At 43.1% G+C, this 72,089-nt stretch overlaps 1 protein-coding gene across 1 annotated transcript; it reads right to left on the reverse strand.

The window, feature by feature from the left end:
* Positions 1 to 873: 873 nt before the first annotated feature.
* Positions 874 to 28,322, reverse strand: LOC135572381 (B9 domain-containing protein 1-like). Its single transcript, XM_065020071.1, has 51 exons — positions 28,087 to 28,322; positions 27,746 to 27,814; positions 26,800 to 26,911; positions 26,613 to 26,709; positions 24,791 to 24,853; positions 5,748 to 5,752; positions 5,561 to 5,572; positions 5,471 to 5,476; positions 5,382 to 5,387; positions 5,286 to 5,291; positions 5,197 to 5,202; positions 5,108 to 5,113; positions 5,013 to 5,018; positions 4,918 to 4,923; positions 4,745 to 4,750; positions 4,656 to 4,661; positions 4,561 to 4,566; positions 4,309 to 4,314; positions 4,219 to 4,224; positions 4,125 to 4,130; positions 4,035 to 4,040; positions 3,939 to 3,944; positions 3,850 to 3,855; positions 3,755 to 3,760; positions 3,662 to 3,667; positions 3,487 to 3,492; positions 3,398 to 3,403; positions 3,123 to 3,221; positions 3,028 to 3,039; positions 2,936 to 2,941; positions 2,843 to 2,848; positions 2,753 to 2,758; positions 2,657 to 2,668; positions 2,569 to 2,574; positions 2,480 to 2,485; positions 2,388 to 2,393; positions 2,292 to 2,303; positions 2,202 to 2,207; positions 2,113 to 2,118; positions 2,023 to 2,028; positions 1,927 to 1,932; positions 1,838 to 1,843; positions 1,749 to 1,754; positions 1,659 to 1,664; positions 1,563 to 1,574; positions 1,473 to 1,478; positions 1,378 to 1,389; positions 1,288 to 1,293; positions 1,199 to 1,204; positions 1,109 to 1,114; positions 874 to 887 (listed from the first exon to the last, which is right to left on the reverse strand). Exons 1-51 carry the CDS (start codon positions 28,147 to 28,149, stop codon positions 874 to 876), a joined length of 816 nt encoding a protein of 271 aa, XP_064876143.1. The 5' UTR covers positions 28,150 to 28,322.
* Positions 28,323 to 72,089: the final 43,767 nt, after the last annotated feature.

Here is a 72,089-nt window from a genome sequence, read left to right on the forward strand (position 1 = left end):
GTGTGGCCTGTTTCTCTCTCTCTCTCTCGTGTGTGTGTGGCCTGTTTCTCTCTCTCTCTCGTGTGTGTGTGGCCTGTTTCTCTCTCTCTCGTGTGTGTGGCCTGTTTCTCTCTCTCGTGTGTGTGTGGCCTGTTTCTCTCTCTCGTGTGTGTGGCCTGTTTCTCTCTCTCTCTCGTGTGTGTGGCCTGTTTCTCTCTCTCTCTCTCGTGTGTGTGGCCTGTTTCTCTCTCTCTCGTGTGTGTGTGGCCTGTTTCTCTCTCTCGTGTGTGTGTGGCCTGTTTCTCTCTCTCGTGTGTGTGTGGCCTGTTTCTCTCTCTCGTGTGTGTGTGGCCTGTTTCTCTCTCTCGTGTGTGTGTGTGGCCTGTTTCTCTCTCTCTCTCGTCGTGTGTGTGGCCTGTTTCTCTCTCTCGTCGTGTGTGTGGCCTGTTTCTCTCTCTCGTGTGTGTGTGGCCTGTTTCTCTCTCTCTCGTGTGTGTGGCCTGTTTCTCTCTCTCTCTCGTGTGTGTGGCCTGTTTCTCTCTCTCTCTCTCGTGTGTGTGGCCTGTTTCTCTCTCTCTCTCGTGTGTGTGGCCTGTTTCTCTCTCTCTCTCGTGTGTGTGGCCTGTTTCTCTCTCTCTCTCGTGTGTGTGGCCTGTTTCTCTCTCTCTCTCTCGTGTGTGTGTGGCCTGTTTCTCTCTCTCTCTCGTGTGTGTGTGGCCTGTTTCTCTCTCTCTCTCTCGTGTGTGTGGCCTGTTTCTCTCTCTCTCGTGTGTGTGGCCTGTTTCTCTCTCTCTCTCGTGTGTGTGGCCTGTTTCTCTCTCTCTCTCGTGTGTGTGTGGCCTGTTTCTCTCTCTCTCTCTCGTGTGTGTGTGGCCTGTTTCTCTCTCTCGTGTGTTACTGATGTGCGGCTGGAAACACACAGTACAACCACGGGTGTATTATTCATTTAGTCTAAATGTTTTGCAACGGAAATCATTCACTCCAAAACCGGATCAGGTTCCGCAACGGGAAAAAAAAATCAACGTTTCTATTGGACAAATTCAGGTAGGTCCCGTTTTAGTTGCTAGAGTTAAAACGGTTTTCCCGTTGCATTTGGGTCTGTGACCCGCGACTGGTCGTCCCCTCTCACCTTCTACTGTAACGGAAACAGAGGAGACGTACACAACACCTTGTTCATGAAACACGGTACATTTTGGGGTTTCTGGTCGTCCCCTCTCACCTTCTACTGTAACGGAAACAGAGGAGACGTACACAACACCTTGTTCATGATACACGGTACATTTGGGGTTTCTGGTCGTCCCCTCTCACCTTCTTCTGTAACGGAAACAGAGGAGACGTACACAACACCTTGTTCATGAAACACGGTACATTTTGGGGTTTCTGGTCGTCCCCTCTCACCTTCTACTGTAACTGAAACAGAGGTCGTAGAGACGTACACAACACCTTGTTCATGAAACACGGTACATTTGGGGTTTCTGGTCGTCCCCTCTCACCTTCTTCTGTAACGGAAACAGAGGAGACGTACACAACACCTTGTTCATGAAACACGGTACATTTTGGGGTTTCTGGTCGTCCCCTCTCACCTTCTACTGTAACTGAAACAGAGGTCGTAGAGACGTACACAACACCTTGTTCATGAAACACGGTACATTTTGGGGTTTCTGGTCGTCCCCTCTCACCTTCTACTGTAACGGAAACAGAGGAGACGTACACAACACCTTGTTCATGAAACACGGTACATTTTGGGGTTTCTGGTCGTCCCCTCTCACCTTCTACTGTAACGGAAACAGAGGAGACGTACACAACACCTTGTTCATGATACACGGTACATTTGGGGTTTCTGGTCGTCCCCTCTCACCTTCTTCTGTAACGGAAACAGAGAAGACGTACACAACACCTTGTTCATGAAACACGGTACATTTTGGGTTTCTGGTCGTCCCCTCTCACCTTCTACTGTAACGGAAACAGAGGTCGTAGAGACGTACACAACACCTTGTTCATGAAACACGGTACATTTTGGGGTTTCTGGTCGTCCCCTCTCACCTTCTTCTGTAACGGAAACAGAGGAGACGTACACAACACCTTGTTCATGAAACACGGTACATTTTGGGGTTTCTGGTCGTCCCCTCTCACCTTCTACTGTAACGGAAACAGAGGAGACGTACACAACACCTTGTTCATGAAACACGGTACATTTGGGGTTTCTGGTCGTCCCCTCTCACCTTCTTCTGTAACGGAAACAGAGGAGACGTACACAACACCTTGTTCATGAAACACGGTACATTTTGGGGTTTCTGGTCGTCCCCTCTCACCTTCTACTGTAACTGAAACAGAGGTCGTAGAGACGTACACAACACCTTGTTCATGAAACACGGTACATTTTGGGGTTTCTGGTCGTCCCCTCTCACCTTCTACTGTAACGGAAACAGAGGAGACGCGTACACAACACCTTGTTCATGAAACACGGTACATTTTGGGGTTTCTGGTCGTCCCCTCTCACCTTCTACTGTAACGAAACAGAGGAGACGTACACAACACCTTGTTCATGAAACACGGTACATTTTGGGGTTTCTGGTCGTCCCCTCTCACCTTCTACTGTAACGGAAACAGAGGAGACGTACACAACACCTTGTTCATGAAACACGGTACATTTTGGGTTTCTGGTCGTCCCTCTCACCTTCTACTGTAACTGAAACAGAGGTCGTAGAGACGTACACAACACCTTGTTCATGAAACACGGTACATTTTGGGGTTTCTGGTCGTCCCCTCTCACCTTCTACTGTAACGGAAACAGAGGAGACGTACACAACACCTTGTTCATGAAACACGGTACATTTTGGGGTTTCTGGTCGTCCCCTCTCACCTTCTTCTGTAACGAAACAGAGGTCGTGAGACGTACACAACACCTTGTTCATGAAACACGGTACATTTTGGGTTTCTGGTCGTCCCCTCTCACCTTCTACTGTAACGGAAACAGAGGAGACGTACACAACACCTTGTTCATGAAACACGGTACATTTTGGGTTTCTGGTCGTCCCCACCTCTCACCTTCTTGGGTTTCTGTAACGGAAACAGAGGAGACGTACACAACACCTTGTTCATGAAACACGGTACATTTTGGGTTTCTGGTCGTCCCCTCTCACCTTCTTCTGTAACTGAGGAGGAGACGTACACAACACCTTGTTCATGAAACACGGTACATTTTGGGGTTTCTGGTCGTCCCCTCTCACCTTCTTCTGTAACTGAAACAGAGGAGAGACGTACACAACACCTTGTTCATGAAACACGGTACATTTTGGGGTTTCTGGTCGTCCCCTCTCACCTTCTACTGTAACGGAAACAGAGGTCGTAGAGACGTACACAACACCTTGTTCATGAAACACGGTACATTTTGGGGTTTCTGGTCGTCCCCTCTCACCTTCTACTGTAACGGAAACAGAGGAGACGTACACAACACCTTGTTCATGAAACACGGTACATTTTGGGTTTCTGGTCGTCCCCTCTCACCTTCTTCTGTAACGGAAACAGAGGAGAGACGTACACAACACCTTGTTCATGAAACACGGTACATTTGGGGTTTCTGGTCGTCCCCTCTCACCTTCTACTGTAACTGAGGAGACGTACACAACACCTTGTTCATGAAACACGGTACATTTTGGGGTTTCTGGTCGTCCCCTCTCACCTTCTTCTGTAACGGAAACAGAGGTCGTGAGACGTACACAACACCTTGTTCATGAAACACAGTACATTTGGGTTTCTGGTCGTCCCCTCTCACCTTCTACTGTAACGGAAACAGAGGTCGAGAGACGTACACAACACCTTGTTCATGAAACACGGTACATTTTGGGGTTTCTGGTCGTCCCCTCTCACCTTCTACTGTAACGGAAACAGAGGAGACGTACACAACACCTTGTTCATGAAACACGGTACATTTTGGGTTTCTGGTCGTCCCCTCTCACCTTCTACTGTAACGGAAACAGAGGTCGTAGAGACGTACACAACACCTTGTTCATGAAACACGGTACATTTTGGGGTTTCTGGTCGTCCCCTCTCACCTTCTTCTGTAACGGAAACAGAGGAGACGTACACAACACCTTGTTCATGAAACACGGTACATTTTGGGGTTTCTGGTCGTCCCCTCTCACCTTCTACTGTAACGGAAACAGAGGTCGTAGAGACGTACACAACACCTTGTTCATGAAACACGGTACATTTGGGGTTTCTGGTCGTCCCTCTCACCTTCTACTGTAACGGAAACAGAGGAGACGTACACAACACCTTGTTCATGAAACACGGTACATTTTGGGGTTTCTGGTCGTCCCCTCTCACCTTCTACTGTAACGGAAACAGAGGAGACGTACACAACACCTTGTTCATGAAACACGGTACATTTGGGGTTTCTGGTCGTCCCCTCTCACCTACTGTAACTGAGGAGACGTACACAACACCTTGTTCATGAAACACTGTACATTTGGGGTTTCTGGTCGTCGCCTCTCACCTTCTACTGTAACGGAGGAGACGTACACAACACCTTGTTCATGAAACACGGTACATTTGGGGTTTCTGGTCGTCCCCTCTCACCTTCTTCTGTAACGGAAACAGAGGTCGTAGAGACGTACACAACACCTTGTTCATGAAACGCGGTACATTTTGGGTTTCTGGTCGTCCCCTCTCACCTTCTACTGTAACGGAAACAGAGGAGACGTACACAACACCTTGTTCATGAAACACGGTACATTTTGGGTTTCTGGTCGTCCCCTCTCACCTTCTTCTGTAACGGAAACAGAGGAGACGTACACAACACCTTGTTCATGAAACACGGTACATTTGGGGTTTCTGGTCGTCCCCTCTCACCTTCTACTGTAACTGAGGAGACGTACACAACACCTTGTTCATGAAACACGGTACATTTTGGGGTTTCTGGTCGTCCCCTCTCACCTTCTTCTGTAACGGAAACAGAGGTCGTAGAGACGTACACAACACCTTGTTCATGAAACACAGTACATTTGGGGTTTCTGGTCGTCCCCTCTCACCTTCTACTGTAACGGAAACAGAGGTCGTAGAGACGTACACAACACCTTGTTCATGAAACACGGTACATTTGGGGTTTCTGGTCGTCCCCTCTCACCTTCTACTGTAACGGAAACAGAGGAGACGTACACAACACCTTGTTCATGAAACACGGTACATTTGGGGTTTCTGGTCGTCCCCTCTCACCTTCTTCTGTAACGGAAACAGAGGAGACGTACACAACACCTTGTTCATGATACACGGTACATTTGGGGTTTCTGGTCGTCCCCTCTCACCTTCTTCTGTAACGGAAACAGAGGTCGTAGAGACGTACACAACACCTTGTTCATGAAACACAGTACATTTTGGGGTTTCTGGTCGTCCCCTCTCACCTTCTACTGTAACGGAAACAGAGGAGACGTACACAACACCTTGTTCATGAAACACGGTACATTTGGGGTTTCTGGTCGTCCCCTCTCACCTTCTTCTGTAACGGAAACAGAGGAGACGTACACAACACCTTGTTCATGAAACACGGTACATTTTGGGGTTTCTGGTCGTCCCCTCTCACCTTCTACTGTAACTGAAACAGAGGTCGTAGAGACGTACACAACACCTTGTTCATGAAACACGGTACATTTTGGGGTTTCTGGTCGTCCCCTCTCACCTTCTACTGTAACTGAGGAGACGTACACAACACCTTGTTCATGAAACACGGTACATTTTGGGGTTTCTGGTCGTCCCCTCTCACCTTCTACTGTAACTGAAACGGAGGTCGTAGAGACGTACACAACACCTTGTTCATGAAACACGGTACATTTTATTATCAGTCCAAAAATGACAACACAGAACACATCAGATCAAGCGATAACCGGCATAAGCTAGGCCAATGTTGTTGGTTTTTTTTGGAGGTTGGGTGGCTGTCCAATCGGTGATCGTTGTCAGGAAGCCACGCCCCGTCCTACTATCGCTAAGACGCTCAGAAGGAGAAAGTGGAGGATATATAGAAAATAAAGATGCTCAGGATTTGAAAAATCTTTCTGCTAACCATAACCAGTTACTTATCAACAGGGGCGGCAGGGTAGCCTAGTGGTTAGAGTGTAGAGGCGGCAGGGTAGCCTAGTGGTTAGAGTGTAGAGGCGGCAGGGTAGCCTAGTGGTTAGAGCGTTGGACTAGTAACCGGAAGGTTGCAAGTTCAAACCCCCGAGCTGACAAGGTAAAAATCACCAGATAGATTATTATAGAGGGGATCGGCAGGTCCTGGATCAGTCTGAAGTCTTTAAACCAGCCTTATTATAGAGGGATCAGCAGGTCCTGGATCAGTCTGAAGTCTTTAAACCAGCCTTATTATAGAGGGGATCAGCAGGTCCTGGATCAGTCTGTCTTTAAACCAGCCTTATTATAGAGGGGAGGAGCAGGTCCTGGATCAGTCTGATGTCTTTAAACCAGCCTTATTATAGAGGGATCAGCAGGTCCTGGATCAGTCTGTCTTTAAACCAGCCTTATTATAGAGGGGATCAGCAGGTCCTGGATCAGTCTGAAGTCTTTAAACCAGCCTTATTATAGAGGGGAGGAGCAGGTCCTGGATCAGTCTGATGTCTTTAAACCAGCCTTATTATAGAGGGATCAGCAGGTCCTGGATCAGTCTGAATGGAAGTGGGGGGGGGGTAAGAAGCTCCTCTCTTCCTCGAGGCGAGAGACCAGACATCACCAACACCAACACCTACAGTATCCAGCTGCTACTGATGGGACCACACACAGGGGTCAGGGGGGGAGATGGTGTTGTCTCTGGTCCCTGTGTGTGTGTGTGTGTGTGTGTGTGTGTGTGTGTCTGCTACTGATGGGACCACACACAGGGGTCAGGGAGGGAGATGGTGTTGTCTCTGGTCCCTGTGTGTGTGTGCTACTGATGGGACCACACACAGGGGTCAGGGAGGGAGATGGTGTTGTCTCTGGTCCCTGTGTGTGTGTGCTAGATGGGACCAGCACAGGGGTGGAGGAGATGGTGTTGTCTCTGGTCCCTGTGTGTGTGTGTGTTTCCATCACGTGCTGTAGGGCTGGTCTCCCCGTCTGTCCGATGCCTGCAGTAGCAGTGTGTGTGTGTGTGTGTTTTCCATCACGTGCTGTAGGGCTGGTCTCCCGTCCGATGCCTGCAGTAGCAGTGTGTGTGTGTGTGTGATTCCGTCACGTGCTGGATCAGGGCTGGTCTCCCGGTCCATGCCTGCAGTAGCAGTGTGTGTGTGTGTGTGTTTCCTGGATCACGTGCTGTAGGGCTGGTCTCCCAGTCCGATGCCTGCAGTAGCAGTGTGTGTGTGTGGTTTCCGGATCAGTGCTGTAGGGCTGGCCTCCCGGTCCGATGCCTGCAGTGTGTGTGTGTGTGTGTTTCCATCACGTGCTGTAGGGCTGGTCTCCCGGTCCGATGCCTGCAGTGTGTGTGTGTGTGTGTTTCCATCACGTGCTGTAGGGCTGGTCTCCCGGTCCGATGCCTGCAGTGTGTGTGTGTGTGTTTACATCACGTGCTGTAGGGCTGGTCTCCCGGTCCGATGCCTGCAGTGTGTGTGTGTGTGTGTGTTTCCATCACGTGCTGTAGGGCTGGTCTCCCGGTCCGATGCCTGCAGTGTGTGTGTGTGTGTTTTTCCATCACGTGCTGTAGGGCTGGTCTCCCGGGATGCCTGCAGTAGCAGTGTGTGTGTGTGTGTGTCTTTAAACCACGTGCTGTAGGGCTGGTCTCCTGGTCCGATGCCTGCAGTAGCAGTGTGTGTGTGTGGGAGTTTCCATCACGTGCTGTAGGGCTGGTCTCCCGGTCCGAGCCTGCAGTAGCAGTGTGTGTGTGTGTTTCCATCACGTGCTGTAGGGCTGGTCTCCCGGTCCGATGCCTGCAGTGTGTGTGTGTGTGTGTGTGTGTGTTTCCATCACGTGCTGTAGGGCTGGTCTCCCGGTCCGATGCCTGCAGTGTGTGTGTGTGTGTGTGTTTCCATCACGTGCTGTAGGGCTGGTCTCCCGGTCCGATGCCTGCAGTAGCAGTGTGTGTGTGTGTGTTTCCATCACGTGCTGTAGGGCTGGTCTCCCGGTCCGATGCCTGCAGTGTGTGTGTGTGTGTGTGTGTGTGTGTGTGTTGTGGGTCCATCACGTGCTGTAGGGCTGGTCTCCCGGTCCGATGCCTGCAGTGTGTGTGTGTGTGTGTGTTTCCATCACGTGCTGTAGGGCTGGTCTCGGTCCGATGCCTGCACAGCAGGGTGTGTGTGGGTCACGTGATGTAGGGCTGGTCTCCCGTCCGATGCTGGTAGCAGTGTGTGTGTGTGTTTCCATCACGTGCTGTAGGGCTGGTCTCCCGGTCCGATGCCTGCAGTAGCAGTGTGTGTGTGTGTGTGTGTGTTTCCATCACGTGCTGTAGGGCTGGTCTCCCGGTCCGATGCCTGCAGTAGCAGTGTGTGTGTGTGTGTTTCCATCACGTGCTGTAGGGCTGGTCTCCCGGTCCGATGCCTGCAGTAGCAGTGTGTGTGTGTGAGGTCTCGGAAGGTGTGGTGTCGTAACCCAGTCTCTTCATGTCTTTAGTCACAATGTGGAAGGAGAGGGAGACGAAACCCTGAGAACGGACCCTGGTCACTGAGACAGACGGAGAGACACACAGGAGGGAGAGACGGAGAGACACACAGGAGGGAGAGACACACAGGAGGGAGAGAGGGAGAGACACACAGGAGGGAGAGACACACAGGAGGGAGAGACACACAGGAGGGAGAGACACACAGGAGGGAGAGACACACAGGAGGGAGAGAGAGAGACACACAGGAGGGAGAGAGGAGGGACACACAGGAGGGAGAGAGAGACACACAGGAGGGAGAGACACAGAGAGACACAGGAGGGAGAGAGAGAGAGAGAGAGAGACACACAGGAGGGAGAGAGAGAGACACACAGGAGGGAGAGAGAGACACACAGGAGGGAGAGAGAGAGACACACAGGAGGGAGAGAGAGACACAGGAGGGAGAGAGACACACAGGAGGGAGAGAGAGACACACAGGAGGGAGAGAGAGAGACACACAGGAGGGAGAGAGAGAGACACAGGAGGGAGAGAGAGAGACACACAGGAGGGAGAGAGAGAGACACACAGGAGGGAGAGAGAGAGACACACATGGTAGTGAGAAGACACCAGGATACATTTAAAGACCCTACCAACTTTACAATGTGCTTTTTTAAAAAGGGATTTATGCTTCAGTCGACCTGCACAGCGTTTTACCATGAAATGGATCTACGAATGTTTAGGGCAAACTGAATATATTATAATATAATATATATACAATATGGAAACTGAAACAACACGTCTTTGAATGAATCCCGGCAGAAATCTACCAGAAACACAGCCTACCTTCTCTACCAGAAACACAGCCTACCTTCTCTACCAGAAACACAGCCTACCTTCTCTACCAGAAACACAGCCTACCTTCTCTACCAGAAACACAGCCTACCTTCTCTACCACACACAGAAACACAGCCTACCTTCTCTACCAGAAACACAGCCTACCTTCTCTACCACACACAGAAACACAGCCTACCTTCTCTACCAGAAACACAGCCTACCTTCTCTACCAGAAACACAGCCTACCTTCTCTACCACACACAGAAACACAGCCTACCTTCTCTACCACACACAGAAACACAGCCTACCTTCTCTACCAGAAACACAGCCTACCTTCTCTACCACACACAGAAACACAGCCTACCTTCTCTACCACACACAGAAACACAGCCTACCTTCTCTACCACACAGAAACACAGCCTACCTTCTCTACCACACACAGAAACACAGCCTACCTTCTCTACCAGAAACACAGCCTACCTTCTCTACCACACACAGAAACACAGCCTACCTTCTCTACCACACACAGAAACACAGCCTACCTTCTCTACACACAGAAACACAGCCTACCTTCTCTACCAGAAACACAGCCTACCTTCTCTACCACACACAGAAACAGAGCCTACCTTCTCTGCCACACACAGAAACACAGCCTACCTTCTCTACCAGAAACACAGCCTACCTTCTCTACCACACACAGAAACACAGCCTACCTTCTCTACCACACACAGAAACACAGCCTACCTTCTCTACCAGAAACACAGCCTACCTTCTCTACCACACACAGAAACAGAGCCTACCTTCTCTACCACACACAGAAACACAGCCTACCTTCTCTACCACACACAGAAACACAGCCTACCTTCTCTACCACACACAGAAACAGAGCCTACCTTCTCTACCACACACAGAAACACAGCCTACCTTCTCTACCACACACAGAAACACAGCCTACCTTCTCTACCAGAAACACAGCCTACCTTCTCTACCACACACAGAAACACAGCCTACCTTCTCTACCACACACAGAAACACAGCCTACCTTCTCTACCAGAAACACAGCCTACCTTCTCTACCACACACAGAAACAGAGCATACCTTCTCTACCACACACAGAAACACAGCCTACCTTCTCTACCACACACAGAAACACAGCCTACCTTCTCTACCACACACAGAAACAGAGCCTACCTTCTCTACCACACACAGAAACACAGCCTACCTTCTCTACCACACACAGAAACACAGCCTACCTTCTCTACCACACACAGAAACACAGCCTACCTTCTCTACCGCACACAGAAACACAGCCTACCTTCTCTACCGCACACAGAAACACAGCCTACCTTCTCTACCGCACACAGCCTACCTTCTCTACCAGAAACACAGCCTACCTTCTCTACCACACACAGAAACAGAGCCTACCTTCTCTACCACACACAGAAACACAGCCTACCTTCTCTACCACACACAGAAACACAGCCTACCTTCTCTACCACACACAGAAACACAGCCTACCTTCTCTACCACCGCACACAGAAACACAGCCTACCTTCTCTACCGCACACAGAAACACAGCCTACCTTCTCTAGCACACAGAAACACAGCCTACCTTCTCTACCCACACAGCCTACCTTCTCCCCAGAAACACAGCCTACCTTCTCTACCACACAGACACACAGCCTACCTTCTCTACCAGAAACACAGCCTACCTTCTCTACCCCACAGAAACACAGCAGAAACACAGCCTAGTCCCTCTACCAGAAACACAGCCTACCTTCATTAAACACAGAAACACAGCCTACCTTCTCTACCACACACAGACACACAGCCTACCTCCCCCAGCATTCCCACCACACTTTAGGATCGGTGAAACTGGACGTAGCCCCCAGCCAACTGCAGAGACACACACACACTTAGTCCCCCAGCATTAAACACACACACTTAGTCCCCCAATATCAAACACACACACTTAGTCCCCCAGCATTAAACACACACACTTAGTCCCCCAGCATTAAACACACACACTTAGTCCCCCAGCATTAAACACACACACTTAGTCCCCCAGCATTAAACACACTTAGTCCCCCAGCATTAAACACACACACTTAGTCCCCCAGCATTAAACACACTTAGTCCCCCAGCATTAAACACACTTAGTCCCCCAGCATTAAACACACTTAGTCCCCCAGCATTAAACACACTTAGTCCCCCAGCATTAAACACACACTTAGTCCCCAGCATTAAACACACTTAGTCCCCCAGCATTAAACACACACACTTAGTCCCCCAGCATTAAACACACACACTTAGTCCCCACAGCATTAAACACACTTAGTCCCCCCAGCATTAAACACACACTTAGTCCCCCAGCATTAAACACACACACTTAGTCCCCCAGCATTAAACACACTTAGTCCCCCAGCATTAAACACACTTAGTCCCCCAGTCCCCCCCAGCATTAAACACACACACTTAGTCCCCCAGCATTAAACACACTTAGTCCCCCAGCATTAAACACACACACTTAGTCCCCCAGCATTAAACACACTTAGTCCCCCAGCATTAAACACACACACTTAGTCCCCCAGCATTAAACACACTTAGTCCCCCCCAGCATTAAACACACTTAGTCCCCCAGCATTAAACACACACACTTAGTCCCCCAGCATTAAACACACTTAGTCCCCCAGCATTAAACACACTTAGCCCCCAGCATTAAACACACACACTTAGTCCCCCAGCATTAAACCACTTAGTCCCCCAGCATTAAACACACTTAGTCCCCCAGCATTAAACACACACACTTAGTCCCCCAGCATTAAACACACACACTTAGTCCCCCAGCATTAAACACACTTAGTCCCCCAGCATTAAACACACACTTAGTCCCCCAGCATTAAACACACACACTTAGTCCCCCAGCATTAAACACACACACTTAGTCCCCCAGCATTAAACACACACACTTAGTCCCCCAGCATTAAACACACACACTTAGTCCCCCAGCATTAAACACACACTTAGTCCCCCAGCATTAAACACACACACTTAGTCCCCCAGCATTAAACACACACTTAGTCCCCCAGCATTAAACACACTTAGTCCCCCAGCATTAAACACACACACTTAGTCCCCCAGCATTAAACACACACTTAGTCCCCCAGCATTAAACCCCACTTAGTCCCCCAGCATTAAACACACTTAGTCCCCCAGCATTAAACACACACACTTAGTCCCCCAGCATTAAACACACTTAGTCCCCCAGCATTAAACACACTTAGTCCCCCAGCATTAAACACACTTAGTCCCCCAGCATTAAACACACACACTTAGTCCCCCAGCATTAAACACACTTAGTCCCCCAGCATTAAACACACTTAGTCCCCCAGCATTAAACACACTTAGTCCCCCAGCATTAAACACACTTAGTCCCCCCAGCATTAAACACACACACTTAGTCCCCCAGCATTAAACACACACACTTAGTCCCCCAGCATTAAACACACTTAGTCCCCCACACTTAGCATTAAACACACACACTTAGTCCCCCAGCATTAAACACACACACTTAGTCCCCCAGCATTAAACACACACACTTAGTCCCCCAGCATTAAACACACACACTTAGTCCCCCAGCATTAAACACACACACTTAGTCCCCCAGCATTAAACACACACACTTAGTCCCCAGCATTAAACACACACACTTAGTCCCCCAGCATTAAACACACACACACTTAGTCCCCCAGCATTAAACACACACACTTAGTCCCCCAGCATTAAACACACACACTTAGTCCCCCAGCATTAAACACACTTAGTCCCCCAGCATTAGTCCCCCAGCATTAAACACACACACTTAGTCCCCCAGCATTAAACAGCCCCCAGCATTAAACACACTTAGTCCCCCAAACATTAAACACACACACTTAGTCCCCACACACACTTAGTCCCCCAGCATTAAACACACACACTTAGTCCCCCAGCATTAAACACACACTTAGTCCCCCAGCATTAAACACACAGTCCCCCAGCATTAAACACACACACTTAGTCCCCCAGCATTAAACACACACACTTAGTCCCCCAGCATCCCCCCCCAGCATTAAACACACACTTAGTCCCCCAGCATTAAACACACACACTTAGTCCCCCAGCATTAAACACACACACTTAGTCCCCCAGCATTAAACACACACACTTAGTCCCCCAGCATTAAACACACACACTTAGTCCCCCAGCATTAAACACACACACTTAGTCCCCCAGCATTAAACACACTTAGTCCCCCAGCATTAAACACACACACTTAGTCCCCCAGCATTAAACACACTTAGTCCCCCAGCATTAAACACACACACTTAGTCCCCCCAGCATTAAACACACACACTTAGTCCCCCAGCATTAAACACACTTAGTCCCCCAGCATTAAACACACACACTTAGTCCCCCAGCATTAAACACACACACTTAGTCCCCCAGCATTAAACACACTTAGTCCCCCAGCATTAAACACACACACTTAGTCCCCCAGCATTAAACACACTTAGTCCCCCAGCATTAAACACACTTAGTCCCCCAGCATTAAACACACTTAGTCCCCCAGCATTAAACACACACTTAGTCCCCCAGCATTAAACACACTTAGTCCCCCAGCATTAAACACACACTTAGTCCCCCAGCATTAAACACACAGCATTTAGTCCCCCAGCATTAAACACACTTAGTCCCCCAGTCCCCCAGCATTAAACACACTTAGTCCCCCAGCATTAAACACACACACTTAGTCCCCCATTAAACACACAGCATTAAACACACACACTTAGTCCCCCACACACTTAGTCCCCCAGCATTAAACACACACTTAGTCCCCCAGCATTAAACACACACACTTAGTCCCCCAGCATTAAACACACACACCCCCAGCATTAAACACACACTAGTCCCCCAGCATTAAACACACACTTAGTCCCCCAGCATTAAACACACTTAGTCCCCCAGCATTAAACACACACACTTAGTCCCCCAGCATTAAACACACTTAGTCCCCCAGCATTAAACACACTTAGTCCCCCAGCATTAAACACACACACTTAGTCCCCCAGCATTAAACACACTTAGTCCCCCAGCATTAAACACACACACTTAGTCCCCCAGCATTAAACACACTTAGTCCCCCAGCATTAAACACACACTTAGTCCCCCAGCATTAAACACACTTAGTCCCCCAGCATTAAACACACACACTTAGTCCCCCAGCATTAAACACACTTAGTCCCCCAGCATTAAACACACACACTTAGTCCCCCAGCATTAAACACACTTAGTCCCCCAGCATTAAACACACACACTTAGTCCCCCAGCATTAAAAACACACTTAGTCCCCCAGCATTAAACACACACACATTAGTCCCCCAGCATTAAACACACACACTTAGTCCCCCAGCATTAAACACACTTAGTCCCCCAGCATTAAACACACACACTTAGTCCCCCAGCATTAAACACACACACTTAGTCCCCCAGCATTAAACACACTTAGTCCCCCAGCATTAAACACACACACTTAGTCCCCCAGCATTAAACACACACACTTAGTCCCCCAGCATTAAACACACACACTTAGTCCCCCAGCATTAAACACACACACTTAGTCCCCCAGCATTAAACACACTTAGTCCCCCAGCATTAAACACACTTAAACACCCCCCAGCATTAAACACACACACTTAGTCCCCCCAGCATTAAACACACAGTCCCCCAGCATTAAACACACACTTAGTCCCCCAGCATTAAACACACAGTCCCCCAGCATTAAACACACTTAGTCCCCCAGCATTAAACACACACACTTAGTCCCCCAGCATTAAACACACACACTTAGTCCCCCAGCATTAAACACACACACTTAGTCCCCAGCATTAAACACACACACTTAGTCCCCCAGCATTAAACACACACTTAGTCCCCCAGCATTAAACACACACTTAGTCCCCCAGCATTAAACACACACACTTAGTCCCCCAGCATTAAACACACACACTTAGTCCCCCAGCATTAAACACACACACTTAGTCCCCCAGCATTAAACACACTTAGTCCCCCAGCATTAAACACACAGTCCCCCAGCATTAAACACACTTAGTCCCCCAGCATTAAACACACACACTTAGTCCCCCAGCATTAAACACACACCCCCCACATTAGTCCCCCAGCATTAAACACACACTTAGTCCCCCAGCATTAAACACACACACACACACTTAGTCCCCCAGCATTAAACACACACACTTAGTCCCCCCCAGCATTAAACACACACACTTAGTCCCCCAGCATTAAACACACACACTTAGTCCCCCAGCATTAAACACACACACTTAGTCCCCCAGCATTAAACACACACTTAGTCCCCCAGCATTAAACACACTTAGTCCCCCCCCAGCATTAAACACACTTAGTCCCCCAGCATTAAACACACACACTTAGTCCCCCAGCATTAAACACACACTTAGTCCCCCAGCATTAAACACACACACTTAGTCCCCCAGCATTAAACACACACTTAGTCCCCCAGCATTAAACACACACACTTAGTCCCCCAGCATTAAACACACACACTTAGTCCCCCAGCATTAAACACACACACTTAGTCCCCCAGCATTAAACACACACACATTAAACACACTTAGTCCCCCAGCATTAAACACACACACTTAGTCCCCCAGCATTAAACACACACACCCCCAGCATTAGTCCCCCAGCATTAAACACACACACTTAGTCCCCCAGCATTAAACACACACTTAGTCCCCCAGCATTAAACACACCCCAGCATTAAACCCCCCCAGCATTAAACACACACACTTAGTCCCCCAGCATTAAACACACACTTAGTCCCCCAGCATTAAACACACACACTTAGTCCCCCCCCCAGCATTAAACACACACCCCAGCATTAGTCCCCCCCCAGCATTAAACACACACTTAGTCCCCCAGCATTAAACACACTTAGTCCCCCAGCATTAAACACACACACTTAGTCCCCCAGCATTAAACACACACACTTAGTCCCCCAGCATTAAACACACACACTTAGTCCCCCAGCATTAAACACACTTAGTCCCCCAGCATTAAACACACACACTTAGTCCCCCAGCATTAAACACACACACTTAGTCCCCCAGCATTAAACACACTTAGTCCCCCAGCATTAAACACACACACTTAGTCCCCCAGCATTAAACACACCCCCAGCATTACACACACACTAGTCCCCCAGCATTAAACACACACTTAGTCCCCCAGCATTAAACACACACACTTAGTCCCCCAGCATTAAACACACACACTTAGTCCCCCAGCATTAAACACACACACTTAGTCCCCCAGCATTAAACACACACACTTAGTCCCCCCCCCAGCATTAAACACACACTTAGTCCCCCAGCATTAAACACACACACTTAGTCCCCCAGCATTAAACACACTTAGTCCCCCAGCATTAAACACACTTAGTCCCCAGCATTAAACACACTTAGTCCCCCAGCATTAAACACACTTAGTCCCCCAGCATTAAACACACACACTTAGTCCCCCAGCATTAAACACACACACTTAGTCCCCCCCCCAGCATTAAACACACTTAGTCCCCCAGCATTAAACACACTTAGTCCCCCAGCATTAAACACACTTAGTCCCCCAGCATTAAACACACACACTTAGTCCCCCAGCATTAAACACACTTAGTCCCCCAGCATTAAACACACACACTTAGTCCCCCAGCATTAAACACACACACTTAGTCCCCCAGCATTAAACACACACACTTAGTCCCCCAGCATTAAACACACTTAGTCCCCCAGCATTAAAACACACACACTTAGTCCCCCAGCATTAAACACACTTAGTCCCCCAGCATTAAACACACACACTTAGTCCCCCAGCATTAAACACACACACTTAGTCCCCCAGCATTAAACACACACACTTAGTCCCCCAGCATTAAACACACTTAGTCCCCCAGCATTAAACACACACTTAGTCCCCCAGCATTAAACACACACTTAGTCCCCCAGCATTAAACACACTTAGTCCCCCAGCATTAAACACACTTAGTCCCCCAGCATTAAACACACTTAGTCCCCCAGCATTAAACACACTTAGTCCCCCAGCATTAAACACACTTAGTCCCCCAGCATTAAACACACAGTCCCCCAGCATTAAACACACTTAGTCCCCCAGCATTAAACACACTTAGTCCCCCAGCATTAAACACACACTTAGTCCCCCAGCATTAAACACACACACTTAGTCCCCCAGCATTAAACACACACACTTAGTCCCCCCAGCATTAAACACACCCCCCAGCATTAAACACACACATTAAACACACTTAGTCCCCAGCATTAAACACACTTAGTCCCCCAGCATTAAACACACACACTTAGTCCCCCAGCATTAAACACACACTTAGTCCCCCAGCATTAAACACACACACTTAGTCCCCCAGCATTAAACACACACACTTAGTCCCCCAGCATTAAACACACTTAGTCCCCCAGCATTAAACACACTTAGTCCCCCAGCATTAAACACACTTAGTCCCCCAGCATTAAACACACTTAGTCCCCCAGCATTAAACACACACACTTAGTCCCCCAGCATTAAACACACACACTTAGTCCCCCAGCATTAAACACACTTAGTCCCCCAGCATTAAACACACACTTAGTCCCCCAGCATTAAACACACTTAGTCCCCCAGCATTAAACACACTTAGTCCCCCAGCATTAAACACACACACTTAGTCCCCCAGCATTAAACACAGTCCCCCACATTAAACACACTTAGTCCCCCAGCATTAAACACACTTAGTCCCCCAGCATTAAACACACACACTTAGTCCCCCAGCATTAAACACACACACTTAGTCCCCCAGCATTAAACACACACACTTAGTCCCCCAGCATTAAACACACACACTTAGTCCCCCAGCATTAAACACACACACTTAGTCCCCCAGCATTAAACACACTTAGTCCCCCAGCATTAAACACACTTAGTCCCCCAGCATTAAACACACACTTAGTCCCCCAGCATTAAACACACACACTTAGTCCCCCAGCATTAAACACACACAGTAAACACACACATAGTTAGTCCCCCAGCATTAAACACACTTAGTCCCCCAGCATTAAACACACACTTAGTCCCCCAGCATTAAACACACTTAGTCCCCCAGCATTAAACACACACACTTAGTCCCCCAGCATTAAACACACACACTTAGTCCCCCAGCATTAAACACACACACTTAGTCCCCCAGCATTAAACACACACACTTAGTCCCCCAGCATTAAACACACTTAGTCCCCCAGCATTAAACACACACACTTAGTCCCCCAGCATTAAACACACTTAGTCCCCCAGCATTAAACACACTTAGTCCCCCAGCATTAAACACACTTAGTCCCCCAGCATTAAACACACACACTTAGTCCCCCAGCATTAAACACACACACTTAGTCCCCCCAGCATTAAACACACTTAGTCCCCCAGCATTAAACACACACACTTAGTCCCCCAGCATTAAACACACACACTTAGTCCCCCAGCATTAAACACACAGTCCCCCAGCATTAAACACACACTTAGTCCCCCAGCATTAAACACACACACTTAGTCCCCCAGCATTAAACACACACACTTAGTCCCCCAGCATTAAACACACACACTTAGTCCCCCAGCATTAAACACACACACTTAGTCCCCCAGCATTAAACACACACACTTAGTCCCCCAGCATTAAACACACTTAGTCCCCCAGCATTAAACACACACACTTAGTCCCCCAGCATTAAACACACACACTTAGTCCCCCAGCATTAAACACACTTAGTCCCCCAGCATTAAACACACACACTTAGTCCCCCAGCATTAAACACACACACTTAGTCCCCCAGCATTAAACACACACACTTAGTCCCCCAGCATTAAACACACTTAGTCCCCCAGCATTAAACACACACACTTAGTCCCCCAGCATTAAACACACTTAGTCCCCCAGCATTAAACACACACACTTAGTCCCCCAGCATTAAACACACACACTTAGTCCCCCAGCATTAAACACACTTAGTCCCCCAGCATTAAACACACACACTTAGTCCCCCAGCATTAAAACACACTTAGTCCCCCAGCATTAAACACACACACTTAGTCCCCCAGCATTAAACACACACACTTAGTCCCCCAGCATTAAACACACACACTTAGTCCCCCAGCATTAAACACACACACTTAGTCCCCAGCATTAAACACACTTAGTCCCCCAGCATTAAACACACACACTTAGTCCCCCAGCATTAAACACACTTAGTCCCCCAGCATTAAACACACACACTTAGTCCCCCAGCATTAAACACACACACTTAGTCCCCCAGCATTAAACACACACACTTAGTCCCCCAGCATTAAACACACTTAGTCCCCCAGCATTAAACACACACACTTAGTCCCCCAGCATTAAACACACACACTTAGTCCCCCAGCATTAAACACACACACTTAGTCCCCCAGCATTAAACACACTTTAGTCCCCCAGCATTAAACACACACACTTAGTCCCCCAGCATTAAACACACACACACTTAGTCCCCCAGCATTAAACACACACACTTAGTCCCCCAGCATTAAACACACTTAGTCCCCCAGCATTAAACACACTTAGTCCCCCAGCATTAAACAACACACTTAGTCCCCCAGCATTAAACACACTTAGTCCCCCAGCATTAAACACACTTAGTCCCCCAGCATTAAACACACACCCCCAGCATTAGTCCCCCAGCATTAAACACACACACTTAGTCCCCCAGCATTAAACACACTTAGTCCCCCAGCATTAAACACACACACTTAGTCCCCCAGCATTAAACACACACTTAGTCCCCCAGCATTAAACACACACTTAGTCCCCCAGCATTAAACACACACACTTAGTCCCCCAGCATTAAACACACACACTTAGTCCCCCAGCATTAAACACACACACTTAGTCCCCCAGCATTAAACACACACATTAGTCCCCCAGCATTAAACACACACACTTAGTCCCCCAGCATTAAACACACACTTAGTCCCCCAGCATTAAACACACCCCCACATTAAACACACACACTTAGTCCCCCAGCATTAAACACACACCCCCAGCATTAAACACACACTTAGTCCCCCAGCATTAAACACACACACTTAGTCCCCCAGCATTAAACACACACACTTAGTCCCCCAGCATTAAACACACACTTAGTCCCCCAGCATTAAACACACACTTAGTCACACTTAGTCCCCCAGCATTAAACACACACACTTAGTCCCCAGCATTAAACACACACACTTAGTCCCCCAGCATTAAACACACACACTTAGTCCCCCAGCATTAAACACACACACTTAGTCCCCCAGCATTAAACACACACACTTAGTCCCCCAGCATTAAACACACTTAGTCCCCCAGCATTAAACACACTTAGTCCCCCAGCATTAAACACACACACTTAGTCCCCCCCCAGCATTAAACACACTTAAACACCCCCCCCAGCATTAAACACACAGTCCCCCAGCATTAAACACACACACTTAGTCCCCCAGCATTAAACACACACACTTAGTCCCCCAGCATTAAACACACACACTTAGTCCCCCAGCATTAAACACACACACTTAGTCCCCCAGCATTAAACACACACTTAGTCCCCCAGCATTAAACACACACACTTAGTCCCCCAGCATTAAACACACATTAAACACACTTAGTCCCCCAGCATTAAACACACACACTTAGTCCCCCAGCATTAAACACACACACTTAGTCCCCCAGCATTAAACACACACTTAGTCCCCCAGCATTAAACACACTTAGTCCCCCAGCATTAAACACACACACACACACACTTAGTCCCCCAGCATTAAACACACACACTTAGTCCCCCAGCATTAAACACACACACTTAGTCCCCCAGCATTAAACACACACTTAGTCCCCCAGCATTAAACACACACACTTAGTCCCCCAGCATTAAACACACTTAGTCCCCCAGCATTAAACACACACAGCATTAAACCCCCCCCAGCATTAAACACACTTAGTCCCCCAGCATTAAACACACACTTAGTCCCCCAGCATTAAACACACACACTTAGTCCCCCAGCATTAAACACACACTTAGTCCCCCAGCATTAAACATTAAACACACTTAGTCCCCCAGCATTAAACACACACACTTAGTCCCCCAGCATTAAACACACACTTAGTCCCCCAGCATTAAACACACACACTTAGTCCCCCAGCATTAAACACACACACTTAGTCCCCCAGCATTAAACACACACACTTAGTCCCCCAGCATTAAACACACACACTTAGTCCCCCAGCATTAAACACACACACTTAGTCCCCCAGCATTAAACACACACTTAGTCCCCCAGCATTAAACACACTTAGTCCCCCAGCATTAAACACACACTTAGTCCCCCAGCATTAAACACATTAAACACACTTAGTCCCCCAGCATTAAACACACACACTTAGTCCCCCAGCATTAAACACACACACTTAGTCCCCCAGCATTAAACACACACACTTAGTCCCCCAGCATTAAACACACACACTTAGTCCCCCAGCATTAAACACACACACTTAGTCCCCCAGCATTAAACACACACACTTAGTCCCCCAGCATTAAACACACACACTTAGTCCCCCAGCATTAAACACACACCCCCACTTAGTCCCCCAGCATTAAACACACACTTAGTCCCCCAGCATTAAACACACTTAGTCCCCCAGCATTAAACACACTTAGTCCCCCAGCATTAAACACACACACTTAGTCCCCCAGCATTAAACACACTTAGTCCCCCAGCATTAAACACACACTTAGTCCCCCAGCATTAAACACACTTAGTCCCCCAGCATTAAACACACACACTTAGTCCCCCAGCATTAAACACACACCCCCCACATTAGTCCCCCAGCATTAAACACACACACTTAGTCCCCCAGCATTAAACACACTTAGTCCCCCAGCATTAAACACACACTTAGTCCCCCAGCATTAAACACACACTTAGTCCCCCAGCATTAAACACACACACTTAGTCCCCCAGCATTAAACACACACACACTAGTCCCCCAGCATTAAACACACACACTTAGTCCCCCAGCATTAAACACACACACTTTAAACACACACACTTAGTCCCCCAGCATTAAACACACACACTTAGTCCCCCAGCATTAAACACACACACTTAGTCCCCCAGCATTAAACACACACTTAGTCCCCCAGCATTAAACACACACACTTAGTCCCCCAGCATTAAACACACTTAGTCCCCCAGCATTAAACACACACACTTAGTCCCCCAGCATTAAACACACACACTTAGTCCCCCAGCATTAAACACACACACTTAGTCCCCCAGCATTAAACACACACACTTAGTCCCCCAGCATTAAACACACACACTTAGTCCCCCAGCATTAAACACACACACTTAGTCCCCCAGCATTAAACACACACTTAGTCCCCCAGCATTAAACACACAAACACACTTAGTCCCCCAGCATTAAACACACTTAGTCCCCCAGCATTAAACACACACACTTAGTCCCCCAGCATTAAACACACACACTTAGTCCCCCAGCATTAAACACACACACTTAGTCCCCCAGCATTAAACACACACACTTAGTCCCCCAGCATTAAACACACACACTTAGTCCCCCAGCATTAAACACACACACTTAGTCCCCCAGCATTAAACACACTTAGTCCCCCAGCATTAAACACACACACTTAGTCCCCCAGCATTAAACACACTTAGTCCCCCAGCATTAAACACACTTAGTCCCCCAGCATTAAACACACACACTTAGTCCCCCAGCATTAAACACACTTAGTCCCCCAGCATTAAACACACTTAGTCCCCCAGCATTAAACACACACACTTAGTCCCCCAGCATTAAACACACACACTTAGTCCCCCAGCATTAAACACACACACTTAGTCCCCCAGCATTAAACACACACTTAGTCCCCCAGCATTAAACACACACACTTAGTCCCCCAGCATTAAACACACACACATTAGTCCCCCAGCATTAAACACACACACTTAGTCCCCCAGCATTAAACACACTTAGTCCCCCAGTCCCCCAGCATTAAACACACTTAGTCCCCCAGCATTAAACACACACACTTAGTCCCCCAGCATTAAACACACTTAGTCCCCCAGCATTAAACACACTTAGTCCCCCAGCATTAAACACACACACTTAGTCCCCCAGCATTAAACACACACACTTAGTCCCCCAGCATTAAACACACACACTTAGTCCCCCAGCATTAAACACACTTAGTCCCCCAGCATTAAACACACTTAGTCCCCCAGCATTAAACACACTTAGTCCCCCCAGCATTAAACACACACACTTAGTCCCCCAGCATTAAACACACACACTTAAACACACACTTAGTCCCCCAGCATTAAACACACACTTAGTCCCCCAGCATTAAACACACTTAGTCCCCCAGCATTAAACACACACACTTAGTCCCCCAGCATTAAACACACTTAGTCCCCCCAGCATTAAACACACTTAGTCCCCCAGCATTAAACACACACACTTAGTCCCCCAGCATTAAACACACACACACACAGTCCCCCCAGCATTAAACACACACACTTAGTCCCCCAGCATTAAACACACACACTTAGTCCCCCAGCATTAAACACACACACTTAGTCCCCCAGCATTAAACACACACACTTAGTCCCCCAGCATTAAACACACACACTTAGTCCCCCAGCATTAAACACACACACTTAGTCCCCCAGCATTAAACACACACTTAGTCCCCAGCATTAAACACACACACTTAGTCCCCCAGCATTAAACACACACTTAGTCCCCCAGCATTAAACACACTTAGTCCCCCAGCATTAAACACACACACTTAGTCCCCCAGCATTAAACACACTTAGTCCCCCAGCATTAAACACACTTAGTCCCCCAGCATTAAACACACTTAGTCCCCCAGCATTAAACACACACACTTAGTCCCCAGCATTAAACACACACACTTAGTCCCCCCCCAGCATTAAACACACACTTAGTCCCCAGCATTAAACACACACACTTAGTCCCCCAGCATTAAACACACACACTTAGTCCCCCAGCATTAAACACACACACTTAGTCCCCCAGCATTAAACACACACACTTAGTCCCCCAGCATTAAACACACACACTTAGTCCCCCAGATTAAACAGCATTAGTCCCCCAGCATTAAACACACACACTTAGTCCCCCAGCATTAAACACACTTAGTCCCCCAGCATTAAACACACACACTTAGCCCCCAGTAAGACACACGTTACCTTGTGAATTTCTGTAGTCTTGATGTGGATTCAGGAACAAACATTGGGATGGTTCTGGTGTGTCTGAAAACAAGAGATTATGTTAGAGGAGAGATACTGACTGTCCAGGAGAGGAAGAGGAGAGAGGAAGAGGAGGAGAGATACTGACTGTCCAGGAGAGAGGAAGAGGAGAGAGGAAGAGGAGGAGAGATACTGACTGTCCAGGAGAGAGGAAGAGGAGAGATACTGACTGTCCAGGAGAGAGGAAGAGGAGAGATACTGACTGTCCAGGAGAGAGGAAGAGGAGGAGAGATACTGACTGTCCAGGAGAGGAAGAGGAGGAGAGATACTGACTGTCCAGGAGAGGAAGAGGAGGAGAGATACTGACTGTCCAGGAGAGGAAGGGGAGGAGAGATACTGACTGTCCAGGAGGAAGAGGAAGAGGAGGAGAGATACTGACTGTCCAGGAGAGAAGGGGATGGACTGTCCAGAGGAAGAGGAGGAGAGATACTGACTGTCCAGGAGAGAGGAAGAGGAGGAGAGATACTGACTGTCCAGGAGAGAGGAAGAGAGAGGAGAGATACTGACTGTCCAGGAGAGAGGGAAGAGATACTGACTGGGAGAGAGGAAGAGGAGGAGAGATACTGACTGTCCAGGAGAGAGGAAGAGGAGGAGAGATACTGACTGTCCAGGAGAGGAAGAGGAGAGATACTGACTGTCCAGAAGAGGAGGAGAGATACTGACTGTCCAGGAGAGAGGAAGAGGAGGAGAGATACTGACTGTCCAGGAGAGAGGAAGAGGAGAGATACTGACTGTCCAGGAGAGAGGAAGAGGAGGAGAGATACTGACTGTCCAGGAGGGGATGGAAGAGGAGGAGGAGATACTGACTGTCCAGGAGTGAAGGGGATGGAGAGAGGAAGAGGAGAGATACTGACTGTCCAGGAGTGAAGGGGATGGAGAGAGGAAGAGGAGAGATACTGACTGTCCAGGAGAGAAGGGGATGGAGAGGAGGAAGAGGAGATACTGACTGTCCAGGAGTGAAGGGGATGGAGAGAGGAAGAGGAGGAGAGATACTGACTGTCCAGGAGTGAAGGGGATGGAAGAGGAAGAGGAGAGATACTGACTGTCCAGGAGAGGAAGAGGAGGAGAGAAGGGGATGACTGAGAGAGAGGAAGAGGAGGAGAGATACTGACTGTCCAGGAGAAGGGGATGGAGAGAGGAAGACTGTCCAGAGGAGGAGAGATACTGACTGTCCAGGAGAGAGGAAGAGGAGGAGAGATACTGACTGTCCAGGAGAGGAGGAAGAGGAGAGATACTGACTGTCCAGGAGAGAGGAAGAGGAGGAGGATACTGACTGTCCATGAGAGAGGAAGAGGAGGAGAGATACTGACTGTCCAGGAGAGAGGAGGAGAGAGGAGGAGAGGAGATACTGACTGTCCAGGAGTGAAGGGGATGGAGAGAGGAAGAGAAGAGGAGAGAGGAGAGATACTGACTGTCTAGGAGTGAAGGGGATGGAGAGAGGAATGGAGAGGAGAGATACTGACTGTCTAGGAGTGAAGGGGATGGAGAGAGGAAGAGGAAGAGGAGAGATACTGACTGTCCAGGGGTGAAGGGGATAGGAAGAGGAAGAGGAGAGATACTGACTGTCCAGGAGTGAAGGGGATGGAGAGAGGAAGAGGAAGAGGAGAGATACTGACTGTCCAGGGGTGAAGGGGCTGGAGAGAGGAAGAGGAGAGATACTGACTGTTGAAGGGGATGGAGAGAGGAAGAGGAAGAGGAGAGATACTGACTGTCTAGGAGTGAAGGGGATGGAGAGAGGAAGAGGAAGAGGAGAGATACTGACTGTCCAGGAGTGAAGGGGATGTGTGTTGCTCCGTATCCTCTGACCACATCGTTACCAAACGTATCAGGACCGTAGACGCTTACCACGATCTGAGGCCCTGGGTACACACAACACAGTGTTAGCTATGGTATCATCAACTGTCTGCTACGGTAAGAAGGGTCTGTGTGTGTGTGTGTGTGTGTCTCACAGCCTAATGGGTTGGTGCTCTTAAAGGTGATCTCCAGAGGAAAATTCCAGATCATTCTCTGAGGAGAGTCTCTGCCTTTCGACGTAATCTGAGATATACCCTCCTCTAGACCCTGGAGAGAGAAGAGGGAGGGAGAGGAGAGAGAGAGGGAGGGAGAGGAGAGAGAGAGGGAGGGAGAGGAGAGAGAGAGGGAGGGAGAGGAGAGAGAGAGGGGGGGAGAGGAGAGAGAGAGGGAGAGAGAGAGAGAGAGAGGGAGGGGGAGAGAGAGAGGGAGGGGGAGGAGGAGAGGGAGGGAGGGAGAGAGGGAGGGAGAGGAGAGAGAGAGAGAGAGAGAGAGAGAGAGGGAGGGGGGGGGAGAGGGAGGGGGAGGGAGGGGGGAGGAGAGGGAGGGAGAGGGTGGGGGGGAGGAGAGGGAGGGAGGGAGGGAGGGAGGGAGGAGGAGAGAGGGAGGGAGGGGGAGGAGGAGAGGGGAGAGGAGAGAGAGAGGGAGGGGGAGGAGGAGGAGAGGGAGGGAGGGAGAGGAGAGAGAGAGGGAGGGGGAGGAGGAGGAGAGGGAGGGAGGGAGAGGAGAGAGAGGGGGAAAGAGAAAGGGAGTGTGGAGGAGAGGTGAGATATTGATGTCTCTTTAAACAACTGGGAACTCTGGAAAAATAGGTCAAATCATGATGTCTGTGATCTTCAGGTCGGAGCTGTAGAAAGAGGCCCGAATTCCCGAGTTGGACGAATGTTCAAATGTTGTTTTGGTTTTTTTACCACCACGTTTTCGTCCGAGTTCCCAGTCGTTTTGAACGCTCTGAAGTCAAACCTTTACCAGTTCCCTGCATCCCTGGACATGCAGCTATTTAAGTACTTAGTAGTTGCTAGCTTAGTAGAACAAGTGTATTATGTTATATCTATCCACAGTAAGGGAACTTCAACATGTTCCAGATGACTCGGAGTCACTCACCGAGGTGGGAGCCCAGTCGTGTCCGTAGACGAAGCAGTATTTACAGTACAGGTCATCATACTCTGGAAACTGACAACACAACATCACATCAGTCAGATCAGAGAGAATAAACCGAAAATCAAATGAACAAGGCACTTTTATAGAACATGTTTATGCTCACTAAACCAATCATTCAAAAAGCGGTCAAGTTATCCAATATGATCCGCCTCATTTTACCTTGTTAACGTTAGATGCTTAGCTAGTTAGCTCGTTACTAACGTTAGATGCTTAGCTAGATAGCTCGTTACTAACGTTAGATGCTTAGCTAGTTAGCTCGTTAGTAACGTTAGCTAGCTACTCACATTCGCCCCTTCTATCTGTCCGTTTATCATCAACAGAAACACCGATGGGTTGTTGATAGCCATCCCGCTTCACACGATAACTTGAGAATATGGATTGTTTTTAAAAAGTATATAGTGAACAAACATAAATATTATAATTTAAGACTGTATAAGCGGTAACGTATTGTTGTTTTGTGTTGTGGGAGATAAGTAGCTTGTTGTTAAATGAAGGTTCCTTCCGCCCCGTTGCTAGGACGCTTTTGACTACGGCTAGTGGTGAGGGCCAAACTGGATCCGGTTAAGTTGATAAAGCGTTTTAGTAAATAAACTGTCCGCTAGGTGGTAGTCTTGGACAAGTTTTAACGGGTTATTGTCACATGCACAAGTATAGTGGGTTTCTTACGAGCTCATTTCCCAACAATTAAGTAATCAATATATAGTACTATAAAGTAAAGTAGAACAAAAATACACGAGAAACTGAAATAAGAACACAAGAAAGTAAGCTATATACAGGGTCAGTTCCAGTACCATATTAATAATGTACAGGAGTGATGGAGGTAGATATGTATAGGGGGAAGGTGACTATATACAGGGTCAGTACCATATTAGCAATATACAGGGATACTGGAGTGATGGAGGTAGATATGTATAGGGGGAAGGGGACAGGGATACTGGAGTGATGGAGGTAGATATGTATAGGGGGAAGGGGACAGGGATACTGGAGTGATGGAGGTAGATATTGTAATGACCTGACTAGATCATAAATGAACAATTGTCCAGACAGAGGCTTGAGTTTGCGAATTGACGGTTTATTGAACCAACTTTACACAGGCTACTGTTTGGGCCGTAGCACACGCCAAATAGATGACAGATTAACCCACAAGCCAATCGTGACCTTCTCTTGTGAAGCCCAGACGTAAGAGAGAGAGAACAAAGGCTGAACCTGGTCTTAACTTCCAATGCCCAACCCCCCTCCACGCCACTCCGCCAACCACCAGGATGCCCGGCATCAGAACATTCCAGGCATTCCCGTGATTGGCAGATAGCAGGTTGATTGACATGTCGGACCCCGCGAACACCGGGTACTGGTCAGTACAACACAACCACCTCCTAGCCTAGCACATAACACACAGCTGTCTGTGCGGGTCGCTACACAGCCCCCCCACCACAAAGTCCCTCGTCCCCGAGGGAACAAACAAAGTCTCTGAAGCGACCCGGAGGTCTCCTTTGCCTGCGTGGCCGTGATGGTCGCAGAGTGCCCCTCTGGGAACCAGGGGATGAAGGCAGGGATATGGGGGACAAGGAAGCGGGAACGGGTAATACAGTCCGTGGTTCTGGGGAACCACGCGGTGACACGGGGGGAGACAGGGGGAGTGGGCTGTCTGGAGCCTTGTCTGCGGCACCTGAGGGTGGGTGCCTGGAGAATGTCATTGCCAGAGAGGGGAATTGTGGGGGTTCCTGGGGTTTGGGGAGAAGAGGCCCCTCTGTATGGGGCTAACCTGTCCCGGTGCAGTGCCACCTTTCTCCCCCTGGGAGGAAGCTGCACCCGGTACACAACCTCCCCCTACCCTCTCCAGGACACTGCAGGGTCCCACCCAGTGACTGTCCAACTTGGGGCATCTGCCTTTTTTCCTTAGGGGGCTGTAGACCCAGACCAGCTCCCCAGCCACAAAGTGCCTTCCCCGGGTGTGCACGTCATAGTTCCTTTTCTGCCTCACACCTGCATTCACCAGCTGCTCTCTGGCAAAGGTGTGGGCTGTCTCCAGGCGGTCCTGGAGTCTCCGGGCATACTCCGGCCCCGGAGGAACATGAGGGCTATCCAGGGGCCGACCAAACGCCATCTCCGCAGGGGTGCGGATCTCTCTCCCCAGCATGAGGAGGGCAGGCGTGCAGGAGGTGGAGTCTTGGACAGCGGAGCGGCATGCCATAAGAACCATAGGCAGGTGCTTGTCCCAGTCACGCTGGTGTTTGGAAGAGACGATGGCCAGCTGCTGTCCAAGCGTTTTGTTGAAGCGCTCCACAAGGCCATCACTTTGAGGATGGAGAGAAGTAGTGCGGGTCTTGTGCATACCCAGCCTCTCACACATGGTGGCGAACACACGGGACTCAAAGTTTCTGCCTTTGTCGCTGTGGATGGACTCTGCAGCTCCAAACCTGCTGAACATCCCCGCTGTCAGGGCGTCGACGATGGTCTCTGCCTCCTGGTCAGGCAGAGCATAGGCCTCGGGCCATTTTGTGAAATAGTCCATGGCCGTGAGCACCCAGCGGTTTCCACTGTCTGTGGTGGGGAACGGCCCAACTACATCCACTCCCACCCTCTCCATGGGAGACCCCACTGGGAACTGTTGGAGCTGAGCATGAGAGCGGCCTGGGGGGCCCTTTCTCGCTGTGCAGTTGTCACAGCGGCGACAAAAGTCCTCCACATCCCTCTTGTGCTGCCCCCAGTAGAAGCCCTGACGGAGACGGCGCAGTGTTTTTGTGACCCCAAAGTGTCCAGTCCCCACCCCCCCATGAGTACTCTGGAGCACAGCCTCCCGCGATGCTTTTGGGACCACCATCTGCCACCTCTCCTCTCCCGTAGCTGACTCCTTCCATGCCCGCTGTAGCACGCCATCAGCCAGCCGCAGTCTCTCAAACTTCGACCACAACCCTTTGGTCGCGAGTGAGAGCGCTGTCACCTCTTCCCATGGTGGCCTCACCTGCCCCTCTACCCACTGTAGCACTGGCTGTAGGTCTGTGTCCCGTCCCTGCTGCTGCCGCCATTCAGCCACGTCGACAGTCTGCAGCTCACAGCAGACAGGCCCGCTCGCCCGACACACTGTGGCACAGACACCCTCCTCTGCCCGCAGCTCTCTCTCCCGTCCCTCTCTCCGTTCACAGTGGCGGCAGCCGTCTGCAGTACAGGGCCAACGGGACATGGCGTCGGCGTTGGAGTGGCGTGCCCCTGCCCTGTGCACCACCGTGAAGTCATACGGCTGAAGCTCCTCCAACCAGCGTGCCACCTGCCCCTCTGGCTCTCTGAAAGACATGAGCCACTGGAGAGCAGAGTGGTCAGTCCTTACAGTAAAGGGCAGACCACCCAGGTAGTACTTGAAGTGTTTGACGGAAGCCACAACAGCCAAGAGCTCCCGCCGGGTGACACAGTAGCGGCGCTCATGTTTGTCAAATGTTTTGCTGAAGTACGCCACCACTCTCTCCCCTCTGGCCCCACCTGGGCCAGCACCCCACCCATGCCCACATTGCTCGCGTCTGTGTCCAGGATAAAGGGCAAGGTGAGGTCAGGGGGTGAGCACGGGGCCTCGATCAGTGCACGTTTGAGGGTGTTGAACGCCTCCTCACACTCCACTGTCCAAGTGAAAGCCTTGTCCTTCGGCAGCAGGCGGTTCAGTGGAGCAGCAACGCTTGAGAAGCCCCGTACAAACCTCCTGTAGTACGAGGCCAGACCCAGGAAGCTCTTCAGCTGACGCTGGTCGGTGGGGGTGGGCCAGTCTCTGACAGCCCCTACCTTGTCCTCCATGGTGCTGATCCCCTCCTTCCCCACTCGGTGGCCCAAGAAGGACACCTCTCTCCTCATGAAGTGGCACTTCTCGGGGTGGAGCTTCAGACCTGCGGCAGCCACCCTCTCCAGCACACGCCGTAGCGCCCCAGGGCTGACTGGAAGGAGCTGCCATGGGCCAGGATGTCATCGAGGTATACCAGACACTGCTGTCGGGGATGCCATCCAGCACCCTGTCCATCAAACGCTCAAAAGTAGCTGGAGCGTTGCACAGGCCAAAGCACAGGACCTTGAACTGCCAGTGTCCTCTGTTAGTGGAGAACGCAGTTTTGGCTCTGGCCTCTGGGGAGAGGGGCACCTGCCAGTAGCCACTGCGGAGGTCTAGTGAGGAGAACCAGGAGGACCCCCTAACCAGGTCCAGCGACTCATCGATACGTGGTATGGGGTATGAGTCCTTCCTGGTTACCTCATTCAGCCGCCTGTAGTCCGCACAGAACCTCAGTTTGCCCCCCTTCTTTGGAACCATGACGACTGGCGCCGCCCAGGGGCTGTCTGAGGGCTCAATGAAGTCTGCCCGCTGCATCTCCAACACAGCCTTGTCTGCCGCCTCCTGGCGTGCCAGCGGGATACGGCGGGGACGCATCTTGATGGGTCGAGCATCACCTGTGTCGATCTCATGCTGCACCAGAAGAGTCTGACCCACCTCTTCCTCACTCAACGCAAAGCTGTCTCTGAATTCAAACAGCAACTGCCACAACCGTTCCTGCTGCTCAGGGTCAAGACCAACACAGTTCCTCCCCCATATCTCCCTCACTGCAGACAGTGTCCTCTCCTCTCCCATCTGGGGTAGCTGGGCTGGGGGGTGCGCGGCCCGGCTCACAGAGGGCTGTGTCATGGAGGTAGCTGGGGAATGTAACACACCGCCGTAGGTGACAGGGGGACTGGGGAAAAGTCACACACAGCTGTGGGGGAGGGGGGCGCAGCCATGAGTCTCTGCTGCTTTAACTGTTGGAGTAAAGGGTTTGTTGGGTTGAGTGAATGTGACATTAGGGGGGGGGGCATGGTGACTTCCGTCCCTCCCTGGAAGCTCAGTGTGCCCCTATTTAGGTCTAACTGGCAGCCTGTGCTCCTAAGAAAGTCCAACCCCAGGATACAAGGGTCCTGCACAGCCGCCACCCACACAGGATGACGCACAGTCCTGCCCCCTACTGTCAGAGTCATTATTCCCTTCCCTTTCATGGGTGCCAGCTCACCTGTGACTGTGCGGAGCTGCACAGTTGTAGGCTCACACTGAGTCCAACCTGGCACAATATCTTGTCTCACCAGAGTTACTGTGGACCCAGTGTCCACCAGGGCGGAGCAGGGCACCCCCTCCACAGTGACAGGGACATGACAAAAGTCCCCAACACAGGTCCGGCCCACCACAACAACAGGCTCCATCCGCTTGCCCTCGTCTGCTTCTGGGGGAAGTGGAGCCTTGCTTCCCCGTCTGTGCCGGTGGGCTCCTCCTGAAGATGATGGTGGTTGGGATAGAAAGCCAGGGGTCCGCACTACCCGGTCTATGCGGACCCCGAGCCGTTTCCCTGAGCTCTGGGGGACATGGGGCAACCTCGGCGCAGATGGCCTGGCTGGCCACAACCCCAGCAGACCCTGGGACCAGGGCTTGTGTTTCGTGCCGCCTGTAGCGACACAGCCCGAATGAGTTCTGTCATTTCGGCCACCCAAGCAGGCTTTTCCGGCTCCGGGCTGCTCTGCCCCCCAGCTCGCACAGAGGGTGTGTCTCCCTGCACCCCCACCAAAGCCCCAGCTGAAGCCCCAGCCCACACCAGCTCCCTCTCCAAAGCCATCTCCAAGGCTGTCTGCAATGACTCAGGATGAGCCAGCTGGGTCTGTATGCGCAGCTCCGTAGGGGAGAGCGCCTGTATGAACTGGTCCCGTGCTAGCTCGCTCTGCACGGAGGGGGGCATGTGAGCATATGCCCGCCGAGAGAGGCTCTCAATGTCATTAGCTAGCACCCGTAGAGGCTCTCCAGGCTGCCTGCGTCTATTCCTCAGTTCGGAGCGCAGTAGCCCGGGCTGTACACACTGTCCATAGCGCCTCCTCAGTGCTCCCACTAGAACACCATAATCATGCCTGTCCTCGGGGCTAATCAATATCAAACAGGCCAGAGCTTCATCCGTGAGGCATAAAGCCAACTGCAGTGCCCTTTCTTCATCCGACCACCCCCTAAAATGAGCTAACAGTTCAAACTGAGCATGAAAAGCTTCCCAATCCGCCTTACCGGAATACTTCGGGGTCTTAACAGATACGGACGCAGCCGGGAACTGGGCGCCGCCATGTTTGTTTACATCCTGAGCCCCTTCGGTCCGCCCATCAGAATCCGCGCGAAATACACTCGACGAAACACTCCTGCCCGCTTCAGCCGCCATCACTCTAACGTCCTCCCTCAAGCGGCCTCTGCGCTCCGACGCCCTGGCGATCTCCTCAGACAGAACCCCGACGTCCATTCACACGCACCTCCTTGGCCATAATCGTCCCCTACCTCCACCTTCACTTTCGGATTCCCTCGAAGCATTTTCAATCCCCGTTCTCACCTACGGTAGCTAGCCACATAAGTCTGCTAGCTAGCTGGCTAACTTGTATCAACGTTTTTACTTCTGACACCAATGTAATGACCTGACTAGATCATAAATGAACAATTGTCCAGACAGAGGCTTGAGTTTGCGAATTGACGGTTTATTGAACCAACTTTACACAGGCTACTGTTTGGGCCGTAGCACACGCCAAATAGATGACAGATTAACCCACAAGCCAATCGTGACCTTCTCTTGTGAAGCCCAGACGTAAGAGAGAGAACAAAGGCTGAACCTGGTCTTAACTTCCAATGCCCAACCCCCCTCCACGCCACTCCGCCAACCACCAGGATGCCCGGCATCAGAACATTCCAGGCATTCCCGTGATTGGCAGATAGCAGGTTGATTGACATGTCGGACCCCGCGAACACCGGGTACTGGTCAGTACAACACAACCACCTCCTAGCCTAGCACATAACACACAGCTGTCTGTGTGGGTCGCTACAGTATGTATAGGGGGAAGGGGATACTGGAGTGATGGAGGTAGATATGTATAGGGGTAAGGTGACAGGGATACTGGAGTGATGGAGGTAGATATGTATAGGGGGAAGGGGACAGGGATACTGGAGTGATGGATGTAGATATGTATAGGGGGAAGGGGACAGGGATACTGGAGTGATGGATGTAGATATGTATAGGGGAAGGGGACAGGGATACTGGAGTGATGGAGGTAGATATGTATAGGGGGAAGGGGACAGGGATACTGGAGTGATGGAGGATAGATATGTATGATGGAGGGAAGGGGACAGGGATACTGGAGTGATGGAGGTAGATATGTATAGGGGAAGGGGACAGGGATACTGGAGTGATGGAGGTAGATATGTATAGGGGGAAGGGGACAGGGATACTGGAGTGATGGAGGTAGATATGTATAGGGGACAGGGATACTGGAGTGATGGAGGTAGATATGTATAGGGGGAAGGTGACTATATACAGGGTCAGTACCATATTAACAATGTACAGGGATACTGGAGTGATGGAGGTAGATATGTATAGGGGTCAGGTGACTAGGCATCAGGATTGTATGAGAGGGTGTGTGTGTGTAGAGTCGGTATGAATGGCTTGGGGATAGAAGATAGACCTGTAGTCATTCTGTTATCTATTCATCAGTCTCACAGCTTGGTGGCTTGGGGATAGAAGATAGACCTGTAGTCATTCTGTTATCTATGTATCAGTCTCATGGCTTGGTGGCTTGGGGATAGAAGATAGACCTGTAGTCATTCTGTTATCTATTTATCAGTCTCATGGCTTGGTGGCTTGGGGATAGAAGATAGACCTGTAGTCATTCTGTTATCTATTTATCAGTCTCACGGCTTGGTGGCTTGGGGATAGAAGATAGACCTGTAGTCATTCTGTTATCTATTTATCAGTCTCATGGCTTGGGGATAGAATATAGACCTGTATTCATTCTGTTATCTATTTATCAGTCTCATGGCTTGGTGGCTTGGGGATAGAAGATAGACCTGTAGTCATTCTGTTATCTATTTATCAGTCTCATGGCTTGGTAGCTTGGGGATAGAAGATAGACCTGTAGTCATTCTGTTATCTATTTATCAGTCTCAGGGGATAGAAGCTGTTCAGGAACCTGTTGGTTTGATGAATACGGCTGCACAGTAATGTCTCTTATCGAATGCGGTTATGATGTCGTTTAGAACCTTGAGCGTGGCTGAGGTGCATCCATGACCAGCTCTGAAACCAGATTGCATAGCGGAGAAGGTACGGAAAGCATGGCCAGCCGTAGAGAAATGCTTATTGAAATTCTCAATTATAGTGGATTTTTTCGGTTGTGACAGTGTTTCCTAGCCTCAGTGCAGTGGGCAGCTGGGAGGAGGTGCTCTTATTCTCCATCGACTTTACAGTGTCCCAGAAGGAGGTGCTCTTTTTCTCCATGGACTTTACAGTGTCCCAGAAGGAGGTGCTCTTATTCTCCATGGACTTTAGTGTCCCAGAAGGAGGTGCTCTTATTCTCCATGGACTTTAGTGTCCCAGAAGGAGGTGCTCTTTTTCTCCATGGACTTTACAGTGTCCCAGAAGGAGGTGCTCTTTTTCTCCATGGACTTTACAGTGTCCCAGAAGGAGGTGCTCTTATTCTCCATGGACTTTACAGTGTCCCAGAAGGAGGTGCTCTTTTTCTCCATGGACTTTAGTGTCCCAGAAGGAGGTGCTCTTATTCTCCATGGACTTTAGTGTCCCAGAAGGAGGTGCTCTTATTCTCCATGGACTTTACAGTGTCCCAGAAGGAGGTGCTCTTTTTCTCCATGGACTTTACAGTGTCCCAGAAGGAGGTGCTCTTATTCTCCATGGACATTACAGTGTCCCAGAAGGAGGTGCTCTTATTCTCCATGGACTTTACAGTGTCCCAGAACTTTTTGGAGTTATGACTACAGGATGCAAATTTCTGTTTGAAAAAGCCTGAGCTTTTCTAACTGCCTGTGTATATTTGTTCGTAACTTCCCTGAAAAGTTGCATATCACGGGGGCTACTCGATGCTAATGCAGAACGCCACAGGATATTTTCGTGGAGTGAACCAAGGACTGTATATATTCCTAGTTAAAAAAAAATTGAGAGGGGCATGCTTATTTAAGATGGTGAGGAAGGCACTTTTAAAGAATAGCCAGGCATCATCTACTGACGAGATGAGGTCAATGTCATTCCAGGATACCCGGGGCAGGTCGATTAGAAAGGCCTGCTCGCAGAAGTGTTTCAGGGAACGTTTGACAGTGATGAGGGGTGGTCGTTTGACCGCAGACCCATTACGGATGCAGGCAATGAGGCAGTGATCGCTGAGATCTTGGTTGAAGACAGCAGAGGTGTATTTAGAGGGAAGTTGGTTAGGATGATATCTATGAGGGTGCCCATGTTTACTGATTTGGGGTTGTACCTGGTAGGTTCATTGATAATTTGTGTGAGATTGAGGGCATCAAGCTTAGAATGTAGGATGGCCGGGGTGTTAAGCATGTCCCAGTTTAGGTCACCTAGTAGCACGAGCTCAGAAGATGGATGCGGGGCAATCAATTCACATATGATATCGAGGGCACAGCTGGGGGCAGAGGGAGGTCTATAGCAAGCGGCAACAGTGAGAGACGTGTTTCTGGAAAGGTGAAGCTCAAATTGTTTGGGTACAGACCTGGATAGTAGGACAGAACTCTGCTGGCTATATTTGCAGTAGATTGCAACACCGCTGTTATATAAATACAGACCCACCACGCACACCAGACAAGGTTAGAAGCACCACCTTATGTATACCCACGAATGTAACCACCACCATTGCACTATAGTCTTAAAAGACGTGAAGATGGGGACTCAAAAAATTTGGTTCCTACCAAATTGTTTGGTTGCTTCATATTTTAGTTCTATTGTTCACGTCTAATAGGGATTTGTTATATAAATGTTCATATACATAGCTCATATATTATACAGCGCTAAGCCAAACCGCCTGACTCAAGTCATCTTACGTACCCCTGCTAAAACAGGAACTAGCTCACACAGCCAGCAATAAAACTACCCCCTAACACTATCTCCTCAGCTTTGTTGTCTCCCGACCCCAGGAAACAAAGACATTCCATCGCATGAACACATACACCCAGCCATAGTAAACTGCCCCTCTACCTCACGAACCCCTGACACAAACATCTCCTAGTATAAACACACTTTACCCCTTCTAGTGGTCGGGTGCCCAGAACAGAAGACTGCTGTGCACCAATGGGGGGCTCCTGCTCAGGCTAGAGCAGGTCCGCCTCCAACCTTTTGGGACCAGTCAGAAGACCAACACGACAAGACTCTACCTACTATATTCTATGCATAAAAATGAATGTAACCTTTGTATAAGCTCTCTTTTTCACCTGACTCCTTATAGAGTTATATGAACTAGATCCGTGCACGTAAAACTGCGGGACAAGATATCTTTTAACTTATTAAAACTGCCTTTTGTTACAACTGAAATCCACTCTGTCCAGCGCCCGTGATTTGGCGCTGACAAATGAGAGCACCTGGTGGGTGGGAGTGGAGCTAGGCACTGGATTAACCTCCACATCAGCAGAGGAACAGAGGAGAAGTAAGATAAGGGTACGGCTAAAGGCTATACGAACTGGCCGTCTAGAACATCTGGAACAGTAAGATAAGGGTACGGCTAAAGGCTATACGAACTGGCCGTCTAGAACATCTGGAACAGTAAGATAAGGGTACGGCTAAAGGCTATACGAACTGGCCGTCTAGCACGTTCAGAACAGAGAGTAAAAGGAGCAGGTTTCTGGGCACGATAGCATAGATTCAAGGCATAGTGTACAGACAAAGGGTAAGGTAGGATGTGAGTACATTGGAGGTAAACCTAGGCATTGAGTAATGATGAGAGAGATATCGTCTCTAGAGGTGTTTAAACCAGGTGATGTCATCGCACATGTAGGAGGTGGAACAACATGGTTGGTTAAGGCATATTGAGCAGGGCTAGAGACTACAGTGAAATAAGACCGTAATCACTAACCAGGACAGTAATGGACGAGGCATATTGAGCAGGGCTAGAGGCTCTACAGTGAAATAAGACAGTAATCACTAACCAGGACAGTAATGGATGAGGCATATTGAGCAGGGCTAGAGGCTCTACAGTGAAATAAGACAGTAATCACTAACCAGGACAGGCATATTGATATTAGAGAGAGGCATGCGTAGCCAAGTGAATATATGGGTCCAGTGAGTGGTTGGGCTGACTGGGGACACGGCGATTCAGACAGTTAGAAGGCCGATGCTAACAAGCTAACAGTTAGTAGGCCGGGGCTAAACAAGCTAGCAGTTAGCAAGCCGGGTTAGCAAGCAAGCAGTTAGCAGGGGCTAGCAGTTACAGACCGGGCAGGCAAGCTAGCAATTAGCATGCCGAGGCAAGCAAGCAGTTAGCAGGGGCTAGCAGTTAGCAGACCGGGCAGGCAAGCTAGCAGTTAGCAGACCGGGGCCGACAAGCTAGCAATTAGCAGACCGGGTTAGCAAGCAAGCAGATAGCAGGGGCTAGCAAGTTAGCCTAGATCTACTGTCTATATTATAATTTGACAGACCAGCTAGATCAACGGTCAATATTATATTATGACAGACAAGCTATGTCTACTATATCAACTACATCTACTGTCTATTATATTATGACAGACCAGCTAGATCTACTATTTCTGTTATCCTTTGACAGACCAGCTAGATCTACTGTCTTTACTATATTATGACAGCACAGCTAGACCAACTCTATCAACTACATCTACTGTCTCTATTATATTATGACAGACCAGCTAGATCCACTCTCTCTATTATATTATCACAGACCAGCTAGATCTACTGTCTCTACTATATTATGACAGACCAGCTAGATCTACTGTCTCTATTATATTATGACAGACCAGCTAGAGATTGAATCTCTCTATTATATTATGACAGACCAGCTAGATCTACTGTCTCTATATTATGACAGACCAGCTAGATCTACTGTCTCTATTATAATATGACAGACCATCTAGATCTACTGTCTCTATTAAAATATGACAGACCAGCTAGTTCTACTGTCTCTATTAAAATATGACAGACCAGCTAGTTCTACTGTCTATATTATATTATGACAGACCAGCTAGATCTACTCTCTCTATTAAAATATGACAGACCAGCTAGTTCTACTGTCTATATTATATTATGACAGACCAGCTAGATCTACTGTCTTTATTATAATATGATGGACCAGCTAGATCTACTGTCTCTATTAAAATATGACAGACCAGCCAGATCGACTGTCTCTATTATAATATGACAGACCAGGTAGATCTACTGTTTCTATTAAATTGACAGACCAGCTAGATCTGCTGTGTGTATTATATTATGACAGACCAGCTGGATCTACTGTCTCTATTAAATCTAATATGACAGCCCAGCTAGTTCTACTGTCTCTATTTTAAAATGACAGACCAGGTTGATCTAGTGTCTCTATTATAATATGACAGACCAGCTAGATCTACTGTCTCTATTGTATTATGACAGACCAGCTAGATCTACTGTCTCTATTGTGTTATGACAGACCAGCTAGATCTACTGTCTCTATTGTATTATGACAGACCAGCTAGATCTACTGTCTCTATTCTATTATGACAGACCAGCTAGATCTACTGTCTCTATTGTATTATGACAGACCAGCTAGATCTACTGTCTCTATTTTATTATGACAGACCAGCTAGATCTACTGTCTCTATTATATTATGACAGACCAGCTAGATCTACTGTCTCTATTTTATTATGACAGACCAGCTAGATCTACTGTGTGTTTAATTATATTATATATATTATGACAGACCACGTGGATCTACTGTTTCTATTATATTATGACAGACCAGCTAGATCTACGGTCTCTATTGTATTATGACAGACCAGCTGGATCTACTGTGTGTTTAATATTATGACAGACCAGGTAGATCTACTGTCTCTATTATATTATGACAGACCAGCTAGATCTACTGTCTCTATTATATTATGACAGACCAGCTAGATCTACTGTCTCTATTATATTATGACAGACCAGCTAGATCTACTGTCTCTATTATATTATGACAGACCAGCTAGATCTACTGTCTCTATTATATTATGACAGACCAGCTAGATCTACTGTCTCTATTATATTATGACAGACCAGCTAGATCTACTGTCTCTATTATATTATGACAGACCAGCTAGATCTACTGTCTCTATTATAATATGACAGACCAGCTAGATATATTGTCTCTATTATAATATGACAGACCAGCTAGATCTACTGTCTCTATTGTATCATGACAGACCAGCTAGATCTACTGTCTCTATTATATATGACAGACCAGCTAGATCTACTGTCTCTATTATATTATGACAGACCAGCTAGATCTACTGTCTCTATTATATTATGACAGACCAGCTAGATCTACTGTCTCTATTATATTATGACAGACCAGCTAGATCTACTGTCTCTATATTATGACAGACCAGCTAGATCTACTGTCTCTATTATATTATGACAGACCAGCTAGATCTACTGTCTCAATATTATGACAGACCAGCTAGATCTACTGTCTCTATTATATTATGACAGACCAGCTAGATCTACTGTGTGTTTAATATTATGACAGATCAGCTAGATCTACTGTCTCTATTATAATATGACAGACCAGCTAGATCTACTGTCTCTATTATATTATGACAGACCAGCTAGATCTACTGTCTCTATTATTATATGACAGACCAGCTAGATCTACTGTCTCTATTATATTATGACAGACCAGCTAGATCTACTGTCTCTATTATATTATGACAGACCAGCTAGATCTACTGTCTCTATTATATTATGACAGACCAGCTAGATCTACTGTCTCTATTATATTATGACAGACCAGCTAGATCTACTGTCTCTATTATATTATGACAGACCAGCTAGATCTACTGTCTCTTTATATTATGACAGACAGCTAGATCTACTGTCTCTATTATATTATGACAGACCAGCTAGATCTACTGTCTCTATTATATTATGACAGACCAGCTAGATCTACTGTCTCTATTATATTATGACAGACCAGCTAGATCTACTGTCTCTATTATATTATGACAGACCAGCTAGATCTACTGTCTCTATTATATTATGACAGACCAGCTAGATCTACTGTCTCTATTATAACATGATGGACCAGCTAGATCTACTGTCTCTATTATATTATGACAGACCAGCTAGATCTACTGTCTCTATTATATTATGACAGACCAGCTAGATCTACTGTCTCTATTATATTATGACAGACCAGCTAGATCTACTGTCTCTATTATATTATGACAGACCAGCTAGATCTACTGTCTCTATTATATTATGACAGACCAGCTAGATCTACTGTCTCTATTATATTATGACAGACCAGCTAGATCTACTGTCTCTATTATATTATGACAGACCATCTAGATCTACTGTCTCTATTATATTATGACAGACCACGTGGATCTACTGTCTCTATTATATTATGACAGACCAGCTAGATCTACTGTCTCTATTATATTATGACAGACCAGCTAGATCTACTGTCTCTATTATATTATGACAGACCAGCTAGATCTACTGTCTCTATTATATTATGACAGACCAGTAGATCTACTGTCTCTATTATATTATGACAGACCAGCTAGATCTACTGTCTCTATTATATTATGACAGACCAGCTAGATCTACTGTCTCTATTATATTATGACAGACCAGCTAGATCTACTGTCTCTATTATATTATGACAGACCAGCTAGATCTACTGTCTCTATTATATTATGACAGACCAGCTAGATCTACTGTCTCTATTATATGACAGACCAGCTAGATCTACTGTCTCTATTATAATATGACAGACCAGCTAGATCTACTGTCTCTATTATATTATGACAGACCAGCTAGATCTACTGTCTCTATTATATTATGACAGACCAGCTAGATCTACTGTCTCTATTATATTATGACAGACCAGCTAGATCTACTGTCTCTATTATAATATGACAGACCAGCTAGATCTACTGTCTCTATTATAATATGACAGACCAGCTAGATCTACTGTCTCTATTATAATATGACAGACCAGCTAGATCTACTGTCTCTATTATATTATGACAGACCAGCTGGATCTACTGTCTCTATTACAGATCTAATATGACAGACCAGCTAGATCTACTGTCTCTATTTTAAAATGACAGACCAGGTTGATCTAGTGTCTCTATTATATTATGACAGACCAGCTAGATCTACTGTCTCTATTATATTATGACAGACCAGCTAGATCTACTGTCTCTATTATATTATGACAGACCAGCTAGATCTACTGTCTCTATTATATTATGACAGACCAGCTAGATCTACTGTCTCTATTATATTATAACAGACCAGCTAGATCTACTGTCTCTATTATATTATGACAGACCAGCTAGATCTACTGTCTCTATTATATTATGACAGACCAGGTAAATCTAGTGTCTCTATTATATTATGACAGACCAGCTAGATCTACTGTCTCTATTATATTATGACAGACCAGCTGGATCTACTGTCTCTATTATATTATGACAGACCAGCTAGATCTACTGTCTCTATTATATTATGACAGACCACGTGGATCTACTGTCTCTATTATATTATGACAGACCAGCTAGATCTACTGTCTCTATTATATTATGACAGACCAGCTAGATCTACTGTCTCTATTGTATTATGACAGACCAGCTAGATCTACTGTTTATATTATAATATTTCAGAGCAGCTAGATCTACTGTCTCTATTATATTATGACAGACCACGTGGATCTACTGTCTCTATTATATTATGACAGACCAGCTAGATCTACTGTCTCTATTATATTATGACAGACCAGCTAGATCTACTGTCTCTATTATATTATGACAGACCAGCTAGATCTACTGTCTCTATTATATTATGACAGACCAGCTAGATCTACTGTCTCTATTATAATATGACAGACCAGCTAGATCTATTGTCTCTATTATATTATGACAGACCAGCTAGATCTACTGTCTCTATTATATTATGACAGACCAGCTAGATCTACTGTCTCTATTATATATGACAGACCAGCTAGATCTACTGTCTCTATTATATTATGACAGACCAGCTAGATCTACTGTCTCTATTATATTATGACAGACCAGCTAGATCTACTGTCTCTATTATATTATGACAGACCAGCTAGATCTACTGTCTCTATTATATTATGACAGACCAGCTAGATCTACTGTCTCTATTATATTATGACAGACCAGCTAGATCTACTGTCTCTATTATATTATGACAGACCAGCTAGATCTACTGTCTCTATTATATTATGACAGACCAGGTAAATCTAGTGTCTCTATTATATTATGACAGACCAGCTAGATCTACTGTCTCTATTATATTATGACAGACCAGCTAGATCTACTGTCTCTATTATATTATGACAGACCACGTGGATCTACTGTCTCTATTATATTATGACAGACCAGCTAGATCTACTGTCTCTATTATATTATGACAGACCAGCTGGATCTACTGTCTCTATTAAATCTAATATGACAGCCCAGCTAGTTCTACTGTCTCTATTTTAAAATGACAGACCAGCTAGATCTACTGTCTCTATTATAATATGACAGACCAGCTAGATCTACTGTCTCTATTATATTATGACAGACCAGCTAGATCTACTGTCTCTATTATATTATGACAGACCAGCTAGATCTACTGTCTCTATTATATTATGACAGACCAGCTAGATCTACTGTCTCTATTATATTATGACAGACCAGCTAGATCTACTGTCTCTATTATATTATGACAGACCAGCTGGATCTACTGTCTCTATTATATTATGACAGACCAGCTAGATCTACTGTCTCTATTATATTATGACAGACCACGTGGATCTACTGTCTCTATTATATTATGACAGACCAGCTAGATCTACTGTCTCTATTATATTATGACAGACCAGCTGGATCTACTGTCTCTATTATATTATGACAGACCAGCTAGATCTACTGTCTCTATTATATTATGACAGACCAGCTAGATCTACTGTCTCTATTATATTATGACAGACCAGCTAGATCTACTGTCTCTATTATATTATGACAGACCAGCTAGATCTACTGTCTCTATTGTATTATGACAGACCAGCTAGATCTACTGTTTATATTATAATATTTCAGAGCAGCTAGATCTACTGTCTCTATTATATTATGACAGACCACGTGGATCTACTGTCTCTATTATATTATGACAGACCAGCTAGATCTACTGTCTCTATTATATTATGACAGACCAGCTAGATCTACTGTCTCTATTATATTATGACAGACCAGCTAGATCTACTGTCTCTATTATATTATGACAGACCAGCTAGATCTACTGTCTCTATTATTATATGACAGACCAGCTAGATCTACTGTCTCTATTATAATATGACAGACCAGCTAGATCTACTGTCTCTATTATATTATGACAGACCAGCTAGATCTACTGTCTCTATTATATTATGACAGACCAGCTAGATCTACTGTCTCTATTATATTATGACAGACCAGCTAGATCTACTGTCTCTATTATATTATGACAGACCAGCTAGATCTACTGTCTCTATTATATTATGACAGACCAGCTAGATCTACTGTCTCTATTATATTATGACAGACCAGCTAGATCTACTGTCTCTATTATATTATGACAGACCAGCTAGATCTACTGTCTCTTTATATTATGACAGACCAGCTAGATCTACTGTCTCTATTATATTATGACAGACCAGCTAGATCTACTGTCTCTATTATAACATGACAGACCAGCTAGATCTACTGTCTCTATTATATTATGACAGACCAGCTAGATCTACTGTCTCTATTATAATATGACAGACCAGCTAGATCTATTGTCTCTATTATATTATGACAGACCAGCTAGATCTACTGTCTCTATTATATTATGACAGACCAGCTAGATCTACTGTCTCTATTATATTATGACAGACCAGCTAGATCTACTGTCTCTATTATATTATGACAGACCAGCTAGATCTACTGTCTCTATTATATTATGACAGACCAGCTAGATCTACTGTCTCTATTATATTATGACAGACCAGCTAGATCTACTGTCTCTATTATATTATGACAGACCAGCTAGATCTACTGTCTCTATTATATTGACAGACCAGCTAGATCTACTGTCTCTATTATATTATGACAGACCAGCTAGATCTACTGTCTCTATTATATTATGACAGACCAGCTAGATCTACTGTCTCTATTATATTATGACAGACCAGCTAGATCTACTGTCTCTATTATATTATGACAGACCAGCTAGATCTACTGTCTCTATTATATTATGACAGACCAGCTAGATCTACTGTCTCTATTATTATGACAGACCAGGTAGATCTACTGTCTCTATTATATTATGACAGACCAGCTAGATCTACTGTCTCTATTATATTATGACAGACCAGCTAGATCTACTGTCTCTATTATATTATGACAGACCAGCTAGATCTACTGTCTCTATTATATTATGACAGACCAGCTAGATCTACTGTCTCTATTATAATATGACAGACCAGCTAGATCTACTGTCTCTATTATATTATGACAGACCAGCTAGATCTACTGTCTCTATTATAATATGACAGACCAGCTAGATCTACTGTCTCTATTATATTATGACAGACCAGCTAGATCTACTGTCTCTATTATATTATGACAGACCAGCTAGATCTACTGTCTCTATTATATTATGACAGACCAGCTAGATCTACTGTCTCTATTATATTATGACAGACCAGCTAGATCTACTGTCTCTATTATATTATGACAGACCAGCTAGATCTACTGTCTCTATTATATTATGACAGACCAGCTGGATCTACTGTCTCTATTATATTATGACAGACCAGCTAGATCTACTGTCTCTATTATATTATGACAGACCAGCTAGATCTACTGTCTCTATTATATTATGACAGACCAGCTAGATCTACTGTCTCTATTATATTATGACAGACCAGACCAGATCTACTGTCTCTATTATATTATGACAGACCAGCTAGATCTACTGTCTCTATTATATTATGACAGACCAGCTAGATCTACTGTCTCTATTATATATGACAGACCAGCTAGATCTACTGTCTCTATTATATTATGACAGACCAGCTAGATCTACTGTCTCTATTATATTATGACAGACCAGCTAGATCTACTGTCTCTATTATATTATGACAGACCAGCTAGATCTACTGTCTCTATTATATTATGACAGACCAGCTAGATCTACTGTCTCTATTATATTATGACAGACCAGCTAGATCTACTGTCTCTATTATATTATGACAGACCAGCTAGATCTACTGTCTCTATTATATTATGACAGACCAGCTAGATCTACTGTCTCTATTATATTATGACAGACCAGCTAGATCTACTGTCTCTATTATATTATGACAGACCAGCTAGATCTACTGTCTCTATTATATTATGACAGACCAGCTAGATCTACTGTCTCTATTATATTATGACAGACCAGCTAGATCTAGTGTCTCTATTATATTATGACAGACCAGCTAGATCTACTGTCTCTATTATATTATGACAGACCAGCTAGATCTACTGTCTCTATTATATTATGACAGACCAGCTAGATCTACTGTCTCTATTATATTATGACAGACCAGCTAGATCTACTGTCTCTATTATATTATGACAGACCAGCTAGATCTACTGTCTCTATTATATTATGACAGACCAGCTAGATCTACTGTCTCTATTATATTATGACAGACCAGCTAGATCTACTGTCTCTATTATATTATGACAGACCAGCTAGATCTACTGTCTCTATTATATTATGACAGACCAGCTAGATCTACTGTCTCTATTATATTATGACAGACCAGCTAGATCTACTGTCTCTATTATATTATGACAGACCAGCTAGATCTACTGTCTCTATTATATTATGACAGACCAGCTAGATCTACTGTCTCTATTATATTATGACAGACCAGCTAGATCTACTGTCTCTATTATATTATGACAGACCAGCTAGATCTACTGTCTCTATTATATTATGACAGACCAGCTAGATCTACTGTCTCTATTATATTATGACAGACCAGCTAGATCTACTGTCTCTATTATATTATGACAGACCAGCTAGATCTACTGTTTCTATTAAATTGACAGACCAGCTAGATCTACTGTCTCTATTATATTATGACAGACCAGCTAGATCTACTGTCTCTATTATATTATGACAGACCAGCTAGATCTACTGTCTCTATTATATTATGACAGACCAGCTAGATATACTGTCTCTATTATATTATGACAGACCAGCTAGATCTACTGTCTCTATTATATTATGACAGACCAGCTAGATCTACTGTCTCTATTATAAAATGACAGACCAGCTAGATCTACTGTCTCTATTATATTATGACAGACCAGCTAGATCTACTGTCTCTATTATATTATGACAGACCAGCTAGATCTACTGTCTCTATTATATTATGACAGACCAGCTAGATCTACTGTCTCTATTATATTATGACAGACCAGCTAGATCTACTGTCTCTATTATATTATGACAGACCAGCTAGATCTACTGTCTCTATTATATTATGACAGACCAGCTAGATCTACTGTCTCTATTATATTATGACAGACCAGCTAGATCTAGATGTCTCTATTATATTATGACAGACCAGCTAGATCTACTGTCTCTATTATATTATGACAGACCAGCTAGATCTACTGTCTCTATTATATTATGACAGACCAGCTAGATCTACTGTCTCTATTATATTATGACAGACCAGCTAGATCTACTGTCTCTATTATATTATGACAGACCAGCTAGATCTACTGTCTCTATTATATTATGACAGACCAGCTAGATCTACTGTCTCTATTATATTATGACAGACCAGCTAGATCTACTGTCTCTATTATATTATGACAGACCAGCTAGATCTACTGTCTCTATTATATTATGACAGACCAGCTAGATCTACTGTCTCTATTATATTATGACAGACCAGCTAGATCTACTGTCTCTATTATATTATGACAGACCAGCTAGATCTACTGTCTCTATTATATTATGACAGACCAGCTAGATCTACTGTCTCTATTATATTATGACAGACCAGCTAGATCTACTGTCTCTATTATATTATGACAGACCAGCTAGATCTACTGTCTCTATTATATTATGACAGACCAGCTAGATCTACTGTCTCTATTATATTATGACAGACCAGCTAGATCTACTGTCTCTATTATATTATGACAGACCAGCTAGATCTACTGTCTCTATTATATTATGACAGACCAGCTAGATCTACTGTCTCTATTATAATATGACAGACCAGCTAGATCTACTGTCTCTATTATATTATGACAGACCAGCTAGATCTACTGTCTCTATTATATTATGACAGACCAGCTAGATCTACTGTCTCTATTATAATATGACAGACCAGCTAGATCTACTGTCTCTATTATATTATGACAGACCAGCTGGATCTACTGTCTCTATTATATTATGACAGACCAGCTAGATCTACTGTCTCTATTATATTATGACAGACCAGGTAAATCTAGTGTCTCTATTATAACATGACGGACCAGCTAGATCTACTGTCTCTATTATATCATGACAGACCAGCTAGATCTACTGTCTCTATTATATTATGACAGACCAGCTAGATCTACTGTCTCTATTATATTATGACAGACCAGCTAGATCTACTGTCTCTATTATATCATGACAGACCAGCTAGATCTACTGTCTCTATTATATTATGACAGACCAGCTAGATCTACTGTCTCTATTATATTATGACAGACCTGCTGGATCTACTGTCTCTATTATATTATGACAGACCAGCTAGATCTACTGTCTCTATTATATTATGACAGACCAGCTAGATCTACTGTCTCTATTATATTATGACAGACCAGCTAGATCTACTGTTTCTATTATATTATGACAGACCAGCTAGATCTACTGTCTCTATTATATTATGACAGACCAGCTAGATCTACTGTCTCTATTATATTATGACAGACCAGCTAGATCTACTGTCTCTATTATATTATGACAGACCAGCTAGATCTACTGTCTCTATTATATTATGACAGACCAGCTAGATCTACTGTCTCTATTATATTATGACAGACCAGCTAGATCTACTGTCTCTATTATATTATGACAGACCAGCTAGATCTACTGTCTCTATTATATTATGACAGACCAGCTAGATCTACTGTCTCTATTATATTATGACAGACCAGCTAGATCTACTGTCTCTATTATATTATGACAGACCAGCTAGATCTACTGTCTCTATTATATTATGACAGACCAGCTAGATCTACTGTCTCTATTATATTATGACAGACCAGCTAGATCTACTGTCTCTATTATTATATTATGACAGACCAGCTAGATCTACTGTCTCTATTATATTATGACAGACCAGCTAGATCTACTGTCTCTATTATATTATGACAGACCAGCTAGATCTACTGTCTCTATTATATTATGACAGACCAGCTAGATCTACTGTCTCTATTATATTATGACAGACCAGCTAGATCTACTGTCTCTATTATATTATGACAGACCAGCTAGATCTACTGTCTCTATTATATTATGACAGACCAGCTAGATCTACTGTCTCTATTATATTATGACAGACCAGCTAGATCTACTGTCTCTATTATATTATGACAGACCAGCTAGATCTACTGTCTCTATTATATTATGACAGACCAGCTAGATCTACTGTCTCTATTATATTATGACAGACCAGCTAGATCTACTGTCTCTATTATATTATGACAGACCAGCTAGATCTACTGTCTCTATTATATTATGACAGACCAGCTAGATCTACTGTCTCTATTATATTATGACAGACCAGCTAGATCTACTGTCTCTATTATATTATGACAGACCAGCTAGATCTACTGTCTCTATTATATTATGACAGACCAGCTAGATCTACTGTCTCTATTATATTATGACAGACCAGCTAGATCTACTGTCTCTATTATATTATGACAGACCAGCTAGATCTACTGTCTCTATTATATTATGACAGACCAGCTAGATCTACTGTCTCTATTATATATGACAGACCAGCTAGATCTACTGTCTCTATTATATATGACAGACCAGCTAGATCTACTGTCTCTATTATATTATGACAGACCAGCTAGATCTACTGTCTCTATTATATTATGACAGACCAGCTAGATCTACTGTCTCTATTATATTATGACAGACCAGCTAGATCTACTGTCTCTATTATAATATGACAGACCAGCTAGATCTACTGTCTCTATTATATTATGACAGACCAGCTAGATCTACTGTCTCTATTATAATATGACAGACCAGCTAGATCTACTGTCTCTATTATATTATGACAGACCAGCTAGATCTACTGTCTCTATTATATTATGACAGACCAGCTAGATCTACTGTCTCTATTATATTATGACAGACCAGCTAGATCTACTGTCTCTATTATATTATGACAGACCAGCTAGATCTACTGTCTCTATTATATTATGACAGACCAGCTAGATCTACTGTCTCTATTATATTATGACAGACCAGCTAGATCTACTGTCTCTATTATATTATGACAGACCAGCTAGATCTACTGTCTCTATTATATTATGACAGACCAGCTAGATCTACTGTCTCTATATATATGACAGACCAGCTAGATCTACTGTCTCTATTATATATGACAGACCAGCTAGATCTACTGTCTCTATTATATTATGACAGACCAGCTAGATCTACTGTCTCTATTATATATGACAGACCAGCTAGATCTGTCTCTATTATATTATGACTGTCTACTGTATTATATTATGACAGACCAGCTAGATCTACTGTCTCTATTATATTATGACAGACCAGCTAGATCTACTGTCTCTATTATATTATGACAGACCAGCTAGATCTACTGTCTCTATTATAATATGACAGACCAGCTAGATCTACTGTTTCTATTATATTATGACAGACCAGCTAGATCTACTGTCTCTATTATATTATGACAGACCACGTGGATCTACTGTCTCTATTATATTATGACAGACCAGCTAGATCTACTGTCTCTATTAAAATGACAGACCAGCTAGATCTACTGTCTCTATTATAAAATTACAGACCAGCTAGATCTACTGTCTCTATTATATTATGACAGACCAGCTAGATCTACTGTCTCTATTATATTATGACAGACCAGCTAGATCAGACCAGACCAGCTAGATCTACTGTCTCTATTATATTATGACAGACCAGCTAGATCTACTGTCTCTATTATATTATGACAGACCAGCTAGATCTACTGTCTCTATTATATTATGACAGACCAGCTGGATCTACTGTCTCTATTATATTATGACAGACCAGCTAGATCTACTGTCTCTATTATATTATGACAGACCAGCTAGATCTACTGTCTCTATTATATTATGACAGACCAGCTAGATCTACTGTCTCTATTATATTATGACAGACCAGCTAGATCTACTGTCTCTATTATATTATGACAGACCAGCTAGATCTACTGTCTCTATTATATTATGACAGACCAGCTAGATCTACTGTCTCTATTATATTATGACAGACCAGCTAGATCTACTGTCTCTATTATATTATGACAGACCAGCTAGATCTACTGTCTCTATTATATTATGACAGACCAGCTAGATCTACTGTGGATCTACTGTCTCTATTATATATGACAGAGACAGCTAGATCTACTGTCTCTATTATATTATGACAGACCAGCTAGATCTACTGTCTCTATTATATTATGACAGACCAGCTAGATCTACTGTCTCTATTATATTATGACAGACCAGCTAGATCTACTGTCTCTATTATAATATGACAGACCAGCTAGATCTACTGTCTCTATTATATTATGACAGACCAGCTAGATCTACTGTCTCTATTATATATGACAGACCAGCTAGATCTACTGTCTCTATTATATTATGACAGACCAGCTAGATCTACTGTCTCTATTATATTATGACAGACCAGCTAGATCTACTGTCTCTATTATATTATGACAGACCAGCTAGATCTACTGTCTCTATTATATTATGACAGACCAGCTAGATCTACTGTCTCTATTATATTATGACAGACCAGCTAGATCTACTGTCTCTATTATATTATGACAGACCAGCTAGATCTACTGTCTCTATTATATTATGACAGACCAGCTAGATCTACTGTCTCTATTATATTATGACAGACCACGTGGATCTACTGTCTCTATTATATTATGACAGACCAGCTAGATCTACTGTCTCTATTATATTATGACAGACCAGCTAGATCTACTGTCTCTATTATAATATGACAGACCAGCTAGATCTACTGTCTCTATTATATTATGACAGACCAGCTAGATCTACTGTCTCTATTATATTATGACAGACCAGCTAGATCTACTGTCTCTATTATATTATGACAGACCAGCTGGATCTACTGTCTCTATTATATTATGACAGACCAGCTGGATCTACTGTCTCTATTAAATCTAATATGACAGCCCAGCTAGTTCTACTGTCTCTATTTTAAAATGACAGACCAGGTAGATATACTGTCTCTATTATATTTTGACAGACCAGCTAGACCTGCTGTCTCTATTATATTATGACAGACCAGCTAGATCTACTGTCTCTATTATATTATGACAGACCAGCTAGATCTACTGTCTCTATTATATTATGACAGACCAGCTAGATCTACTGTCTCTATTATATTATGACAGACCAGCTAGATCTACTGTCTCTATTATATTATGACAGACCAGCTAGATCTACTGTCTCTATTATATTATGACAGACCAGCTAGATCTACTGTCTCTATTATATTATGACAGACCAGCTAGATCTACTGTCTCTATTATATTATGACAGACCAGCTAGATCTACTGTCTCTATTATATTATGACAGACCAGCTAGATCTACTGTCTCTATTATATTATGACAGACCAGCTAGATCTACTGTCTCTATTATATTATGACAGACCAGCTAGATCTACTGTCTCTATTATATTATGACAGACCAGCTAGATCTACTGTCTCTATTATATTATGACAGACCAGCTAGATCTACTGTCTCTATTATATTATGACAGACCAGCTAGATCTACTGTCTCTATTATATTATGACAGACCAGCTAGATCTACTGTCTCTATTATATTATGACAGACCAGCTAGATCTACTGTCTCTATTATATTATGACAGACCAGCTAGATCTACTGTCTCTATTATATTATGACAGACCAGCTAGATCTACTGTCTCTATTATATTATGACAGACCAGCTAGATCTACTGTCTCTATTATATTATGACAGACCAGCTAGATCTACTGTCTCTATTATATTATGACAGACCAGCTAGATCTACTGTCTCTATTATATTATGACAGACCAGCTAGATCTACTGTCTCTATTATATTATGACAGACCAGCTAGATCTACTGTCTCTATTATATTATGACAGACCAGCTAGATCTACTGTCTCTATTATATTATGACAGACCAGCTAGATCTACTGTCTCTATTATATTATGACAGACCAGCTAGATCTACTGTCTCTATTATATTATGACAGACCAGCTAGATCTACTGTCTCTATTATATTATGACAGACCAGCTAGATCTACTGTCTCTATTATAATATGACAGACCAGCTAGATCTACTGTCTCTATTATAAATATGACAGACCAGCTAGATCTACTGTCTCTATTATAATATGACAGACCAGGTAGATCTACTGTTTCTATTATAATATGACAGACCAGCTAGATCTACTGTCTCTATTATATTATGACAGACCAGCTGGATCTACTGTCTCTATTAAATCTAATATGACAGCCCAGCTAGATCTACTGTCTCTATTATAAAATGACAGACCAGGTAGATATACTGTCTCTATTATATTATGACAGACCAGCTAGATCTACTGTCTCTATTATATTATGACAGACCAGCTAGATCTACTGTCTCTATTATATTATGACAGACCAGCTAGATCTACTGTCTCTATTATGTTATGACAGACCAGCTAGATCTACTGTCTCTATTATATTATAACAGACCAGCTAGATCTACTGTCTCTATTATATTATGACAGACCAGCTAGATCTACTGTGTGTTTAATATTATGACAGATCAGCTGGATCTACTGTCTCTATTATATTATGACAGACCAGCTAGATCTACTGTCTCTATTATATTATGACAGACCACGTGGATCTACTGTCTCTATTATATTATGACAGACCAGCTAGATCTACTGTCTCTATTATATTATGACAGACCAGCTAGATCTACTGTCTCTATTATATTATGACAGACCAGCTAGATCTACTGTTTATATTATAATATTTCAGAGCAGCTAGATCTACTGTCTCTATTATATTATGACAGACCAGCTGGATCTACTGTCTCTATTATATTATGACAGACCAGCTAGATCTACTGTCTCTATTATATTATGACAGACCAGCTAGATCTACTGTCTCTATTATATTATGACAGACCAGCTAGATCTACTGTCTCTATTATATGATGACAGACCAGCTAGATCTACTGTCTCTATTATATTATGACAGACCAGCTAGATCTACTGTCTCTATTATATATGACAGACCAGCTAGATCTATTGTCTCTATTATATTATGACAGACCAGCTAGATCTACTGTCTCTATTATATTATGACAGACCAGCTAGATCTACTGTCTCTATTATATTATGACAGACCAGCTAGATCTACTGTCTCTATTATATTATGACAGACCAGCTAGATCTACTGTCTCTATTATATTATGACAGACCAGCTAGATCTACTGTCTCTATTATATTATGACAGACCAGCTAGATCTACTGTCTCTATTATATTATGACAGACCAGCTAGATCTACTGTCTCTATTATATTATGACAGACCAGCTAGATCTACTGTCTCTATTATATTATGACAGACCAGCTAGATCTACTGTCTCTATTATATTATGACAGACCAGCTAGATCTACTGTCTCTATTATATTATGACAGACCAGCTAGATCTACTGTCTCTATTATATTATGACAGACCAGCTAGATCTACTGTCTCTATTATATTATGACAGACCAGCTAGATCTACTGTCTCTATTATATTATGACAGACCAGCTAGATCTACTGTCTCTATTATATTATGACAGACCAGCTAGATCTACTGTCTCTATTATATTATGACAGACCAGCTAGATCTACTGTCTCTATTATATTATGACAGACCAGCTAGATCTACTGTCTCTATTATATTATGACAGACCAGCTCGATCTACTGTCTCTATTATATTATGACAGACCAGCTAGATCTACTGTCTCTATTATAAAATGACAGACCAGGTAGATATACTGTCTCTATTATATTTTGACAGACCAGCTAGATCTGCTGTCTCTATTATATTATGACAGACCAGCTAGATCTACTGTCTCTATTATATTATGACAGACCAGCTAGATCTACTGTCTCTATTATATTATGACAGACCAGCTAGATCTACTGTCTCTATTATATTATGACAGACCAGCTAGATCTACTGTCTCTATTATATTATGACAGACCAGCTAGATCTACTGTCTCTATTATATTATGACAGACCAGCTAGATCTACTGTCTCTATTATAACATGACAGACCAGCTAGATCTACTGTCTCTATTATATTATGACAGACCAGCTAGATCTACTGTCTCTATTATATTATGACAGACCAGCTAGATCTACTGTCTCTATTATATTATGACAGACCAGCTAGATCTACTGTCTCTATTGTATTATGACAGACCAGCTAGATCTACTGTCTCTATTATATTATGACAGACCAGCTAGATCTACTGTCTCTATTATATTATGACAGACCAGCTAGATCTACTGTCTCTATTATATTATGACAGACCAGCTAGATCTACTGTCTCTATTATATTATGACAGACCAGCTAGATCTACTGTCTCTATTATATATGACAGACCAGCTAGATCTACTGTCTCTATTATATTATGACAGACCAGCTAGATCTACTGTCTCTATTATATTATGACAGACCAGCTAGATCTACTGTCTCTATTATATTATGACAGACCAGCTAGATCTACTGTCTCTATTATATATGACAGACCAGCTAGATCTACTGTCTCTATTATATTATGACAGACCAGCTAGATCTACTGTCTCTATTATATATATGACAGACCAGCTAGATCTACTGTCTCTATTATATTATGACAGACCAGCTAGATCTACTGTCTCTATTATATTATGACAGACCAGCTAGATCTACTGTCTCTATTATATTATGACAGACCAGCTAGATCTACTGTCTCTATTATATTATGACAGACCAGCTAGATCTACTGTCTCTATTATAATTATGACAGACCAGCTAGATCTACTGTCTCTATTATATTATGACAGACCAGCTAGATCTACTGTCTCTATTATATTATGACAGACCAGCTAGATCTACTGTCTCTATTATATTATGACAGACCAGCTAGATCTACTGTCTCTATTATATTATGACAGACCAGCTAGATCTACTGTCTCTATTATATTATGACAGACCAGCTAGATCTACTGTCTCTATTATATTATGACAGACCAGCTAGATCTACTGTCTCTATTATAATATAACAGACCAGCTAGATCTATTGTCTCTATTATATTATGACAGACCTGCTAGATCTGCTCTGTGTATTATATTATGACAGACCAGCTGGATCTACTGTCTCTATTAAATCTAATATGACAGCCCAGCTAGTTCTACTGTCTCTATTTTAAAATGACAGACCAGGTAGATATACTGTCTCTATTATATTTTGACAGACCAGCTAGACCTGCTGTCTCTATTATATTATGACAGACCAGCTAGATCTACTGTCTCTATTATATTATGACAGACCAGCTAGATCTACTGTCTCTATTATATTATGACAGACCAGCTAGATCTACTGTCTCTATTATATTATGACAGACCAGCTAGATCTACTGTCTCTATTATATTATGACAGACCAGCTAGATCTACTGTCTCTATTATATTATGACAGACCAGCTAGATCTACTGTCTCTATTATATTATGACAGACCAGCTAGATCTACTGTCTCTATTATAACATGATGGACCAGCTAGATCTACTGTCTCTATTATATTATGACAGACCAGCTAGATCTACTGTCTCTATTATATTATGACAGACCAGCTAGATCTACTGTCTCTATTATATTATGACAGACCAGCTAGATCTACTGTCTCTATTATATTATGACAGACCAGCTAGATCTACTGTCTCTATTATATTATGACAGACCAGCTAGATCTACTGTCTCTATTATATTATGACAGACCAGCTAGATCTACTGTCTCTATTATATTATGACAGACCAGCTAGATCTACTGTCTCTATTATATTATGACAGACCAGCTAGATCTACTGTCTCTATTATATTATGACAGACCAGCTAGATCTACTGTCTCTATTATATTATGACAGACCAGCTAGATCTACTGTCTCTATTATATTATGACAGACCAGCTAGATCTACTGTCTCTATTATATTATGACAGACCAGCTAGATCTACTGTCTCTATTATATTATGACAGACCAGCTAGATCTACTGTCTCTATTATATTATGACAGACCAGCTAGATCTACTGTCTCTATTATATTATGACAGACCAGCTAGATCTACTGTCTCTATTATATTATGACAGACCAGCTAGATCTACTGTCTCTATTATATTATGACAGACCAGCTAGATCTACTGTCTCTATTATATTATGACAGACCAGCTAGATCTACTGTCTCTATTATATTATGACAGACCAGCTAGATCTACTGTCTCTATTATATTATGACAGACCAGCTAGATCTACTGTCTCTATTATATTATGACAGACCAGCTAGATCTACTGTCTCTATTATATTATGACAGACCAGCTAGATCTACTGTCTCTATTATATTATGACAGACCAGCTAGATCTACTGTCTTTATTATAATATGACAGACCAGCTAGATCTACTGTCTCTATTATATTATGACAGACCAGCTAGATCTACTGTCTCTATTATAATATGACAGACCAGCTAGATCTACTGTCTCTATTATAATATGACAGACCAGCTAGATCTATTATATGTGTCTATTATATTATGACAGACCAGCTAGATCTACTGTCTCTATTATATTATGACAGACCAGCTAGATCTACTGTCTCTATTATATTATGACAGACCAGGTAGATCTACTGTCTCTATTATATTATGACAGACCAGCTAGATCTACTGTCTCTATTATATTATGACAGACCAGCTAGATCTACTGTCTCTATTATATTATGACAGACCAGCTAGATCTACTGTCTCTATTATATTATGACAGACCAGCTAGATCTACTGTCTCTATTATATTATGACAGACCAGCTAGATCTACTGTCTCTATTATATTATGACAGACCAGCTAGATCTACTGTGTGTTTAATATTATGACAGATCAGCTGGATCTACTGTCTCTATTATATTATGACAGACCAGCTAGATCTACTGTCTCTATTATATTATGACAGACCAGCTAGATCTACTGTCTCTATTATATTATGACAGACCAGCTAGATCTACTGTCTCTATTATATTATGACAGACCAGCTAGATCTACTGTCTCTATTATATTATGACAGACCAGCTAGATCTACTGTCTCTATTATAATATGACAGACCAGCTAGATCTACTGTCTCTATTATATTATGACAGACCAGCTGGATCTACTGTCTCTATTATATTATGACAGACCAGCTAGATCTACTGTCTCTATTATATTATGACAGACCAGCTAGATCTACTGTCTCTATTATAATATGACAGACCAGCTAGATCTACTGTCTCTATTATATTATGACAGACCAGCTAGATCTACTGTCTCTATTATATTATGACAGACCAGCTAGATCTACTGTCTCTATTATATTATGACAGACCAGCTAGATCTACTGTCTCTATTATATTATGACAGACCAGCTAGATCTACTGTCTCTATTATATTATGACAGACCAGCTAGATCTACTGTCTCTATTATATATATGACAGACCAGCTAGATCTACTGTCTCTATTATATTATGACAGACCAGCTAGATCTACTGTCTCTATTATATTATGACAGACCAGGTAAATCTAGTGTCTCTATTATATTATGACAGACCAGCTAGATCTACTGTCTCTATTATATTATGACAGACCAGCTAGATCTACTGTCTCTATTATATTATGACAGACCAGCTAGATCTACTGTCTCTATTATATTATGACAGACCAGCTAGATCTACTGTCTCTATTATATTATGACAGACCAGCTAGATCTACTGTCTCTATTATATTATGACAGACCAGCTAGATCTACTGTCTCTATTATATTATGACAGACCAGCTAGATCTACTGTCTCTATTATATTATGACAGACCAGCTAGATCTACTGTCTCTATTATATTATGACAGACCAGCTAGATCTACTGTCTCTATTATATTATGACAGACCAGCTAGATCTACTGTCTCTATTATATTATGACAGACCAGCTAGATCTACTGTCTCTATTATATTATGACAGACCAGCTAGATCTACTGTCTCTATTATATTATGACAGACCAGCTAGATCTACTGTCTCTATTATATTATGACAGACCAGGTAGATCTACTGTTTCTATTAAATTGACAGACCTGCTAGATCTGCTCTGTGTATTATATTATGACAGACCAGCTGGATCTACTGTCTCTATTAAATCTAATATGACAGACCAGCTAGATCTACTGTCTCTATTATATTATGACAGACCAGGTAGATCTACTGTCTCTATTATATTATGACAGACCAGCTAGATCTACTGTCTCTATTATATTATGACAGACCAGCTAGATCTACTGTCTCTATTATATTATGACAGACCAGCTAGATCTACTGTCTCTATTATATTATGACAGACCAGCTAGATCTACTGTCTCTATTATATTATGACAGACCAGCTAGATCTACTGTCTCTATTCTATATGACAGACCAGCTAGATCTACTGTCTCTATTATATTATGACAGACCAGCTAGATCTACTGTCTCTATTATAATATGACAGACCAGCTAGATCTACTGTCTCTATTATATTATGACAGACCAGCTAGATCTACTGTCTCTATTATATTATGACAGACCAGCTAGATCTACTGTCTCTATTATATTATGACAGACCAGCTAGATCTACTGTCTCTATTATATTATGACAGACCAGCTAGATCTACTGTCTCTATTATATTATGACAGACCAGCTGGATCTACTGTCTCTATTATATTATGACAGACCAGCTAGATCTACTGTCTCTATTATATTATGACAGACCAGCTAGATCTACTGTCTCTATTATATTATGACAGACCAGCTAGATCTACTGTCTCTATTATATTATGACAGACCAGCTAGATCTACTGTCTCTATTATATTATGACAGACCAGCTAGATCTACTGTCTCTATTATATTATGACAGACCAGCTAGATCTACTGTCTCTATTATATTATGACAGACCAGCTAGATCTACTGTCTCTATTATATTATGACAGACCAGCTAGATCTACTGTCTCTATTATATTATGACAGACCAGCTAGATCTACTGTCTCTATTATATTATGACAGACCAGCTAGATCTACTGTCTCTATTATATTATGACAGACCAGCTAGATCTACTGTCTCTATTATATTATGACAGACCAGCTAGATCTACTGTCTCTATTATATTATGACAGACCAGCTAGATCTACTGTCTCTATTATAATATGACAGACCAGCTAGATCTACTGTCTCTATTATAATATGACAGACCAGCTAGATCTACTGTCTCTATTATATTATGACAGACCAGCTAGATCTACTGTCTCTATTATAATATGACAGACCAGCTAGATCTACTGTCTCTATTATATTATGACAGACCAGCTAGATCTACTGTCTCTATTATAATATGACAGACCAGCTAGATCTACTGTCTCTATTAAATTATGACAGACCAGCTAGATCTACTGTCTCTATTATATTATGACAGACCAGCTGGATCTACTGTCTCTATTATATTAATGACAGACCAGCTAGATCTACTGTCTCTATTTTAAAATGACAGACCAGCTAGATCTAGTGTCTCTATTATAATATGACAGACCAGCTAGATCTACTGTCTCTATTATATTATGACAGACCAGCTAGATCTACTGTCTCTATTATATTATGACAGACCAGCTAGATCTACTGTCTCTATTATATTATGACAGACCAGCTAGATCTACTGTCTCTATTATATTATGACAGACCAGCTAGATCTACTGTCTCTATTATATTATGACAGACCAGCTAGATCTACTGTCTCTATTATATTATGACAGACCAGCTGGATCTACTGTCTCTATTATATTATGACAGACCAGCTAGATCTACTGTCTCTATTATATTATGACAGACCAGCTAGATCTACTGTCTCTATTATATTATGACAGACCAGCTAGATCTACTGTCTCTATTATATTATGACAGACCAGCTAGATCTACTGTCTCTATTATATTATGACAGACCAGCTAGATCTACTGTCTCTATTATAATATGACAGACCAGCTAGATCTACTGTCTCTATTATATTATGACAGACCAGCTGATCTACTGTCTCTATTATATTATGACAGACCAGCTAGATCTACTGTCTCTATTATATCATGACAGACCAGCTAGATCTACTGTCTCTATTATATTATGACAGACCAGCTAGATCTACTGTCTCTAATTATTATATGACAGACCAGCTAGATCTACTGTCTCTATTATATTATGACAGACCAGCTAGATCTACTGTCTCTATTATATTATGACAGACCAGCTAGATCTACTGTCTCTATTATAATATGACAGACCAGCTAGATCTACTGTCTCTATTGTATCATGACAGACCAGCTAGATCTACTGTCTCTATTATATTATGACAGACCAGCTAGATCTACTGTCTCTATTATATTATGACAGACCAGCTAGATCTACTGTCTCTATTATATTATGACAGACCAGCTAGATCTACTGTCTCTATTATATTATGACAGACCAGCTAGATCTACTGTCTCTATTATATATGACAGACCAGCTAGATCTACTGTCTCTATTATATTATGACAGACCAGCTAGATCTACTGTCTCTATTATATTATGACAGACCAGCTAGATCTACTGTCTCTATTATATTATGACAGACCAGCTAGATCTACTGTCTCTATTATATTATGACAGACCAGCTAGATCTACTGTCTCTATTATATTATGACAGACCAGCTAGATCTACTGTCTCTATTATATTATGACAGACCAGCTAGATCTACTGTCTCTATTATATTATGACAGACCAGCTAGATCTACTGTCTCTATTATATTATGACAGACCAGCTAGATCTACTGTCTCTATTATATATGACAGACCAGCTAGATCTACTGTCTCTATTATATTATGACAGACCAGCTAGATCTACTGTCTCTATTATAATATGACAGACCAGCTAGATCTACTGTCTCTATTATATTATGACAGACCAGCTAGATCTACTGTCTCTATTATATTATGACAGACCAGCTAGATCTACTGTCTCTATTATATTATGACAGACCAGCTAGATCTACTGTCTCTATTATATTATGACAGACCAGCTAGATCTACTGTCTCTATTATATTATGACAGACCAGCTAGATCTACTGTCTCTATTATATTATGACAGACCAGCTAGATCTACTGTCTCTATTATATTATGACAGACCAGCTAGATCTACTGTCTCTATTATATTATGACAGACCAGCTAGATCTACTGTCTCTATTATATTATGACAGACCAGCTAGATCTACTGTCTCTATTATATTATGACAGACCAGCTAGATCTACTGTCTCTATTATATTATGACAGACCAGCTAGATCTACTGTCTCTATTATATTATGACAGACCAGCTGGATCTACTGTCTCTATTATATTATGACAGACCAGCTAGATCTACTGTCTCTATTATATTATGACAGACCAGCTAGATCTACTGTCTCTATTATATTATGACAGACCAGCTAGATCTACTGTCTCTATTATATTATGACAGACCAGCTAGATCTACTGTCTCTATTATATTATGACAGACCAGCTAGATCTACTGTCTCTATTATATTATGACAGACCAGCTAGATCTACTGTCTCTATTATATTATGACAGACCAGCTAGATCTACTGTCTCTATTATATTATGACAGACCAGCTAGATCTACTGTCTCTATTATATTATGACAGACCAGCTAGATCTACTGTCTCTATTATATTATGACAGACCAGCTAGATCTACTGTCTTTATTATATTATGACAGACCAGCTAGATCTACTGTCTCTATTATATTATGACAGACCAGCTAGATCTACTGTCTCTATTATATATGACAGACCAGCTAGATCTACTGTTTCTATTATATTATGACAGACCAGCTAGATCTACTGTCTCTATTATATTATGACAGACCAGCTAGATCTACTGTCTCTATTAAATCTATGACAGACCAGCTAGATCTACTGTCTCTATTTTATAATGACAGACCAGGTAGATCTAGTGTCTCTATTATATTATGACAGACCAGCTAGATCTACTGTCTCTATTATATTATGACAGACCAGCTAGATCTACTGTCTCTATTATATTATGACAGACCAGCTAGATCTACTGTCTCTATTATATTATGACAGACCAGCTAGATCTACTGTCTCTATTATATTATGACATACCAGCTAGATCTACTGTCTCTATTATATTATGACATACCAGCTAGATCTACTGTCTCTTTGTATTATGACAGACCAGCTGGATCTACTGTCTCTATTATATTATGACAGACCAGCTAGATCTACTGTCTCTATTATATTATGACAGACCAGCTAGATCTACTGTCTCTATTATATTATGACAGACCAGCTAGATCTACTGTCTCTATTATATTATGACAGACCAGCTAGATCTACTGTCTCTATTATATTATGACAGACCAGCTAGATCTACTGTCTTATTATATTATGACAGACCAGCTAGATCTACTGTCTCTATTATATTATGACAGACCAGCTGGATCTACTGTCTCTATTATATTATGACAGACCAGCTAGATCTACTGTCTCTATTATATTATGACAGACCAGCTAGATCTACTGTCTCTATTATATTATGACAGACCAGCTAGATCTACTGTCTCTATTATATATATGACAGACCAGCTAGATCTACTGTCTCTATTATATTATGACAGACCAGCTAGATCTACTGTCTCTATTATAATATGACAGACCAGCTAGATCTATTGTCTCTATTATATTATGACAGACCAGCTAGATCTACTGTCTCTAATATATTATGACAGACCAGCTAGATCTACTGTCTCTATTATTATATGACAGACCACCTAGATCTGCTGTCTCTATTATATTATGACAGACCAGCTAGATCTACTGTCTCTATTATATTATGACAGACCAGCTAGATCTACTGTCTCTATTATATTGACAGACCAGCTAGATCTACTGTCTCTATATTATGACAGACCAGCTAGATCTACTGTCTCTATTATATTATGACAGACCAGCTAGATCTACTGTGTGTTTAATATTATGACAGATCAGCTAGATCTACTGTCTCTATTATATTATGACAGACCAGCTAGATCTACTGTCTCTATTATATTATGACAGACCAGCTAGATCTACTGTCTCTATTATATTATGACAGACCAGCTAGATCTACTGTCTCTATTATATTATGACAGACCAGCTAGATCTACTGTCTCTATTATATTATGACAGACCAGCTAGATCTACTGTCTCTATTATATTATGACAGACCAGCTAGATCTACTGTCTCTATTATATTATGACAGACCAGCTAGATCTACTGTCTCTATTATATTATGACAGACCAGCTAGATCTACTGTCTCTATTATATTATGACAGACCAGCTAGATCTACTGTCTCTATTATATTATGACAGACCAGCTAGATCTACTGTCTCTATTATATTATGACAGACCAGGTAGATCTAGTGTCTCTATTATATTATGACAGACCAGCTAGATCTACTGTCTCTATTATATTATGACAGACCAGCTAGATCTACTGTCTCTATTATATTATGACAGACCAGCTAGATCTACTGTCTCTATTATATTATGACAGACCAGCTAGATCTACTGTCTGTATTATATTATGACAGACCAGCTAGATCTACTGTCTCTATTATATTATGACAGACCAGCTAGATCTACTGTCTCTATTTTAAAATGACAGACCAGGTTGATCTACTGTCTCTATTATATTATGACAGACCAGCTAGATCTACTGTCTCTATTATATTATGACAGACCAGCTAGATCTACTGTCTCTATTATATTATGACAGACCAGCTAGATCTACTGTCTCTATTATATTATGACAGACCAGCTAGATCTACTGTCTCTATTATATTATGACAGACCAGCTAGATCTACTGTCTCTATTATATTATGACAGACCAGCTAGATCTACTGTCTCTATTATATTATGACAGACCAGCTAGATCTACTGTCTCTATTATATTATGACAGACCAGCTAGATCTACTGTCTCTATTATATTATGACAGACCAGCTAGATCTACTGTCTCTATTATATTATGACAGACCAGCTAGATCTACTGTCTCTATTATATTATGACAGACCAGCTAGATCTGCTGTCTCTATTATATTATGACAGACCAGCTAGATCTACTGTCTCTATTATAATATGACAGACCAGCTAGATCTACTGTCTCTATTATATTATGACAGACCAGCTAGATCTACTGTCTCTATTATATTATGACAGACCAGCTAGATCTACTGTCTCTATTATATTATGACAGACCACCTAGATCTACTGTCTCTATTATATTATGACAGACCAGCTAGATCTACTGTCTCTATTATATTATGACAGACCAGCTAGATCTACTGTCTCTATTATATTATGACAGACCAGCTAGATCTACTGTCTCTATTATATTATGACAGACCAGCTAGATCTACTGTCTCTATTATATTATGACAGACCAGCTAGATCTACTGTCTCTATTATATTATGACAGACCAGCTAGATCTACTGTCTCTATTATATTATGACAGACCAGCTAGATCTACTGTCTCTATTATATTATGACAGACCAGCTAGATCTACTGTCTCTATTATATATGACAGACCAGCTAGATCTATTGTCTCTATTATATTATGACAGACCAGCTAGATCTACTGTCTCTATTATATTATGACAGACCAGCTAGATCTACTGTCTCTTTATATTATGACAGACAGCTAGATCTACTGTCTCTATTATATTATGACAGACCAGCTAGATCTACTGTCTCTATTATAATATGACAGACCAGCTAGATCTACTGTCTCTATTATATTATGACAGACCAGCTAGATCTACTGTCTCTATTATAATATGACAGACCAGCTAGATCTATTGTCTCTATTATATTATGACAGACCAGCTAGATCTACTGTCTCTATTATATTATGACAGACCAGCTAGATCTACTGTCTCTATTATATTATGACAGACCAGCTAGATCTACTGTCTCTATTATATTATGACAGACCAGCTGGATCTACTGTCTCTATTATATTATGACAGACCAGCTAGATCTACTGTCTCTATTATATTATGACAGACCAGCTAGATCTACTGTCTCTATTATATTATGACAGACCAGCTAGATCTACTGTCTCTATTGTATTATGACAGACCAGCTAGATCTACTGTCTCTATTATATTATGACAGACCAGCTAGATCTACTGTCTCTATTATATTATGACAGACCAGCTAGATCTACTGTCTCTATTATATTATGACAGACCAGCTGGATCTACTGTCTCTATTAAATTGACAGACCAGCTAGATCTACTGTCTCTATTATATTATGACAGACCAGCTGGATCTACTGTCTCTATTATATCTATATGACAGACCAGCTAGATCTACTGTCTCTATTTTATTATGACAGACCAGGTAGATATACTGTCTCTATTATATTTTGACAGACCAGCTAGACCTGCTGTCTCTATTATATTATGACACACCAACTAGATCTACTGTCTCTATGATAATATGGCAGACCATGTTGATCTAGTGTCTCTATTATAATATGACAGACAAGCTAGATCTACTGTCTCTATTATATTATGACAGACCAGCTAGATCTACTGTCTCTATTATATTATGACAGACCAGCTAGATCTACTGTCTCTATTATATTATGACAGACCAGCTAGATCTACTGTCTCTATTATATTATGACAGACCAGCTAGATCTACTGTCTCTATTATATTATGACAGACCAGCTAGATCTACTGTCTCTATTATATTATGACAGACCAGCTAGATCTACTGTCTCTATTATATTATGACAGACCAGCTAGATCTACTGTCTCTATTATATTATGACAGACCAGCTAGATCTACTGTCTCTATTATATTATGACAGACCAGCTAGATCAACTGTCTCTATTATTATATGACAAACCATCTAGATCTACTGTCTCTATTATATTATGACAGACCAGCTAGATCTACTGTCTCTATTATATTATGACAGACCAGCTAGATCTACTGTCTCTTATAATATGACAGACCAGCTAGATCTACTGTCTCTATTATATTATGACAGACCAGCTAGATCTACTGTCTCTATTATATTATGACAGACCAGCTAGATCTACTGTCTCTATTATAATATAACAGACCAGCTAGATCTATTGTCTCTATTATATTATGACAGACCAGCTAGATCTACTGTCTCTATTATATTATGACAGACCAGGTAAATCTAGTGTCTCTATTATATTATGACAGACCAGCTAGATCTACTGTTTCTATTATATTATGACAGACCAGCTAGATCTACTGTCTCTTATAATATGACAGACCATCTAGATCTACTGTCTCTATTATATTATGACAGACCAGCTAGATCTACTGTCTCTATTATATTATGACAGACCAGCTAGATCTACTGTCTCTATTGTATTATGACAGACCAGCTAGATCTACTGTCTCTATTATATTATGACAGACCAGCTAGATCTACTGTCTCTATTATATTATGACAGACCAGCTAGATCTACTGTCTCTATTATATTATGACAGACCAGCTAGATCTACTGTCTCTATTATATTATGACAGACCAGCTAGATCTACTGTCTCTATTATAATATGACAGACCAGCTAGATCTACTGTCTCTATTATAATATGACAGACCAGCTAGATCTACTGTCTCTATTATAATATGACAGACCAGCTAGATCTACTGTCTCTATTATATTATGACAGACCAGCTAGATCTACTGTCTTTATTATAATATGACAGACCAGCTAGATCTACTGTCTCTATTATAATATGACAGACCAGCTAGATCTACTGTCTCTATTATATTATGACAGACCAGCTAGATCTACTGTCTCTATTATATTATGACAGACCAGCTAGATCTACTGTGTGTATTATATTATGACAGACCAGCTAGATCTACTGTCTCTATTATATTATGACAGACCAGCTAGATCTACTGTCTCTATTATAAAATGACAGACCAGGTTGATCTAGTGTCTCTATTATATTATGACAGACCAGCTAGATCTACTGTCTCTATTATATTATGACAGACCAGCTAGATCTACTGTCTCTTTATATTATGACAGACCAGCTAGATCTACTGTCTCTATTGTGTTATGACAGACCAGCTAGATCTACTGTCTCTATTTTATTATAACAGACCAGCTAGATCTACTGTCTCTATTTTATTATGACAGACCAGCTAGATCTACTGTGTGTTTAATGTTATGACAGATCAGCTGGATCTACTGTCTCTATTATATTATGACAGACCAGCTAGATCTACTGTCTCTATTATATTATGACAGACCAGCTAGATCTACTGTCTCTATTATATTATGACAGACCAGCTAGATCTACTGTCTCTATTATATTATGACAGACCAGCTAGATCTACTGTCTCTATTATATTATGACAGACCAGCTAGATCTACTGTTTATATTATAATATTTCAGAGCAGCTAGATCTACTGTCTCTATTATATTATGACAGACCAGCTAGATCTACTGTCTCTATTATATTATGACAGACCAGCTAGATCTACTGTCTCTATTATATCATGACAGACCAGCTAGATCTACTGTCTCTATTATATTATGACAGACCAGCTAGATCTACTGTCTCTATTATATTATGACAGACCAGCTAGATCTACTGTCTCTATTATATTATGACAGACCAGCTAGATCTACTGTCTCTATTATATTATGACAGACCAGCTAGATCTACTGTCTCTATTATATTATGACAGACCAGCTAGATCTACTGTCTCTATTATATCATGACAGACCAGCTAGATCTACTGTCTCTATTATTATATGACAGACCACCTAGATCTGCTGTCTCTATTATATTATGACAGACCAGCTAGATCTACTGTCTCTATTATATTATGACAGACCAGCTAGATCTACTGTCTCTATTATATTATGACAGACCAGCTAGATCTACTGTCTCTATATTATGACAGACCAGCTAGATCTACTGTCTCTATTATATTATGACAGACCAGCTAGATCTACTGTCTCTATTATATTATGACAGACCAGCTAGATCTACTGTCTCTATTATATTATGACAGACCAGCTAGATCTACTGTCTCTATTATATTATGACAGACCAGCTAGATCTACTGTCTCTATTATATTATGACAGACCAGCTAGATCTACTGTCTCTATTTTATTATGAAAGACCAGCTAGATCTACTGTCTCTATTATATTATGACAGACCAGCTAGATCTACTGTCTCTATTATATTATGACAGACCAGCTAGATCTACTGTCTCTATTATAACATGATGGACCAGCTAGATCTACTGTCTCTATTATATTATGACAGACCAGCTAGATCTACTGTCTCTATTATAATATAACAGACCAGCTAGATCTATTGTCTCTATTATATTATGACAGACCAGCTAGATCTACTGTCTCTATTATATTATGACAGACCAGGTAAATCTAGTGTCTCTATTATATTATGACAGACCAGCTAGATCTACTGTCTCTATTATATTATGACAGACCAGCTAGATCTACTGTCTCTATTATATTATGACAGACCAGCTGGATCTACTGTCTCTATTATAATTGACAGACCAGCTAGATCTACTGTGTGTATTATATTATGACAGACCAGCTGGATCTACTGTCTCTATTATATTAATGACAGACCAGCTAGTTCTACTGTCTCTATTTTAAAATGACAGACCAGGTTGATCTAGTGTCTCTATTATAATATGACAGACCAGCTAGATCTACTGTCTCTATTGTATTATGACAGACCAGCTAGATCTACTGTCTCTTGTGTTATGACAGACCAGCTAGATCTACTGTCTCTATTGTGTTATGACAGACCAGCTAGATCTACTGTCTCTATTTCATTATAACAGACCAGCTAGATCTACTGTCTCTATTTTATTATGACAGACCAGCTAGATCTACTGTCTCTATTATATTATGACAGACCACGTGGATCTACTGTCTCTATTATATTATGACAGACCAGCTAGATCTACTGTCTCTATTATATCATGACAGACCAGCTAGATCTACTGTCTCTATTATATTATGACAGACCAGCTAGATCTACTGTCTCTATTATTATATGACAGACCACCTAGATCTGCTGTCTCTATTATATTATGACAGACCAGCTAGATCTACTGTCTCTATTATAATATGACAGACCAGCTAGATATATTGTCTCTATTATAATATGACAGACCAGCTAGATCTACTGTCTCTATTGTATCATGACAGACCAGCTAGATCTACTGTCTCTATTATTATATGACAGACCACCTAGATCTGCTGTCTCTATTATATTATGACAGACCAGCTAGATCTACTGTCTCTATTATATTATGACAGACCAGCTAGATCTACTGTCTCTATTATATTATGACAGACCAGCTAGATCTACTGTCTCTATTATATTATGACAGACCAGCTAGATCTACTGTCTCTATTTTATTATGACAGACCAGCTAGATCTACTGTCTCTATTATATT

The sequence above is a fragment of the Oncorhynchus nerka genome, linkage group LG7, assembly GCF_034236695.1.
Source record: "Oncorhynchus nerka isolate Pitt River linkage group LG7, Oner_Uvic_2.0, whole genome shotgun sequence".
Taxonomy (NCBI): Eukaryota; Metazoa; Chordata; class Actinopteri; order Salmoniformes; family Salmonidae; genus Oncorhynchus; species Oncorhynchus nerka.

Coding starts and splice junctions, on each gene's coding strand:
- LOC135572381 (XM_065020071.1), bottom strand. CDS start 28,149: ATGGCTATCAACAACCCATCGGTGTTTCTGTTGATGATAAACGGACAG. Junction 27,815..28,086: donor GACAGATAGAAGGGGCGAAT/GTGAGTAGCTAG, acceptor TTGTGTTGTCAG/TTTCCAGAGTATGATGACCT. Junction 26,710..26,799: donor GAGCACCAACCCATTAGGCT/GTGAGACACACA, acceptor GTGTGTACCCAG/GGCCTCAGATCGTGGTAAGC.